Source organism: Rutidosis leptorrhynchoides, chromosome 11, assembly GCF_046630445.1.
Source record: "Rutidosis leptorrhynchoides isolate AG116_Rl617_1_P2 chromosome 11, CSIRO_AGI_Rlap_v1, whole genome shotgun sequence".
Lineage (NCBI taxonomy): Eukaryota > Viridiplantae > Streptophyta > Magnoliopsida > Asterales > Asteraceae > Rutidosis > Rutidosis leptorrhynchoides.
Window position 1 is genome coordinate 165,267,561 of NC_092343.1, and position 72,089 is coordinate 165,339,649.

General features: G+C 33.3%; 3 protein-coding genes across 3 annotated transcripts; all 3 read left to right on the forward strand.

Annotated features, from left to right (window-relative positions):
* Positions 1-24,177: 24,177 nt before the first annotated feature.
* On the forward strand, positions 24,178-25,721 carry LOC139875215 (F-box/FBD/LRR-repeat protein At1g13570-like). Its single transcript, XM_071862557.1, has 3 exons — positions 24,178-25,020; positions 25,144-25,317; positions 25,422-25,721. Exons 1-3 carry the CDS (start codon positions 24,178-24,180, stop codon positions 25,719-25,721), a joined length of 1,317 nt encoding a protein of 438 aa, XP_071718658.1.
* A 3,198-nt stretch (positions 25,722-28,919) lies between these two features.
* LOC139875216 (F-box/FBD/LRR-repeat protein At1g13570-like) lies at positions 28,920-30,494 on the forward strand. The gene is made up of 3 exons (XM_071862559.1): positions 28,920-29,756; positions 29,928-30,092; positions 30,201-30,494. The coding sequence occupies exons 1-3, from the start codon at positions 28,920-28,922 to the stop codon at positions 30,492-30,494; spliced, it is 1,296 nt and encodes a 431-aa protein (XP_071718660.1).
* A 2,883-nt stretch (positions 30,495-33,377) lies between these two features.
* Positions 33,378-35,971, forward strand: LOC139875217 (F-box/FBD/LRR-repeat protein At1g13570-like). Its single transcript, XM_071862560.1, has 5 exons — positions 33,378-33,405; positions 34,473-34,642; positions 34,741-35,298; positions 35,447-35,611; positions 35,678-35,971. The coding sequence occupies exons 1-5, from the start codon at positions 33,378-33,380 to the stop codon at positions 35,969-35,971; spliced, it is 1,215 nt and encodes a 404-aa protein (XP_071718661.1).
* The last annotated feature ends 36,118 nt before the right edge of the window (positions 35,972-72,089 follow it).

The following is a 72,089-nucleotide window of genomic DNA, read 5'->3' on the forward strand; positions in this document are numbered from 1 at the left end:
AACCAAATCATAGCTCATTGCCAACATGTAGGTAGAAACTATATTCCTACTCAAACGCCCGTATTTCCTCCCTGGTCTATAGAGATCCAACCACCGTATCCTACTTATAACCCAGCTGAAGCATTTTATAACACATATGGTTATGCATGGAACCCCTACTGGTATCAGTAACAACCCTAGTTTATTTAGTTTTATTTATTTTATTTTTGTAATGGTACTACATTTAACACTTATGTTGATATTGTAATAGTTTTTATAATTTCCTAAATTTTATTATTAGATTTTAATAATTTTTGAATGTGGGGTAATATACCAAACTTCAAAAATATGTATATATGTTTGCAGTTTATCTTATGTACACAACAGGGTAAAACAATGCATTTTCAAAGACTGGCATTAAGTTCAGCAAAAGCAACTAATTTTGATGACAAGATGCAAAATATATGTGAAATAACAACAAGACGGAATGAACAAATGATGTGCATCATTTATCATTCAGCAAACAAACAACAATATGTTTGGAAACTTTGGTAAAATTTAATCATTTTTCTGCGCTAATCACCCTCAATAATTTAAATTGTTACTTATTTCTTGCAAATGAGGGCATTGCAAGATCTTAAGTGTGGGAAGGGGTTAAATTCTTTCGGATTTTAAAAATTTTTATTTATACACTTGGTTACCATTAAAAATACTAGTAACGCAGTAGTTGTATTAGAATCTAGTGCTCTCTGATAACAAAGAACATCCCTAGTCTTATATACTGACTACCCAATTCTAGTAAAATTTTTCAAAATTTTCAATTAAATGAACTCAAAATCATGTTTATACATATTTATGAACGATAAAACTAGGTGTTAACACCGAAATTATTGTTACCTCGGAAAGGACATAAATTGAGAAACAAACCAAAATGTTAGAATTCATTTAAAATGGAATAGAGGAGAACAAAAAGGAAAATAAAAGCCAAGTGTGGGAAAATTTACCAAGTTATTTTAAAACATATATCACATATTTTTGTACAAATAATTGAAAATACTTTTATTTTGGACGAAAATAATCAGTTTTACCCGGTTTATGGTAATACTTTTGAAAGAAAGATGGATCTACATGATGAATCAATTCCATCATTAAAAGGAAGTAAAGTCTTCCGAAAAAGAAACGCGCTTCTTGATTTAGGTCATGAAGTTGTCATCCAGACCAGCTGTAGGTTGACGAAAAATCTAGAAAAGTCATCACTAAAATCAGCAGGAAATCCACGGACCTCAGTATAAAACAGGGTCGCCAAGTGGTCAGACTTATCCTAACCATGAGAGGATCTGTCTCGTAAAATGGGGAGGACGTCGTGCAAATTAGCTGGATAAGACTAATGAATCAGACTCCCTAGAAAGGATAATCTCCTTAAAGATCAAAAATCAGCTTTTAAGACTGATATTACTCAATCCTAGAGATTGACCTTAAAGATTATGAATTCAAACTCATGGAATTCAATGATATCTAAACTCGAGCTTGAACGAGAAAATATTTTGATCAAATTAAAACCGATTTGTTTTCTGAAAACCTATTTTCAATGCGTTCATTACCATTGAACGTAAAATCCTAGGAATTCACCTGGAATTCATTAGGTCACCTGAACCAATTCGTGTGTCAACCGTAAGAACGGTGGTTGCATAGCATGGTCAAAGACAGGACCTTGTGCCAGACCGAAAAATTATAAGGGTGAGCTTTACTATTGCTCCTACCAAGGATAGTAATTGCGTCCGACACGTTATAGACCATAATTAAAAGCATGTCAGGGGACATTGCCTTAACAGTTGCTTGTTCAATGCTTTCCTTTACAACCGGACGGTAGTTTACCGAAAGGTAATATTCGGAGCAAGTATACTGGACGTGTTGCTTTCCTAATACAAGGTTAGCAAGTGGGTGACACAAAACCACAAGTTTTGAGCTAAAGTTTTCAAATATGAAACCCACCAAACCCACAAAAAGAATTTGCAAACACCGGTGAAGGGTTATTCCGGAAAACTTATCTAGGGTAAAAACTAGATTGAATTTTCAAATGATCAAATGTTTTCATAAAGATCCAATTTCCTTAATGGATCTAAATTTTTATAGTCATGTGGGACTGTAAACCACATTCTTACTATCATTGTTTATACCACTGTATCAAAATCACTGATGTATAAAGTGTGTGAATAAAAAAAAGTGATTCGAGTAAAGAAGTGATTCTAGTATTTCAAGACTATATTGCTTGAGGACAAGCAACGCTCAAGTGTGGGAATATTTGATAATGCTAAAAATGAATATATATTTCATAGCATTATCCCTCAAGAAAGAGAAGCTTTTAGTTGCAATTGTTCTATTTACAAGTGATATTCGTTTAAATAATAAAAGGTGAAGACAAAAGACAGATTCGACGAATTGAAGACGCAAACGACCAAAAAGCTCAAAAGTACAAAATACAATCAAAGAGGTTCCAATTATTGATAAGAAACGTCTCAAAATTACAAGAGTACAAGATTCAAAACGCAAAGTACAAGATATTAAATTGTACGCAAGGACGTTCAAAAATCCGGAACCAGGACCAGAGTCAACTCTCAACGCTCGACGCAACGGACTAAAAATTACAAGTTAACTATGTATATAAATATAATATAATATATAATTAATTATATAAATTATATATATATATATATATATATATATATTATATTTATATAATAAACCGTCGGCAGACTAGGATCCAAATTGGAGTGAGCTGTAAAAACAAACTCCGCGACTCGCGGAGTTTGAATTTTAATTTTAATTTTAATTTTAATTTTAAATCCTAATAATAAGGGTATGTTAGCGAATGTTGTAAGGGTGTAAGTCGAAATTCTGTCCGGGTAACGCTACGCTATTTTTAATCGTTGTAAGTTATGTTCAACCTTTTTAATTTAATGTCTCGTAGCTAAGTTATTATTATGCTTATTTAATACCAAAGTAATCATGATGTTGGGCTAATTACTAAAATTGGGTAATTGGGCTTTGTACCATAATTGGGGTTTAGACAAAAGAACGACACTTGTGGAAATTAGACTATGGGCTATTAATGGGCTTTATATTTGTTTAACTAAATGATAGTTTGTTAATTTCAATGTAAAGATTTACAATTGGACGTACCCATAAATAACCATATACACTCGATCGGACACGATGGGCGGGGTATTTATATGTACGAATAATCGTTCATTTAACCGGACACGGGAATGAATTAATAGTCTATGGAATTATTAAAACAGGGGTGAAATTATGTACAAGGACACTTGGCATAATTGTTAACAAAGTATTAAAACCTTGGGTTACACGCAGTCGATAACCTGGTGTAATTATTAAACAAAGTATTAAAATCTTGTTACAGTTTAAGTCCCCAATTAGTTGGAATATTTAACATCGAGTATAAGGATAATTTGACGAGGACACTCGCACTTTATATTTATGACTGATGGACTGTTATGGACAAAAACCAGACGGACATATTAAATAATCCAGGACAAATGACAATTAACCCATGGGCATAAAACTAAAATCAACACGTCAAAAATCATGATTACGAAAGTTTAAATAAGCATAATTATTTTATTTCATATTTAATTTCCTTTATTTTATATTTAATTGCACTTCTAATTATCGCACTTTTATTTATTGTTTTTGTATTTAATTGCACTTTTAATTAACGCACTTTTTAATTATTGTATTTTATTTCATCGCACTTTTATTTATCGCAATTTCATTATCGTTATTTACTTTACGCTTTAAATTAAGTTATATTTATTTTTAATATTTTACATTAGGTTTAACTGCGACTAAAGTTTTAAAAATCGACAAACCGGTCATTAAACGGTAAAACCCCCCTTTATAATAATAATATTACTTATATATATTTGTATTTTTATAAAATAAAACTAATATAGCGTTAAGCATTGTTTAAAGATTTTTCCCTGTGGAACGAACCGGACTTACTAAAAACTACACTACTGTACGATTAGGTACACTGCCTATAAGTGCTGTAGCAAGGTTTAAGTATATCCATTCTATAAATAAATAAATATCTTGTGTAAAATTGTATCGTATTTAATAGTATTTAGTTGTAAAAATAAAGCTATTTTATATACACCTCGCATAACATCAAGTATTTTTGGCGCCGCTGCCGGGGAATACTTAAAATCTAGCTTAAAAGCCGGAAGCGCAACGCTATAAAAAAAGATTTTTATTTTTAATTTACTTTTATAAAAATACACTTTTGTAAAAATAGGTTTTAAATATTCGAAAATATAAAAAGAAAAACAAAAATATAAATATTTTTAAGAGTTTGTTAAATATTTAAGTTTTATAAAGTTTCTTTATTTTTATTTTATAAAAATATAAGTCTTATTTAAATATTTTGTTTTTATTTAGAATATAAAAAAAAACTGAACGAAAAAAAATATATATATATAAATCTATTTTTAAGATTTTTTATAAAATTATAAAGTATCTTTATTTTTATTTTAGTTTTTAAAATATAAGTTTTATTAAATTTATATAAATATATTAATTAAAGAAAAAATAGAAAAAAAACAAATAAATAAAAAAAACTGACCTGTCGAATTTGACCTGCACCTCTTTTGGACCTGCAACCTCCGCGACTTGTGGAGGTATTGAACTGGTTCAACCGCGACTCGCGGAGCCGTCTGACACGGGTCACACAGAAACCCTAATCTGCATTAATTACGGAGTATTATTTATTATTATTAATTAAATTGTATTTAGGGTTAAATATTTAATTAATTTAGTATTTAATTTAAGTTTTAATTAATTTGTAATATTAAGTTTAATTAGTTTTATTAATATATAAAAATTAATACTTTTATAAAGTATAAAATAAATAATATAAAAATAATATTTTTATAAAAAATTGTACTTTTTACAACTTTTAGTATATTTTTATATTTTGTCCCTTTTTATTTGTTTTAGCGTAATTTTTTTGTATTTTTCGTTCGTATTTAGTTTTAAGACTTAGTTTTTGCCATAGTTATTTTTTATTTCTAGATTTTTAGGCTTTGCCGTAAAATCCCTTAAGTGCTTTTTCTTTAGACTAAAATTTAGGTGCTTTAGAATTTTGCGACGCCTTTTTAAGTTTTAGTACATTTTTAAGATATTGCTATTTGGGATATAGTTTTACTTGTAAGCTTTAATATTTTTAGACGCAACTTTTAGTTTTTAGTTCCTTTTTAAGTTTTAACGCGCTACTTTCTTATTTTTATTTTTCGACGCCTTTTACCTATGTATCAATTATCACTCCAATTAGTAATCTCAATTTGAAATTTTAATTTTAAGTTAGTGATAGTAATAAGGTTGGGTTAGTCGAGTATTTTTAAAGTTTTATAGTCACTCTTTTTCTTTCTTATTTTTCGACGCCTTTTATTTTTCAACCCTTTTCTTTTTTGACCTTTTTCGACGCGCTCTTTTTCTTTCTTATTTCTCGCAATTCTAGTTTTAGGACATAGATTTTTATTCTACTTCTTATCTAAATTTCTTAAAATTACGAAAATTTATTTTAAGTGGTTAAATTGATAGACATCAAAATTTTCTGGTTCGTAGTAATTGTTGGATTTGTACGTGGACCGGGTTATTGGAGCCATCCTTGCCGATGTTTTCCTAATCTCGCTTTTATGCCTGCAACGATGTCTCTTAAGCCAATTAGTCAATTAGTGGTAGTAAAAACGGATTCCATGTATTAATACTAGTTACTAGAATTGAGTTACATCGGGTTTAAGAATTCAGTCACATTTTGAGCATGTCGGTATGTGGAAATCTCCTTCCCATAATATTTCATGGATTTCAATATCACCATCGGGTCTTTACTTCATCCCAAAACTCTTATCTAAATTGCTGCTGTCATAACCCAGACTTTCTATTGCTGCTGCCAACTGCAGTCAACGTGTACACCCTTATTAATCTGTAACGTCCATAATAGTTATTCTCATGCAGGCACTGTTGTAAAGCTCCCCAATTAATCCTTTTTAAGAACAGGCCGATCCTAGTCTTGCGTTAATCGTCCACTCGTGTTTTGCCAATATCTATAATTGCCGTAGCAGCACCAGCATCATGAGCTGCTCTGTGCAATTCATGTACATTTCTCAATTAAACAAAAAAAAAACTATAAAAATACCAAAACATAGTAACGTTCGTGATCAAACCAAAATCGTAATGGGTGATGAGATTTCGGGTTTGAGTGCGTAATTTGGGAAAAGGAGTAAGTTGATTGTTTTAACTCCAATAATTGTGCGAACCCCGATTTGGAATCTGGATTCTAAGGGCGTAAAACAATCAAGTAGATTAACCTCATTCGATCGAAATCGAATAAGTTAATATCTTAGTGTGGGTTAACTCGGATGGTGATCGGAGCACCGATCGGAATTAAGCTAACGACTGGAGTGACGTTATCGCAATTGATTTTGGCAGAGTAACGTTTATGCATCCAGTGTCTTTTTTAAATGAATGATTTCACTTGTGTATTTATATATGTTGTAGAGGGAATGATGACGTGGCACATGTCCCTTTCATGGTTGTAACAAACTTTGTCAATCCCGAGGGGTGACGTGGCACCTGTCCCTTTCGTGGGGAATAACATATTCTAACGACCTTTCCTAAATTTGCGGGCTGATGTGGCACGCGACTTGCCCGCGTGCTTGTTCCGTGATCAAGTGGTCATTCCGGGACGAGGTGCCTACTCCGTGGTGACGCTCTCTTTTTTCGGGACAACGTTCTTGTCCCGGGAGTGTCCTTATGTCGGTTTAGTGGACCGAGACGATGGTGTTGGTGAGTTGGTTCCGGTTATAGCATTACGATGTTCTCGGTCCAGCCGGGTAGGTTTCGCCTAGACACGTTCTAAGTGTTTCTTGACTGTCACGATTATGATGACTGGTCTTGCGATGCCTAGTTACAATTTTCTTGACCGGTTGTAAGGTGCCGGTTACGTGTTTGTCATCCAGGTTCTTAGCTTTGCCATTTGTCTGTCATGGAGGAGTATCCGGGAAGACGTCAGACGGATGACGAGAAAAGGAGTTGGAAACCCGGGACTCGTAGTGCCGGGTGTGATTTTTGCCGAGATGCTTGCCTATTTTGAGACGGATCATTATGCGTATCATCAGTTCGCGTCAAATGAATTTGCATGAACATTTGTACCTGACAAGTCGGAAAGCAGACATCGTCATTCTAAAACTCTTGTCTGAATTGTCGTCATATGATATAGATCTTCCGAATTAATACTAATTGGAGAAGATCACAAGCTAAAGTGAGGAACGCCCAAGATTAAGAATAAAGTGTTGGATCAAAATAGCAATAGAAGTAATTGTTGGGTAATCTTGAACCCGAGTCTGGTTAGGCCCAAAAGCTTGTGCTGCCCAATTGAAAGTCCAAGAAGGATAAAAAATTATTGCAAGTACTCCAAAATTTGTAGCAGTTGATTTAGAGTCGTGCACGTGGGTCGTGGGTTTTAAGAAGTTGTTTTAAGTATGCATGTGCACGTTTACATTCAGAAAAGAACGTAGTAGTCTTGACCGAATATTTAGAGGGAGTAATTGTTTGCATCATGTGCAGAGCATGTGCCCATTAAGTAAAATCCATAACATCACAACCCAGACCTTCGATTGGTGCCGCCCACTGCAGTCAACATGTATACTTAATACTTGTAATGTCTATCATAATAACAATACTGAGAGGTGTGAAGTGGATAGAATCAGTTGCTTGCAAACGAATTTAATTAACTCAATTTTAGAGACGCTCCCCCTTCAAGATGCTGTGAGGACACACGTTTTATCAAAAAAATGGGCGTACAAATGGAAGAAAAGGATGTCCTGTCAAAGTTTTGTGCATTCATAAGCTAATCCGGTTGGCTTTTTATAAAGAAGCTAATGCAGTATGAGGTGGACTAGGGTTAGCTTCGATAAATTTTCTCCATCCTGCATAACTCCTATCCCTACTGCCTTTGTGCACGGCTTAAACAACTAAATTGCTACACCCATAAAAAAATATAAAAAAGAAGTACAAATCAGGATTCCTCAAATAGAAAAATGCAGATAGTATCAACTGAATGTAATGTATTGAATTTACCTGATGAGTGATTGGCTTGAAACCAGTACTGTAAGCTCCATCCGGGCTTTTGCACCAATTATGATATTAGACAGGAAAGATGAATGATGTTACTAACAGGGATACATATAATGAGTAAACACAAACAGATTACCAGCAGGTAACAACCACTAAACAGAATATGTCCCTTTATAAACCAGAATATCAGGTGGTTAAAATGGGAAGGTTAGGTAGTTGGTGGGTTGCTGATCAAGTATGTACAAGGTTGCACTACCCTGGAACACTTTTTTGTCCAAACTTTTGTACAAATAAGTGAATAACTAGCTCATCAAATATGATTACGGAATATATAATTAGACATGCAGATTATCAGCAGGTGACAACTACTAAACAGGATATGCCCCTTACTCCCTTTATGAAACCAGACTATTAGTGTAGTGACCCGAACTTTTCCATGTTTATATATATTAATTGAGATTGATATTTACATGATTAAATGTTTCCAACATGTTAAGCAATCAAACTTGTTAAGACTTGATTAATTGAAATATGTTTCATATAGACAATTGACCACCCAAGTTGACCAGCGATTCACGAACGTTAAAACTTGTAAAAACGACATGACGATATATATATATATGGATATACCTATGGTTAACATGAGATTATGATAAGTAAGTATCTCCATAAGTATATTAACAATGAGTTATATACATATAAACAAGACTACTAACTTAAGGATTTCGAAACGAGACATATATGTAACGATTATCGTTGTAACGACATTTAAATGTATATATATCATATTAAGATATATTAATATATCATAATATCATGATAATATAATAATTTAACATCTCATTAGATATAATAAACAATGGGTTAACAACATTAATTGAGATCGTTAACTTAAAGGTTTCAAAACAACACTTACATGTAACGACTAACGATGACTTAACGACTCAGTTAAAATGTATATACATGTAGTGTATTTAGTTGTATTAAAATACTTTTGGAAGACTTCAAGACATATATCAAAACACTCATACTTAACGAAAATGGTTACAGTTACTTTCCCATTCTTTTCTTTCATCAAGAATTCTAGTCGTATTCTTACCCGTATTATACACAGCTTCAAAACGTACTTACTATGGGTATATACCAATAGGAACTAGCATGGGATTCCACTCTTGATTATGTCATGTATGACTAATCAATTTTAACTTCTACCATGAGCTAGTCAACTAACTAGAACTCCTTTTAACCCCACTCACCACTCACCAATTACCACTCATCATTCACTCCATTTCACTTCCAATTCTCTTTCTAATTCTCTCTCAACACACACACACACTATTATGAACGTATTTTTCCAGTAGTTAATCATCATCTTCATCAAAAATCACTTCAAGAATCAAGCTATAATCATCATAGGAAGAACACTTCAAGAACACTTCAGAAATCCCTTCAAGTTTACTAATTTACTTCCAAGCTTTCTAATCCATTCCAAGTAATCATCTAAGATCAAGAAACCTTTGTTATATATAGTAGGTTATCTTTCTTATTCAAGGTAATATTCATATTCAAACTTTGATTCAATTTCTATAACTATAAACTATCTTAATTCGAGTAAAAATCGTACTTGAACTTGTTTTTGTGTCATGATCCTACTTCAAGAACTTTCAAGCCATCCAAGATCCTTTGAAGCTAGATCATTTCTTGTCACTTCCAGTAGGTTTACCTACTAAGCTTGAGGTAGTAATGATGTTCATAACATCATTCGATTCAAATATATAAAACTATCTTATTCGAAGGTTTAAACTCGTAATCACTAGAACATAGTTTAGTTAATTCTAAACTTGTTCGCAAACAAAAGTTAATCCTTCTAACTTGACTTTTAAAATTAACTAAACACATGTTCTATATCTATATGAAATGCTAACTTAATGATTTAAAACCTGGAAACACGAAAAACACCGTAAAACCGGATTTACGCCGTCGTAGTAACACCGCGGGCTGTTTTGGGTTAGTTAATTAAAAACTATGATAAACTTTGATTTAAAAGTTGTTATTCTGAGAAAATGATTTTTATTATGAACATGAAACTATATCCAAAAATTATGGTTAAACTCAAAGTGGAAGTATGTTTTCTAAAATGGTCATCTAGACGTCGTTCTTTCGACTGAAATGACTACCTTTATAAAAACAACTTGTAACTTATTTTTCTGACTATAAACCTATACTTTTTCTATTTAGATTCATAAAATAGAGTTCAATATGAAACCATAGCAATTTGATTCACTCAAAACGGATTTAAAATGAAGAAGTTATGGGTAAAACAAGATTGGATAATTTTTCTCATTTTAGCTACGTGAAAATTGGTAACAAATCTATTCCAACCATAACTTAATCAACTTGTATTGTATATTATGTAATCTTGAGATACCATAGACACGTATACAATGTTTCGACCTATCATGTCGACACATCTATATATATTTCGGAACAACCATAGACAATCTATATGTGAATGTTGGAGTTAGCTATACAGGGTTGAGGTTGATTCCAAAATATGTATAGTTTGAGTTGTGATCAATACTGAGATACGTATACACTGGGTCGTGGATTGATTCAAGATAATATTTATCGATTTATTTCTGTATATCTAACTGTGGACAACTAGTTGTAGGTTACTAACGAGGACAGCTGACTTAATAAACTTAAAACATCAAAATATATTAAAAGTGTTGTAAATATATTTTGAATATACTTTGATATATATGTATATATTGTTATAGGTTCGTGAATCAACCAGTGGCCAAGTCTTACTTCCCGACGAAGTAAAATTCTGTGAAAGTGAGTTATAGTCCCACTTTTAAAATCTAATATTTTTGGGATGAGAATACATGCAGGTTTTATAAATGATTTACAAAATAGACACAAGTACGTGAAACTACATTCTATGGTTGAATTATTGAAATCGAATATGCCCTTTTTTATTAAGTTTGGTAATCTAAGAATTAGGGAACAGACACCCTAATTGACGCGAATCCTAAAGATAGATCTATTGGGCCTAACAAACCCTATCCAAAGTACCGGATGCTTTAGTACTTCGAAATTTATATCATATCCGAAGGGTGTCCTGGAATGATGGGGATATTCTTATATATGCATCTTGTTAATGTCGGTTACCAGGTGTTCACCATATGAATAATTTTTATCTCTATGTATGGGATGTGTATTGAAATATGAAATCTTGTGGTCTATTGTTATGATTTGATATATATAGGTTAAACCTATAACTCACCAACATTTTTGTTGACGTTTTAAGCATGTTTATTCTCAGGTGATTATTAAGAGCTTCCGCTGTTGCATACTAAAATAAGGACAAGATTTGGAGTCCATGTTTGTATGATATTGTGTAAAAACTGCATTCAAGAAACTGATTTCGATGTAACATATTTGTATTGTAAACCATTATGTAATGGTCGTGTGTAAACAGGATATTTTAGATTATCATTATTTGATAATCTACGTAAAGGTTTTTAAACCTTTATTTATGAAATAAAGGTTATGGTTTGTTTTAAAAATGAATGCAGTCTTTGAAAAACGTCTCATATAGAGGTCAAAACCTCGCAACGAAATCAATTAATATGGAACGTTTTTAATCAATAAGAACGGGACATTTTCAGTTGGTATCAGAGCGTTGGTCTTAGAGAACCAGAATTTTGCATTAGTGTATCTTATCGAGTTTGTTAGGATGCATTAGTGAGTCTGGACTTCGACCGTGTTTACTTGAAAAATGATTGCTTAACAAATTTTGTTGGAAACTATATATTTTTAACATGTGAATATTATGTGATATATTAATCTCTTAACGCATTTGATATTATGTGATAGATGTCTACCTCTAGAACAAGTCCCATTGACTCATCTAATAATAATGAAGAGTCAAATGTAAATTGGAATGATTTGTGGACTGATTCACAAGTTCCCGAAAAGGAACCGGAAGAAGAGTCGGAACCGGAAGAAGAATCGGAACCGGATGAAGAAATAGAACCGGTGGGGGAAATAATAAAACGGTTAAGTAAAAGAAAATCCTCAACCAACCGACCAAGGTTAATTATGGTCAATGGTGTTTCCGCCAAGGAAGCAAAATATTGGGAGGATTACCAATTCTCCGATGAATCGGATTCCGACGAGAATTCCGATGATGTTATAGAAATTACCCCAACTGAATTTAAAAAGGCAAAAGAAAATAATAAGGGAAAGGGCATAAAAATAGAGAAATCTAATTCCAACCCCGATGAACTTTATATGTATCGTCAACACCCGTATTTCTTAAGTTGTGACAATAACCCGGGAACCTCTAAATCACCAGGTTTTTCTAAACCAATGTGGAAAACGACGGCTCGTATTAGGGGAACATCATATATCCCTAGAAACTTAGCAAAAAGAACCAAGTTCGAAAAAGAAGAAACGAGTGAGTCAGAATAAGATAGTTGTATTTGTGGGGTGTAATATATGTAATATAGTGTGCTTATGCTTTATGATATATGTAAAAATTGCTTGTATTAATATGTATTTTTTTTATGAATCTAACTCTTGTCTATTTTACAGTATAAAAACACAAAATGGATAGACAACCCAATATTTTAAGAGACCTACCCGAAGACGTGATTGATGAAATCTTGTCTAGAGTCGGTCAGAATTCTTCGGCACAACTATTTAAGGCGAGATCAGTTTGTAAGACATTCGAAGAACGTTCCAAGAATGCCTTGGTTTATAAAAGGCTTTCGTTCGAAAGATGGGGGATATCACATTGGGAAATCCATAAGTTACGATGTGTTTACTTTGACGCATATATTGCGGGGAACCCAAATGCTATTTTACGCAATGGGTTAAGAAATTATTTTGACTCAATATATCCGAATATTGGACTTCGTGATTTAGAAAAAGCGGCTAACATGCAACATAAAGAAGCATGTTATGCTTACGGATTAGTAATGTTCGCTTCTCACCAAAGTGAGAACAAGAACATCGGGCTACAACTATTAAACAAAACGTTCCCACAAGTGACGGAGTCGGTAATTGGGGTAAGAAATGAGGTTTTTAGATTGTTACGGGACTGTTGGACATTACGTAACCCTCGTCCCTTTGACGACGTTACAACACGCTGTCTTATCAACGGCCATAACGGTTATGTTCCACAAGACCAAGGATGGGAAGTAATCCTAGTAAAACCAGAATGCATGACTTGTTTCTGGACGTATGAATTACGTGTCTTTATTGCCTTTGCTGAACGACTTGTGTACTAGCTAGAATTATCTTCACAACCATCTTGTATCAAATTTATTGTGTGCTATATTTCATGCTATATGTAAAATAAACGGTATTGTAAGTTTGTAAAATATTGTGTAAAAGTTTGAAAGCGAAATATTATTATAATCAGTTTTTCATATAGAATTGTAGTAGTTGAATTGTATATTAGCTACTAAGTATGAACTTAACGGGTAGGTACTACCCGAATTTAAACTTATAAAACGCTAATATGAAGAAAAAGCTTTTATAAATGAGTTCATATTATGCTACGAAATACTATTAACTACTCTTAATATTCTGTATGATTAACTTGTTCCATTTGACTATTTTGAAGGAAATGGCACCGACTACTCGACACACCGTGAATATGAATGAAGAAGAATTCCGTACTTTTCTAGCTTCAAACATAGCCGCAGTACAGGCTGCGCTACATACCAACAATAACCTTGGATCTAGCAGTACAGGAAATCGTGTAGGATGCACCTACAAAGAATTCACTGCCTGCAAACCTTTGGAATTTGATGGAACCGAAGGACCGATCGGATTGAAACGGTGGACCGAGAAGGTCGAATCGGTGTTTGCCATAAGTAAGTGTACTGAAGAGGACAAAGTGAAGTACACTACGCATACCTTCACAGGTTCTGCGTTAACATGGTGAAATACCTATCTAGAGCAAGTGGGACAAGACGATGCATACGCACTACCGTGGTCAGCATTCAAGCACTTGATGAACGAGAAGTACCGTCCCAGAACTGAGGTCAATAAGCTCAAGACAGAACTTAGAGGGTTACGAACCCAAGGATTTGATATTACCACGTACGAAAGATGATTCACAGAATTGTGCCTATTGTGTCCGGGAGCATTCGAAGATGAGGAAGAGAAGATCGACGCGTTTGTGAAAGGATTACCGGAAAGAATCCAAGAAGATATAAGTTCACACGAGCCCGCCTCCATACAACAGGCATGTAGAATGGCTCACAAACTAGTGAACCAGATTGAAGAAAGAATTAAAGAACAGACTGCTGAAGAGGCCAATGTGAAGCAAGTCAAAAGAAAGTGAGAGGAAAACGGTGATAAGAATCACCAATACAACAACAACAGCAATTACAACAATAATCGCAACAATTATCCCAACAATCGCAACTACAACAAACGGCCCAACAACAACAACAACAACAACAACAACAACAACAACAACAACAACAAAAACAACAACAACAACAACAGCAACTACAACAATCATCCCAACAACAATAATAACCACAACAAAAACAACAATCAGAAGCAGCTATGCCAAAGGTGTGAAAAGTATCACTCGGGGTTCTGCACCAAATTTTGCAACAAGTGTAAAAGAAATGGTCATAGCGCGGCGAAGTGTGAGGTCTACGGACCAGGGGTTAATAGAACGAAAGGAACAAATGATGTCGGAACGAGAAATGGCGGAGGAAGTAGTGTCGGAGCAAGTTATGCCAATGTAGTTTGTTATAAATGTGGAAAACAGGGCCACATTATTAGAAATTGCCCGAACCAGGAGAACACGAATGGACAAGGCCGCGGAAGAGTTTTCAATATTAATGCGGCAGAGGCACAGGAAGACCCGGAGCTTGTTAAGGGTACGTTTCTTATTGACAATAAATCTGCTTACGTTTTATTTGATTCGGGTGCGGATAGAAGCTATATGAGTAGAGATTTTTGTGCTAAATTAAGTTGTCCATTGACGCCTTTGGATAGTAAATTTCTACTCGAATTAGCAAATGGTAAATTAATTTCAGCAGATAATATATGTCGGAATCGCGAAATTAAACTGGTTAGCGAAACATTTAAGATTGATTTGATACCAGTAGAGTTAGGGAGTTTTGATGTGATAATCGGTATGGACTGGTTGAAAGAAGTGAAAGTAGAGATTGTTTGTTACAAAAATGTAATTCGCATTATACGAGAAAAAGGAAAACCCTTAATGGTATACGGAGAAAAGGGAAACACGAAGCTACATCTTATTAGTAATTTGAAGGCACAAAAACTAATAAGAAAAGGTTGCTATGCTGTTCTAGCACACGTCGAGAAAGTACAAACTGAAGAAAAGAGCATCAATGATGTTCCCATTGCAAAAGAATTTCCCGATGTATTTCCGAAAGAATTACCGGGATTACCCCCACATCGATCTGTTGAATTTCAAATAGATCTTGTACCAGGAGCTGCACCAATAGCTCGTGCTCCTTACAGACTCGCACCCAGCGAGATGAAAGAACTGCAAAGCCAATTACAAGAACTTTTAGAGCGTGGTTTCATTCAACCAAGCACATCACCGTGGGGAGCTCCTGTTTTGTTTGTCAAGAAGAAAGATGGTACATTCAGGTTGTGTATCGACTAACGAGAGTTGAACAAACTTACCATCAAGAACCGCTACCCACTACCGAGAATCGACGACTTATTTGATCAACTACAAGGCTCGTCTGTTTATTCAAAGATTGACTTACTTTCCGGGTATCATCAAATGCGGGTGAAAGAAGATGATATTCCAAAGACTGCTTTCAGAACACGTTACGGTTATTACGAGTTTATGGTCATGCCATTTGGTTTAACTAATGCACCAGCTGTGTTTATGGACCTTATGAACCGAGTGTGTGGACCATACCTTGACAAGTTTGTCATTGTTTTCATTGATGACATACTTATTTACTCAAAGAATGACCAAGAACATGGTGAACATTTGAGAAAGGTGTTAGAAGTATTGAGGAAGGAAGAATTGTATGCTAAGTTTTCAAAGTGTGCATTTTGGTTAGAAGAAGTTCAATTCCTCGGTCACATAGTGAACAAAGAAGGTATTAAGGTGGATCCGGCAAAGATAGAAACTGTTGAAAAGTGGGAAACCCCGAAGACTCCGAAACACATACGCCAGTTTTTAGGACTAGCTGGTTACTACAGAAGGTTCATCCAAGACTTTTCCAGAATAGCAAAACCCTTGACTGCATTAACGCATAAAGGGAAGAAATTTGAATGGAATGATGAACAAGAGAAAGCGTTTCAGTTATTGAAGAAAAAGCTAACTACGGCACCTATATTGTCATTGCCTGAAGGGAATGATGATTTTGTGATTTATTGTGACGCATCAAAGCAAGGTCTCGGTTGTGTATTAATGCAACGAACGAAGGTGATTGCTTATGCGTCTAGACAATTGAAGATTCACGAGCAAAATTATACGACGCATGATTTGGAATTAGGCGCGGTTGTTTTTTCATTAAAGACTTGGAGGCACTACTTATATGGGGTCAAAAGTATTATATATACCGACCACAAAAGTCTTCAACACATATTTAATCAGAAACAACTGAATATGAGGCAGCGTAGGTGGATTGAATTGTTGAATGATTACGACTTTGAGATTCGTTACCACTCGGGGAAGGCAAATGTGGTAGCCGATGCCTTGAGCAGGAAGGACAGAGAACCCATTCGAGTAAAATCTATGAATATAATGATTCATAATAACCTTACTACTCAAATAAAGGAGGCGCAACAAGGAGTTTTAAAAGAGGGAAATTTAAAGGATGAAATACCCAAAGGATCGGAGAAGTATCTTAATATTCGGGAAGACGGAACCCGGTATAGGGCTGAAAGGATTTGGGTACCAAAATTTGGAGATATGAGAGAAATGGTACTTAGAGAAGCTCATAAAACCAGATACTCAATACATCCTGGAACGGGGAAGATGTACAAGGATCTCAAGAAACATTTTTGGTGGCCGGGTATGAAAGCCGATGTTGCTAAATGCGTAGGAGAATGTTTGACATGTTCTAAGGTCAAAGCTGAGCATCAGAAACCATTAGGTCTACTTCAACAACCCGAAATCCCAGAATGGAAATGGGAAAACATTACCATGGATTTCATCACTAAATTGCCAAGGACTGCAAGTGGTTTTGATACTATTTGGGTAATAGTTGATCGTCTCACCAAATCAGCACACTTCCTGCCAATAAGAGAAGATGACAAGATGGAGAAGTTAGCACGACTGTATTTGAAGGAAGTCGTCTCCAGACATGGAATACCAATCTCTATTATCTCTGATAGGGATGGCAGATTTATTTTAAGATTCTGGCAAACATTACAGCAAGCATTAGGAACTCGTCTAGACATGAGTACTGCCTATCATCCACAAACTGATGGGCAGAGCGAAAGGACGATATAAACGCTTGAAGACATGCTACGAGTATGTGTTATTGATTTCGGAAACAGTTGGGATCAACATCTACCGTTAGCAGAATTTTCCTACAACAACAGCTACCATTCAAGCATTGAGATGGCGCCGTTTGAAGCACTTTATGGTAGAAAGTGCAGGTCTCCGATTTATTGGAGTGAAGTGGGGGATAGACAGATTACGGGTCCGGAGATAATACAAGAAACTACCGAGAAGATCATCCAAATTCAACAACGGTTGAAAACCGCCCAAAGTCGACAAAAGAGCTACGCTGACATTAAAAGAAAAGATATAGAATTTGAAATTGGAGAGATGGTCATGCTTAAAGTTGCACCTTGGAAAGGCGTTGTTCGATTTGGTAAACGAGGGAAATTAAATCCAAGGTATATTGGACCATTCAAGATTATTGATCGTGTCGGACCAGTAGCTTACCGACTTGAGTTACCTCAACTACTCGCAGCTGTACATAACACTTTCCACGTCTCGAATTTGAAGAAATGTTTTGCTAAAGAAGATCTCACTATTCCGTTAGATGAAATCCAAATCAACGAAAAACTCCAATTCATCGAAGAACCCGTCGAAATAATGGATCGTGAGGTTAAAAGACTTAAGCAAAACAAGATACCAATTGTTAAGGTTCGATGGAATGCTCGTAGAGGACCCGAGTTCACCTGGGAGCGTGAAGATCAGATGAAGAAGAAATACCCGCATCTATTTCCAGAAGATTCGTCAAAACCTGCAACAGCTTAAAATTTCGGGACGAAATTTATTTAACGGGTAGGTACTGTAGTGACCCGAACTTTTCCATGTTTATATATATTAATTGAGATTGATATTTACATGATTAAATGTTTCCAATATGTTAAGCAATCAAACTTGTTAAGACTTGGTTAATTGAAATATGTTTCATATAGACAATTGACCACCCAAGTTGACCGGCGATTCACGAACGTTAAAACTTGTAAAAACGACATGACGATATATATATGGATATACCTATGGTTAACATGAGATTATGATAAGTAAGTATCTCCATAAGTATATTAACAATGAGTTATATACATATAAACAAGACTACTAACTTAAGGATTTCGAAACGAGACATATATGTAACGATTATCGTTGTAACGACATTTAAATGTATATATATCATATTAAGATATATTAATATATCATAATATCATGATAATATAATAATTTAACATCTCATTAGATATAATAAACAATGGGTTAACAACATTAATTGAGATCGTTAACTTAAAGGTTTCAAAACAACACTTACATGTAACGACTAACGATGACTTAACGACTCAGTTAAAATGTATATACATGTAGTGTATTTAGATGTATTAAAATACTTTTGGAAGACTTCAAGACATATATCAAAACACTCATACTTAACGAAAATGGTTACAGTTACTTTCCCATTCTTTTCTTTCATCAAGAATTCTAGTCGTATTCTTACCCGTATTATACACAGCTTCAAAACGTACTTACTATGGGTATATACCAATAGGAACTAGCATGGGATTCCACTCTTGATTATGTCATGTATGACTAATCAATTTTAACTTCTACCATGAGCTAGTCAACTAACTAGAACTCCTTTTAACCCCACTCACCACTCACCAATTACCACTCATCATTCACTCCATTTCACTTCCAATTCTCTTTCTAATTCTCTCTCAACACACACACACTATTATGAACGTATTTTTCCAGTAGTTAATCATTATCTTCATCAAAAATCACTTCAAGAATCAAGCTATAATCATCATAGAAAGAACACTTCAAGAACACTTCAAAAATCCCTTCAAGTTTACTAATTTACTTCCAAGCTTTCTAATCCATTCCAAGTAATCATCTAAGATCAAGAAACCTTTGTTATATACAGTAGGTTATCTTTCTTATTTAAGGTAATATTCATATTCAAACTTTGATTCAATTTCTATAACTATAAACTATCTTAATTAGAGTAAAAATCTTACTTGAACTTGTTTTTGTGTCATGATCCTACTTCAAGAACTTTCAAGCCATCCAAGATCCTTTGAAGCTAGATCATTTCTTGTCACTTCCAGTAGGTTTACCTACTAAGCTTGAGGTAGTAATGATGTTCATAACATCATTCGATTCATATATATAAAACTATCTTATTCGAAGGTTTAAACTCGTAATCACTAGAACATAGTTTAGTTAATTCTAAACTTGTTTGCAAACAAAAGTTAATCCTTCTAACTTGACTTTTAAAATTAACTAAACACATGTTCTATATCTATATGATATGCTAACTTAATGATTTAAAACCTGGAAACACGAAAAACACCGTAAAACCGGATTTACGCCGTCGTAGTAACACCGCGGGCTGTTTTGGGTTAGTTAATTAAAAATATGATAAACTTTGATTTAAAATTTTTTATTCTGAGAAAATGATTTTTATTATGAACATGAAACTATATCCAAAAATTATGGTTAAACTCAAAGTAGAAGTATGTTTTCTAAAATGGTCATCTAGACGTCGTTCTTTCGACTGAAATGACTACCTTTACAAAAACGACTTGTAACTTATTTTTCCGACTATAAACCTATACTTTTTCTATTTAGATTCATAAAATAGAGTTCAATATGAAACCATAGCAATTTGATTCACTCAAAACGGATTTAAAATGAAGAAGTTATGGGTAAAACAAGATTGGATAATTTTTCTCATTTTAGCTACGTGAAAATTGGTAACAAATCTATTCCAACCATAACTTAATCAACTTGTATTGTATATTATGTAATCTTGAGATACCATAGACACGTATACAATATTTTGACCTATCATGTCGACACATCTATATATATTTCGGAACAACCATAGACACTCTATATGTGAATGTTGGAGTTAGCTATACAGGGTTGAGGTTGATTCCAAAATATGTATAGTTTGAGTTGTGATCAATACTGAGATATGTATACACTAGGTCGTGGATTGATTCAAGATAATATTTATCGATTTATTTCTGTATATCTAACTGTGGACAACTAGTTGTAGGTTACTAACGAGGACAGCTGACTTAATAAACTTAAAACATAAAAATATATTAAAAGTGTTGTAAATATATTTTGAACATACTTTGATATATATGTATATATTGTTATAGGTTCGTGAATTAACCAGTGGCCAAGTCTTACTTTCCGACGAAGTAAAAATCTGTGAAAGTGAGTTATAGTCCCACTTTTAAAATCTAATATTTTTGGGATGAGAATACATGCAGGTTTTATAAATGATTTACAAAATAGACACAAGTACGTGAAACTACATTCTATGGTTGAATTATCGAAATCGAATATGCCCTTTTTTATTAAGTCTGGTAATCTAAGAATTAGGGAACAGACACCCTAATTGACGCGAATCCTAAAGATAGATCTATTGGGCCTAACAAACCCCATCCAAAGTACCGGATGCTTTAGTACTTCGAAATTTATATCATATCCGAAGGGTGTCCCGGAATGATGGGGATATTCTTATATATGCATCTTGTTAATGTCGGTTACCAGGTGTTCACCATATGAATAATTTTTATCTCTATGTATGAGATGTGTATTGAAATATGAAATCTTGTGGTCTATTGTTATGATTTGATATATATAGGTTAAACCTATAACTCACCAACATTTTTGTTGACGTTTTAAGCATGTTTATTCTCAGGTGATTATTAAGAGCTTCCGCTGTTGCATACTAAAATAAGGACAAGATTTGGAGTCCATGTTTGTATGATATTGTGTAAAAACTGCATTCAAGAAACTGATTTCGATGTAACATATTTGTATTGTAAACCATTATGTAATGGTCGTGTGTAAACAGGATATTTTAGATTATCATTATTTGATAATCTACGTAAAGCTTTTTAAACCTTTATTTATGAAATAAAGGTTATGGTTTGTTTTAAAAATTAATGCAGTCTTTGAAAAACGTCTCATATAGAGGTCAAAACCTCGCAACGAAATCAATTAATATGGAACGTTTTTAATCAATAAGAACGGGACATTTCAATTAGGTGGTAAAATGGGCAGGGTAGGTAAATGGTGGGTAACTTAGGTATGCGTACGTGTGAGGTTGCGTTGACCTGAAAGACCTTATGTCCAAATTTTCATGTAAATAACCAGGATATCATATCCAAAATATATGGCTTTGATAATAAACTAGTAATATTTTTTGATTAAAGTGATTTAGGTGGTTTTTATGGACCGAATATACACGTTGGGTGTCTTTCAACTCATTTGATCCATTCTCTATTAAGATAGTACTTGCTATGTTACCTTCTGCCCCCGTTGAGAGATATAATGTAACCTAAATTGATTCAGTTACAAATAAATTGATCTAAACTGTCACATCTACAGAACGCAGAACGGAAAACATAACAATCATGAATACCTTCTATAATCGGGAATACCACATTCTGTGCTTATCCCAGCTCCAGTCAAAACCACAACCTTATTACTGCACAATGTAACGAACAAACCATTTCATACAATGTAGATCAGCATAAACGTTCAATAACACCACCCAATATGACTGCATCAGGACATACCTTCTATCAAAAAATTGATACAAAAGATTGACATCTTTAGCGGTTGGTGGATCTGCATCGGGGATCACTTTTCTGTCTTTTAATGAATCTAATAATAAATCTTGTGGTGAAAAATTTGACAGTAGATACATTTCATTTAATATAGTGCAGTTGGACTAAACTATTATGTGGACTTATTCGAATGTTCAATTACAAAGACTACTTCAAAAGTCTTCTTCCATATTACAGTTGAACAATTTCTTGAATAGTTTAAATAATGTTAATGGTGATGTTAATGGTGTGTTTGAACTGATGTTGCTAGAGCCTTAAACCTATAAAATTACAATAAACATTTAAACTAGAAAGCAATATTTAATTAAAAACACATTAGTGATTGAACATAACCGCTCTAAAAATCTTTAGTAGTGTTCCAGAATTTGAATCCTCAAAATCACATAATGACTCACATCACATGGATCTAAGATGACATAGTAATACGTGTCTTGATATCCCCACAAGAACTCTCAGGTTCAAAACTCAAAACTCTAGCTGCGCATCTTGGTTGACCATGTAACATTGCTTACAAACGTTATGCATAGAGTAGTGATGAATTCGTCGCCCATAGGTTTGAAAACAAACCTTTCAATTACAAAGTTTCGTAAAAAGGATAGTAGTAACCACGTATTGATTAAAAATTTGACTTAATTACAACAAAGACCCTAACATAAAAACTGCACAAGGTAAAAAAAATCCATCACATTTGAGCATCTTGGTATGCGATCTTGATTTTTTTCAACTGAAGGAAAAAAAATATTAAATAAAATTTAAGTAGAGTATTTTAGTAATTTTTAAAATTTTAATTGAACAAAGGGACCTATTCTGCAAAGAAAGTTGGTTTTGGAAAATACACATAAAACAAAAGTTGAGGGATGATTAACTTATTAAACTACCTTGACATAAACCCTTAAAACCTTGAACTCTAAAAAACTTACAACGAAAAGGCACTACAATTTGGACGATAAACTCCAATCGGTACTCCTATGGATTCATCTGTAATTCTTAATATCGGTAATATAATTTCTACCTCATAATTTGTTTGATTCTTTCATATAGACGTACTTATGTTTGAAAAAACTTGATTCCTGTTGTAATTTCTTATTCGACTTTTTACATTCTTTAATTTAATTCTATAATAATACATACATTATTTATCCAGTTGAACTCGTAGATTCCGGTTTACAATTCGATTGATTATCAGTGTTATAACTTAGTTAGCGGTTTATTCGAAACATATTCAAGTGATCGGAATTTAACCTAGATATATGTTAGAAGCCCTAAAAATAAAGCAGCAAGTATGAATGGATTACTTTAGGTTTTCGCATAATTATACAATGTTTACAAGTTTTTTTTTTGTCTATACTGATTAAAAGATGCAAGATAATGAAAGCGAAACCCTGATTTGTTGAAAATTTATAAAAGATTAAGAGAGGTAGAACCAGCCTTTTTAAAGGAAGAACTGATAATACCTTGAAAATTAAATGTTGGCCCTACTTATAACTCTATAGGTATAAGTAAAATGTTCATTTTATTGATCAGCTTAAATTTCACATGTTCACTCTGACTACTCAACTTTTTTTAATTTTAAGATCTCGTATCTCTCATTCATACCCTTAATAACCTTTTGAACCTTCTTGTCTTACTACTCAGCTTTTTTTAATTTTGATGCCCACGTTGTTTATTTCTGCAGTCGCCTTGGTTTTTATCTTTGAGATGTGTGTTGCTATCTCTATTTTCCCTTTCAATATTTCATGCTTTTATTGTGACCATCAGATGGTTAAGTACACTTGAATTGGTAGCTACTAAGTTCTACCACTTAGTATGTCATTCGGCATCATTCCAATGTCTGTTGCATCACTATACAACCCTATATATAAGTTTTCCTAGTTTCATGTATTTTGTTTTCTATTAAATAACCTAGTCTTGGTTTTCTTAAATTAAATGACAGGTAATAATTTTAATACTAAGAGAAGGTTTGTAACTTGTACTGAACTGGATAGAATCAGTTGCTTGCCAGAGAACTTGATAGACTCGATTTTAGAGAAGCTCCCCGTTCAAGATGTTGTAAGGACACACGTTTTATCAAAAAGTTGGAGGTACAAATGGACCACACTGAGTTCGCTGGTTCTTGATAAACATTTCTCTGAAAAGTTTGCCAAAAATGAAGCTTTTGGTCATAATGGGTTTATTACGATCTCAAACCAAATCTTTAACTTTCTCAAGGGTCCTCTCTTAAAGTTACATCTCCACATACCAAACATTTCTCTTGATAGTTTCCAAGAAGTCGATCAGTGGATTTTATCCTTGTCAAGAGATGGTGTTATTAGGGAACTCATCCTTACTAATTTAAACCAACGTTATCAACTTCCATGTTATTTATTTCGTTGTTTAGAATTGAGAAAGCTAGAACTTGAAAACTGTATTATTAAGTCACCACTCGATTTTCAAGGATTTCTCTATCTCAAAGATCTTGTGCTTAGGAATATTCAATTTGGGGCTAACTTGCATGGAACTATCCTCAACTTACCACAACTTAAGGTGTTGAAACTGTCTGCATGCACCAATGTTTACAATTTCAAGATCAAGTCTACAAGTTTATATAAGTTAACGGTCCTATATTGTCCTGATGCAACTTTGCTTCAGTTATTACATAGTAAATGTCTTAGTGCGGTTGGTATAGGTTTCATACTACCCATTCAAGGAGTTGAAAGAATTAATTTGGCCACCTTGTTAAGTAATATGCCATGTCTTGTGTTGTTTCTTATCGACGGGTATTTTCTCGAGGTATGATTTGAATTTTAAATTCTAATATTTGATCTTTGTTCTTTATCTTATCTGCGTTTGAGCAACAGAACATTTCTTTCATATCATCTCTGGTAACTTAAAATCTCCCTTTCACCCTCACAGTTTTCTATTGCTGAAAATATTCCTAAGTGGCTTCCACACCCGGCTAATAGTTTAAAGACTCTCAGCTTACGTAACTTCAAATTTGGTGATTTGTATCAACTTCAAGGTGTTTTATGTATGCTTCGGAACTCACCTAACTTGGGACAACTCAATGTGAATAATCAGGTAAAGAGTGTTAAATGTTTTCTCTTGTGTTTTCTGTGTTGTGTGTGCTTATATAGTAACTTAAGGTAGTTTTTTTTAATGCACCGCTAGTCTCACTTTTAATGTATTTCTAGGGTCTTTGGAACGTGCATTTGGATTTGGATGTGAAACCAGCATTAACTTATTTGGAAGCGTCTAATTATTTGGACCAGACAATGAACCGATTGAAAACTATAGAAATAATCCATGTAGAAAGTTCAAGTCCCTTGTTACTCTTTATAAAGCTTTTACTTGAACATTCTCCCACTCTTGAAAAGATATCAATTCAACCCCGTGTAACTGCTGATGCTCAGGAAAAGTACAACTTTGCTAAGGATGTTATGCGGCTTCCACGAGCTTCCTCGAAAGCAGAGCTTCACTACTTGGATCCGTAACTACAATCTATCTATTAATGACTTTAAATTACATTGCAATTTATATGCATACTAGTTACCGTTAGCTATCTTCCATGCTATGTATGCTGTGGGACCTATGCACAACTCTACTGATCTGTAAATAATGTTTGATGAAACCAGTAACATGATTGGTTTATGCTCTAAGCGTTCGAACATCTTGGTACTCAGTTTGATTTGATACAAAATGAGATCAAAAGCTCCTTGCATGATAGCTCATCAATAGCTCTTTCTCTTTTTATATTTTGAAAGCTGTATGTAACTAATCAACCTACTTGCAAATACTTATGGAGACAGGTCCTCAAAAATAAATGGATGGCGAATTTAAGATCACGAGAATGATATGAAACAAACATTGCATGATATGATACTTTAGTGAATAGTATCTATGAAACTACTATTTCATACATTGATTTGTTTGAATAGAATATACACATTACATTTCCAGATAGTGCTGAGACAAACACAAATCTATCTCTGCATATTTACCGTTAATGGAAAATAACTTCACCACGTTCATATATCAGTTTCAACAAACAAGAACCAAAACGATCGGTTTCGGATCACAAAATGACTAAAGGTCAAACACAAGAGCATGTGAATTAAGTACCATAACGTCATGCAGTAACCCATTAAAAGAAGTTGATGAAGTCAGGCAGTACAGATTGATAAATTTTAGGTTCCAACTGCACAATAACCAATTAGCACGTATAGTCTTGTTTTTTGACGTCTTAAAATACAGGAATACTGAGCGATCCAGTGTTGAGCAGCCGTGGTAATATCTGCAATAATAGCGAACAGACCTCTCTTAGTCTAGATAGTGTTTGAGCTCTGTAGGTGATTCGGGTACAACATACCTCTCTTAGTATCAGTTTATCCAGCTTTTTTACTAAATTTAAGTAAACTAAGTAAATAATTATTTAAACAATGGGCATGAAGGGAATTAAAAACTATAACTACTGTTGGTTTCCCTAAATGATTTCATAAGCATTTTTAATGGCTTGGATTAAAAGATAATATTCCCATCTAAACGCTAGTATTTTGACAAGTGGGTTTTTTTTTTAAAAGATAGCATCATAAAAGATTTCTTATCAAGTATAAGAGGTATACGTGTTATCCACATTAAGATATAAAAAAAAACGTAAAATGGAAAATAAATTAAATAGTGAGATCAGTGGCGGATTCAGGAAAAATTTTCACCGGAGGCGAAATTTTTTTTAAAACGTAGGGAAATTTTTTTGGCAAAAATATAGAGGTTTTGGGGCAAAATATAGAGTTTTTTGAGCAAAATTTGGAGGTTTTTGGGCAAAATACGAAGGTTTTGGGGTAAAATATGAAGGTTTTGGAGCAAAATATGAAGGGTTTGAGGCAAAAAATAATTTCACCGGGGGCAAAATCGAAAAACTGAAAAAATTTGCACTAAAATTTCGAAATCTATCGGGGGCGCGCCGCCCCCCTCCTTAACACTTTAGATCCGCCTCTGAGTGAGATGGAGGTGGAGTAGGTAAATTTTAGTGAAATACCACGGAAGCTTCATAAATATTTAGAGGACTATTCGGTAATTTTTACTCGAGATAAGAATCATGTTTTTGGTGCAGTACCTCCCATGTCACTATTTCAATATCGCGTTTTTAACCCATTAAATCGCAATTAATCAATTTTCAAATGTTAACTGCCAAACACTGAAAATAAATTATTTGCGTTTTGTAATTGTGATAATCAAAAAATTACTAACAAAATGTAAAACCAAACACCCTCTAAGATATACTAGGGACACATGTAAGTGTGAAAATTCTCCTACGTTTACACAAATGGTCATATCCAGCAATACTAGTTCATTCAGGCATGCAATAGATTTATCAAGCTTCCTGAACTTTATTACATTTTAACTTTTTGAGCATCTTTCATCGATTTCAATAGAAGGAATACCTAAAACTCAAATTTAAATAAAGAATATTTTATTAATCTAATTGAAATTGAACAAGGGACCGCCGTTCAAAAAAAAATCAAATTGAAATTGAACAAGGGACCTATTCTGCAATAAAAACTTTTGGTTTTGAAGCATACAAAAGAAAGAAAAAAAAAGTTGAGAAGTTGAGGGGTGTTTACTTTAACTTATCAGAAACTACAGCGACCTAAACCCTAAAAACTCTGAAGAACTTAAACTCGAAGGCACTGCAATTTGGGCGCTAATCTATAATTGGTACTCCGATGGATTCATCTGTAACTCCGATGGATTCATAATTTGGTATGATTCTTTCATATAGACGTACTTATGTTTGAAATGAATTGATTCATGTTGTAATTCACACATTCTTTATTCCAGCTGAATTCGTAAATCCTGGTTTAACAATTCGATTAATTATTTTTGCTATACCTTAGCTAGAGATTTATTCATAAAATATTCAAGTAACCGAAATTGTTACAAGCCTTAAAGTAAAGCAGCAGGTTTGTAAATAATGATATTTGCATCAATTAAACTGGTCCAGGAATAAAAGATGTGACATAGTGAAAGCGAAAATGTAATGCGTTGAAAAATGATAAAAGATAGAGATAGAACCAGTTTTTTTTTTCTTATTTTTTTATTGAAGAACTGATAAGACAGTAAAAATTAATCGTTGGCGCTAGTTATAAGTTATAACTCTGTAGGTATAAGTAGATGTTGTTGTTTTTAATTCCCCATTTTCACTCTCTACTTAGTTTTAAGTTTGTTTGGCCCGCAGCTTGCTTTTCGATAGTAATGTTGCTTTACGATGGACATTATTACAACCATTTAAGATGTACACTTTGTTTATTTCTTGCTCAAATACTCAACTTTATAAGTCTTGATGCCCTCTGTTTATTTCTGCAGTTGCCACGTTTTCTATCTTTGAGATGTGTGTTGATATCTCTACATTTTCCTTCCATATTTTTGATTGCTTATATTTTGACTAACATTCCATTGTATGTTGCAAGGAGAATGTTCAATTTTGATGATTGATGCAAAATGGGCCATACTAATAAGAAAGTTAAGAAAAATACTTTTAACCATCAATAATAATTATAGCAGAAAAAATATTGTTTTTGTCAGGTGTCGTGTTATTGAAAAATTCATTTACAATAACACATAAATTAAGAGTATTAGCTATATGTCAACTTGTTTTCCTTTTGAATAAATCATTCCGCGTTTTCTTGAATGTAATGACAGGTAACAATATTGAGGACACACGTTATAACAATACTGAAGTGGATAAAATCAGTTGCTTGCCAGAGAATTTGATTGACCTGATTTTCGAGAAGCTCCCGGTTCAAGATGCTGTGAGGACACACGTTTTATCAAAAAGTTGGAGGTGCAAATGGACCAAAATGAGCTCGGTGGTTCTTGATAAACATTTCTCAGAAAAGTTTGCCAAAAATGAAGCTTTTGGTCATTATGGGTTTTTTACCATCTCAAACCAAATCTTTAACTTTATCAAGGGTCCTATCTTAAAGTTACATCTCCACATACCAAACATGGCTCTTGATAGCTTCCAAGAAGTCGATCAGTGGATTTTATCCTTGTCAAAAGCCCGTGTTATTGGGGAACTCGTCATTACTGTTTTAAACCAACGTTATCAACTTCCATGTTATTTTTGTTGTTGTCTAGAATTGAGAATGCTAGAACTTGAAAACTGTATCATTAAGCCACCACTCGATTTTCAAGGATTTCTCTATCTCGAAAATCTATGTCTTAGGAATATTGAATTTGGGACTAACTTGCATGGAGCTATCATGAACTTACCACAACTTAAGATGTTGAAACTGGTTGCATGCACCAATGTTTACAATTTCAAGATCAAGTCTACAAAGTTGTTTTGGTTAGTGGTCTTAAATTGCCCTGATGCAACTTTGCATCAGTTAGTGCATAGTAAATGTCTTGGTGCGCTTTGTATAGCTATAGGTAAACCCATTCAAGGAGCTGAAAGAGTTAATTTGGCTAGCTTGTTAAGTAATATGCCATGTCTTGGGGATTTAATTATCGACGGGTATTTTCTACAGGTATGATTTGAATTTTTAATTCTAATATTTAATTTTTGTTCTTCATCATATTGCCTTTGAGCAAGTGAACTTTACCATTCCACTCCGGCGTATAGTTAGTTCTCATATGTTTTTTCATATTGTCTTCCATATCTTCTTTGGTAACTTAAAATCTCACTTTCACCCTCACAGTTTTGTATTGCAGAAAACATTCCCAAGTGGCTTCCACACCCGGCTAATTGTTTAGAGTATCTCAGCTTACACAACTTTAAATTTGGTGATTTAAATCAACTTCAAGGTGTTTTATGTATGCTTCGTAACTCGCCTAACTTAGAACGACTTGATTTCGATAATCAGGTAAAGAGTGCCAAACGTTTTCTCTTGTATTTTTGTGTTGTGTGTGCTTATATAGTAATTTAAGATAGGTGTTTTAATATACAATCTCACTTTTATTGTATTTTCTAGGGTCTTCAAAACGAGCAACTGGATGTGAATCCAGCATCAATTTATTTGGAAGCTTCTGACTGTTTGGACCAGAATTTGAACCGATTGAAAACTATAAATATTATGCATGTAGAAAGATCAAGGCCTGTGTTGGTCTTTATAAAGCTTTTACTTCATCATTCGCCCATTCTTGAAAAAGTATCAATTCGACCCAGTGTAACCGTTGATGCTCTTGAAAAGTACAACTTCGCTAAGGATGTTATGCAGTTCCCACGAGCTTCCGCAAAAGCAGAGCTTTTCTACTTGGATCCTTAACCACAATCCGTTAAGTTTATATTACATTGCATTTTATATGCATACTAGTTATCGTTGACCATCGCTTATGTTATGTTCTCTGTATATACTATATAATGTTAAACCTGATTGGTTTATGCTTTAAGCGTTTGAACAGCTTGCTAGTCAGTTTGATTTGATACAAAATGAGCTCAAACACTCCTTGCATGATATAGTTCTTTAATAGCTTTTTCTCTTTTTATATTTTGAGAGCTGTGTATGTAACTACTGGTTGATTCGAACTAATCAAACTACTTGCAAGAATGTTTGAAACACATACTTCATATGTTCTTATTATGGAGACAAGTCCTCAAAATAAATGGCTGGTGAATTTAAGATCAAGAGAATGATATCAAACAAACACTGCATGATACTTTAGTAACAAACACCCATGAAGGAAATATTTCATACACTGATTTGGTTGAATACAATATACATATTACATTTCCATATAATGCTTATACAAACACAAATTTATTTTTGAATGCCAAATGACTTGACGACACACATATACCAGTATCAACAAAAAAGAGCAAAAACATGAACATGTGAACAAAAAGCTTGTACCATAACATCATGCCAACAGTAGGATCTCAATATTTGCGGTAACCCATTAAAAGAAGTTGGCGAAGTCAACATCACGCGAATCGATTAATTTTAGGCTCTAACCCCACAACAAACAGTTAGTCTTGTTTGAAGTCTTGAAAAACAGGAACACCAAGTGATCCAGGATTCAGGTAATTGTTGAACTCGCATTCAAATGGTTTTCGGGTACAACAGACCTCTCCTAGTCTTGCGTTAATTTTCAAATCTGCCATATCATCATCAGCTCCAGTTTTGCCTATATTTATAATTGCTGTAGCAGCACCAGCCTCATCATAAAATGCTCTGTAAAATTCATGTCGATTTCTCAATTAATCAAAAACAAACCACAAAAAAATATCAAATGAACATTTGTACTTGACAAGCCGGAAAGCGGACATTGTCATAACCGGTGAACACGAACAAGGAAAGCGTCACACCCAACAGCAACTTCCATAGCTACAATCGCTCTTTCTTTAGGCACATTATTACCAAAAAACACAACCTTTAAACAGAGAGACGTTAAACCAATTAGTCAATTAGATCCGGTAATAACGGACTCCATGTATTGATAATTAAACCATTTGTAACTTTAGTTTACAAAATTGTAATAATTAAAAAGAAGATCGTACCTTTAGTTTACAATAATTATGTGTACCTAGCTTCATTGATGAATCCTAGCCAATTCAATCACATAGTTCATCTATACCTCACTATCACCGACCCAAAATACACGTTCTCCCTCCCTTTGTTCTACACATGTTAAAAGTCGAGAAAATAAACAGTATCCCATAAAATTATTAATTTCCAAATTACAAGTCATCCCGTTAAGAACACAATACGATATTTTTGTAACCATTCTATCGCTCCATGCAATTCCATCACTTTCACTCATCATTAGTTTACTGTTGCCCTCCTTTCTTTCTGTATCATCGCCATCATATTCTTCTTTGTATATAATGTTTATACCACATTCTTCTATAGCATTGAACAACACTCTAGAATCATCTACTAAAATGATACGTACAAAAACTTCATCTCCATGTTCTAATAGATTGCCACACCTTCAAAGGCTTACCCACCCTTTCTTTTTTGTCATACCATTTTCATCCGTTTTTTCACATGTGTAATTCAATAACAAATCCTTAGTCTTGTTATATACTTGAATCTTCAAATCTTATATGCCCGAATATACTAGACACAAGTTGAAGCTAGTTGTTGGTGTTGAATCATTCTCGGGAACTCTAAATGATATTTGTGGTCCCTTTTTATGATACATTGCATGTAGCTGCTGCAACAAGGGGTTAGGTTCCCTGTAACCCATGTGCCGAATATACCATATTCATACAATACCTGCATATACACCATCCTCTATCATTCATTTTCATTTTGATTCTCAGTAACATTTATTAATGATATATAAGCCAACGAAACTAAACTAGTTAAAAAGCATAGCACAAAACAGAACAAAGTCGAACATACCACCATTGGTTTAGAATAATCAAGACTACCCAGCTCTATTAATGATCCCAACCCCATTTTTTCTATTATTTTCTTCTCCACATTTTCTATTGAATTCCACTTGAAAAAAACCCTCCACCTCCCATAAATTTGGGCATTCGTTTATTTCCAAAAGCATAGCTGGAGATCCTCGAATTGACTGGATCTTTGAAAAGTGGTTAGCGCTGAGATATATAAATGTAGGTAGAATTTGAATACATTTTGGTAAGCTTGTTATATTGTTTCCTTCTAGAATCAATCTCTCTATTGAAACTAGATTACTCTACTGACAAGTCATTAGGGAAAGAATCGTTAAACAAATGGGAGTGTGAATTCAAGCATCATAAACTTCCAACAACTTCAAGGTTTCGGCAAGCACATATTTCAACATATACAAGGGACGCAAGTGTGGAAATTCTCGTACGTTTACACAATTGGTCATATCCAGCAAGACTAGTTCATTCAGGCGTGCAGTAGATTTTTCTAGCTTTCTTATGAACTCTATCTCATTTTGACCATCTTGCATGTGGAAATCTTCATCGATTTCAATCAAAGAAAATAACTAAAATTTTAATTTAAATAAAGAATATTTTATTAATTTTAACTGAACAAGGGACCCATTCTGCAAATAAAACTTTTGGTTCTGAAGCATACACATATAACAAAAGTTGAGGGATGTTTACTTTAACTTATTAAAAACTTCATCGACCTAAACCCAAAAAACCTTAAACTCTGAAAAACTAGGCACTCCAATTTGGTCGCTAAACTTGAATCGGTACTCCGATGGATTCATCTTTATTTCCGAATATCGGTAAGTTAATTTTTAATTTGGTTCGATTCTTTCATATAAACGAAATGTTTGACAAAAATTGTTTCCTGTTGTTATTTCTATTCGACTTTTTACCTTCTTTAATTTAAATCTGTAATCTGTAATTCAAACATTCTGTATTCCAGTTGAATTCGTAGATCCTGGTTCAGTAATTTGATTATTTATTGTTGCTACACCTTAGTTAGAGATTTATTCGAAAAATATTCAAGTAACTGAAATTATTACTATCAATTTATTAGAAGCCCTAAACATAAAGCAGCAGGTTTGAATCGATTGCTTAAGGTTTGCGCATAATTATACATTGTTTACAAGTCATTTTGTCTATAATAATAGTTGCATCAATTGAATTGGTCTAGGATTAAAAGATGTGACACAGTGAAAGCGAAACTGTAATTAGTTGAAAATTGATAAAAGGTAGAGGTAGAACCAGTTTTTCTAATTGAAGAACTGATAAAATAATAAAAATTAATTGTTGGCACTAGTTATAAGTCTGCAGATATAAGTAAAAGGATCCTGTTATTGGTCAACATTAATTCCCTATTCTGTTATTGGACATTATTACATCCATTTAAGATTCCATTACCCTCATTCTTACCCTTAACAACCTTTTGAACCTTCTTGCTCGAATACTCATCTTTATAAGTTTTGATGACTACTTTTTTTTATTTATGCAGTCGCCTCGTTTTCTATCTTTGAGATGTGTGTTGATATCTCTACCTTTCGCTTCAATATTTCATTGCTTATATTTTGACTATCATTCCACTGTATGTTGCAAGGAGAATGTTCAATTCTGATGACTGATAGAAAATGTTACTCCAAACTATATAGTCAGGGCCATATTATTAAGAAAGTTAAGAAAAATGCTTTCAACCATCAATAATTGCATAAAAAATATTTATTTTTGTCAGGTGTCCTGTTATTGACAAGTTCATTTACAATATATAGTAACAAAATTCAAGAGTATTAGCTATGTCAACTTGTTTTATGTATAATGATGAACTTGTTTTCCTTTTGAATAAACCAGTCTTTGTTTTCTTGAATAATGACAGATAACAATACTGAGAGGAGGTTTGTAACTTCTACTGAACTGGATAGATTCAGTTGCTTGCCTGAGTATTTGATTTACTCGATTTTAGAGAAGCTCCCCGTTCAAGATGCTGTGAGGACACACGCTTTATCAAAAAAGTGGGCGTACAAATGGACCACATTGAGTTCACTGGTTCTAGATAGACATTTCTCAGAAATTTTGCCAAAAATGGAACTTTTGGTCATAATGGGTTTATTAGGATCACAAACCAAATATTTAACTTTCTAAAGGGTCCTCTGTTAAAGTTACATCTTCACATACCAAAAATGGATCTTGATAGCTTCCAAGAAGTCGATCAATGGATTTTATCCTTGTCAAGAGACGGTGTTAGAAAACTCGTCCTTATTAATAAAAACCGACGTTATCAACTCCCATGTTATTTTTTCCGTTGTCAAGAATTGAGAATGCTAGAACTTGAAAACTGTATCATTAAACCACCACTTAATTTTCAAGGATTTCTCTATCTTGAAAATCTATTGCTCAGGAATATTGAATTTGGGGCTAACTTGCATGGAACGATCATCAACTTACCACAGCTTAAGATGTTGAAACTGGTTGCATGCACCAATGTTGACAATTTCAAGATTAAGTCTACAAAGTTGTTTCGGTTAGTGGTCTTAATTTGCCCTGATGCAATTTTGCTTCAGTTATTGCATAGTGAATGTCTTAGTGCGGTTGGTATAGCTTTCGGTAAACCCATTCAAGGAGTTGAAAGAGTTAATTTGGGTAGCTTGTTAAGTATTATGCCATGTCTAGTGGATTTATTTATTGAGGGGTATTTTCTCCAGGTATGATTTGAATTTTTGTTGTTTGAGCAAGAGAATTTTACCATTCGACTCGGCGTATAGTTAGTTCTCATATATTCTTTCATATCGTCTTCCATACCGTCTTCCATATCTTGTTTGGTAACTCAAAATCTTACTTTCACCCTCACAGTTTTCTATTGCAGAAAATATTCCCAAGTGGCTTCTACACCCTGCTACTAGCTTAAAGTCTCTTAACTTACTAAACTTCGAATTTGGTGATTTGTTTCAACTTCAATGTGTTTTATGCATTCTTCGGAACTCAACTAACTTAGAACGGATCGCTGTGACTAATCAGGTAAAGAGTCCTAAACTTTTTCTCGTGTACTTTAAATGCATGGTCTCACTTTTAATGTATTTCCAGGGTCCTCGAAACATGCATTTGGATGTGAAACCAACATCAACTTATTTGGAATCTTCTAACTGTTTGGACCAGACATTAAATCTATTGAGAACTATAAATATTATCCATGTAGAAAGATCAAGACCCTTGTTGCTGTTTATAAAGCTTTTACTTGATCATTCTCCCACTCTTGAGAACATATCAATCCGACCCAGCGCAACTACTGATGCTAATGAAAAATACAACTTTGCTAAGGATGTTATGCGGTTCCCAAGAGCTTCCACAAAAGCAGAGCTTCTTTTCTTGGATCCGTAACCATAATTCATTAATAATTATAGTTACATTGCACTTCATTTATTTATATTTAAATTATATGCATTATATAATTATATGTCATTTTTATTTTCCATGTTTTATATGTCATTTTCATTTTCCATGTATAAAATCTGAAAGTTGGTTGATGCAGAATTCTAGTTCTCTATATAAAATATTTTGATAAAGTCAGTTATTGGTAAGAAATGAGTTTTTGGTTTACCGTGATCAAAATTTGAATCATGCAGCTTCACATTGGTCAAGGATCCTATGACAAGTTCAAACTAGTTCAAATCTGTCTATAAACAGTGAAATTTTAGTGAGCTTCACCAGAGCCTTGAAGATTCAATTAAGTACCTTCAATTAGCTCAGGCAGCTTTGTATCACATGTCCTCGTCAACAAGGCTACTCTTACCATATGAGTTCCTTTACCCGAATTGTAAGCGCCCTATCCGATGGGTGTTTTGTGACAATTTCAGGCAGCCACATGCAACATCTTTATTTTGCACCAATATACATCAAATGACAACACCCACCAAGACTAGTTGCAGAACACAACTATACAAAGCAATCCAATAACTCAAAAGAGACACCATATTTGTCCTTAAAGTGTATGTCGTTTGAATGTTGTCATTAAATGGTTCATACTTAACTCGCTCATATAGTTCTGCAGCTCAAAATTAACTGCTGGCGAATTAAACTTCAAGAAAATGAAATCAGATGAACATTGCATGATACTTCTTGATACTTTATCAACATACATCCATGAAGCAACTATTTCATACATTGATTTGTTTGAATGAAATATACATAATACATATTAAATTTCTAGATATTGCTTATACAAACACAAATTTAATTGCATATTTACGATGAATGGAAAATAACTTTCATACACACATACATCAGATGAGCAAACAAGAACAAAAACGACGGGATTCAGATCACATAAGGACTATAGTCAAATACAAGAACATGTAGAACAGATACCTTGTACCATAATATCGTGCCAAGAGAAATTGATGAAGTCAGCATCACAGATTGTTAAACTTTAGGTTCCAACCGCACAATAATCAAATGCTAAACTCACACTAAAATGATTTTCAGGTACGATATACCTCTCCTAGTCTCGGGTTTATTTTCAAATATTCAATATCATCAGCTCGAGTTTTGCCTATATTGATAATTGCTGTATCAGCACCAGCCTCATGAGGCACTCTGTACAAATCATGTATATTTCTCAATTAAACAAACAAACAAACAAAAATACCAAAGTTAAGTAACATTTAGGTCGCATAAAGTTGCATGAACATTTGTATCTGACATGATACCTAACAGAACCTCGGAAGGATATCGTTGCTGCTTTCCCACCAAACTTACAACAAATTGTTAGCTGGATAAACAGTATCAGTTCACTTTAAATATGATAAACATAAAAAAGTATAATACAAATATGTTATATAGGCTCAACATTCTGAGATAATATGAAATAACATAAAAAACTTGCAAAAAGTAATGCATTACATTACATGCTTATCATTAACTGTATGAAAATTTCCCTTGAATTATTGAAAGAAGACTGCATACTCAAATATAAAACCGGAAAAAAACATTGACAATCGATTTAATCAATCTAAATGATGAAGCTATGGTAACTCAATGATTTCCAAATTTTATAGCTTTGTATGGACATACATTTTCAAGACAAATACATCTATTCTGTCACTTATACAGTGAATTACTTTATATCCAAAAATTGCCTTTTATTAATGGATTCTCATATTGAATCAAATTTATTTATCCTGTTAACAGGTTAAAGCTGAATAACTCTTTTGCACTTAACGCGCTCTCAACGACGCTACAGCTAATTTAGCCAAACTTCATTAAGAATTTGTCTCAATTACATGAAAGGTAAACAGTTAAAGGGGTGAACAAATGAGGTTTTCATGTTTAGGTTATACAATCGGATATACGTGTCCATCTTAACCGGTATTCCGTGACCTTTTTCGGCCCCTTTACCAGTCACCAAAATTATCTAACTAGTGAGATTTGAACATGAGACCGATATGAAAAAGCCGACTACCAGCTAGTGGTGGTTTGTCATCCTTCATTAATTTATAAAAATTGGATATTATCAATTCATATAGCAGACCTCTTACTCTTGATTGCAATTGCTTTTAATCTAGTACAGTAAGCAGTTAGGTATTAACTAATTCAATTTATTTACTTTAATTTCAATAAGCACCGGCATTCAATCAAACTGCAATTAATAACAACAATTATAAACCAAGGAAAAAAAACAGTTGAAGATCACAGCAATAATTAAATGGTTAAAGAAATGGAATAATCCAAAATTGGATGCGAGACGTTTTAGTTGAAGAATTAAGTTGGAATGAGCCTAATAATAAATAGTAACAATGGAGGAACTAATATAACAGTTTCATAAGTAAAGTTTAAAAGTCATTCTATTAAAACTCATGTTCCTTAAATTTATAAATTTCAAAAACTTAAAAAAAAAAAAAAAAAAAAAAAAAAATATATATATACCAAAAAAATCATTCGTTTTCTGTTCGATTAACCTTTACATAGTACACACACTCGTTAGCTGTGAGAATGGCAAAAAGAAATAAAAGCATTTTTTAATATTTATTCGTTCAACGTTTTCCGTCATGGATAACAAATAAATCACACATCAGGCCACAAAACGTCTTGCGTAAACCATGTACGCAACTTTTCATGTTTAAGCCTTTAAGTAAGCACGTGAGCAGCACACATGTCACGTCAGTGTAAAACACAATGTCGGTTACGTATTTCTCTCATGAATCAATCAATGACAGTATGTCACGTGTCTCTGAACATTACGAAGCACTCACACCTATAAATAGCCACATGGAACATCAGATAACTGAACTTGTGACAGAAAACACATTTCATCTCTCACACAGTACTTTCTCTTTCTAGAAAATTAGTAGTTAGCCGCAGAGCGATAGACGGACCAATTCATAGTTTGGATCCACGAGATTGATAAAGCCACCTCACAGCATTCTAGCCGTGAACTGGGTCTACAGGGATCCGTCCCGAGGGTAATATCAATCAACATTCCACCTCATCACGTTAACACGTTAAGTAGTTCTAGTTTGTACTGATACTTGTTAGTCGCTAGCCAGAAATAAATATCAACAACCTTCAATTATATTTTGTTACATTACCTACAAACCCAAAACAACCTTCATGACCAATACACTCCAGATCACGTATAAACAAGCTCCATAAGAATTTTTTTTTATTACAGTATTATTTTTTATTTTTAACATTACGTATCCGTAAATTCAAACATATACTAACACATTTGCAGCTTCATAAGAAACAAAACGTGCTGGTCCATCACAGGTACGTCCTTGAAATACTACTACATTCAATCCTTGTTTCAATCCTTTCTTTTTCCTCTCAATAAACATAATTATAATTATGATATATATGTATTTGTTGTATATATATCCAAAACCTAAACCCTGAATTCGAAATGTTTAGTATCTAACATCCTTTTTGTTATTCAGAATGTTCTGCATATAATTAAAATTAAAACTGCTAACAATTAAACCCTAATTTATGTATGTGAAGAAATTAAATCAGGCATCTTGTAAAAATTGAAAGGAAATGATTGAAACTGGAGGGGGAATTGTTGATTCAATGATTCGAGATTAATGAATTGGATAACTCAGAGTAATAAAGATAAGATGATACTGTTAAAGAATACCAAAAGATTTCATGCACTTGGAACATTCCTGTTTTTGGTAAGTTAACCTTAGGATCAGAGAAAGGCTTCTCATCATCTCCCTTTTACAGATAGTCACAAGATGCCACAAAATCTGCCAAGTCAAGACAGCCAACGGTTACCAGCAACTGCACATTTCCTCTTTGATAAAAGTGGTTCCAAAAAGTCAATTGGAGCCTAACTCTTAATAGAAATGACTGTTGCATACTTTAGTGTATATAAACCCACTTGTAATGAATCAAAAAACACAATACAATTGTATCAATTCTTAAATCAATACAAGATCAGTTTTTTTTTTTTTTTTCAATTTATTACTTTGAAAACATGGTATCAGAGCTAATGGTGTAGATCAAGGGATCAATACATCGGTTTTCAACTTAAATCATTTACCAGGGAAAAAAAAATTTCAAGCTGCCATGTCTAGAATTGACGGTAGCTCAATAAAAATAGCTACCATGTCAAATAATGACGGTAGCTTAATTAATCAAACAAGCTGCAACGATTTGAGCATACCAAAGATTAAACACAGTTACCTGGGTGCTCTCTATTAGCCATTAAAACAACAATCACTTACATCCATTCCCAAAACAGACAAAACCACTGCAAACCACCATCCACCACCATAAGAGCTGAGTTGTGTTTATTGTGGTGTGCCACAACACAAGATAATTCAATGCTTCAAGCTGATTGGTTATCCTGAATGGTGGAGCAACCGGAAATGAAGCAGAGGGGTAAGCAAGGTTACAACAACAGTTGCAGCGGCCGGCGGCAACCTTCCGAGTACCTGCAACGGCACCACAAGAGGTAGAACTCTACCTCCAATTTCTTGTTTACTGCAAAAACCGACCAAATGGGTGAGGGTTAAACCCTCAAACCCTAATTCATCATATAAACTAAAACCATCAATCGAATGGGTGAGGAAAACTCCCTCAAACCCGAAATTTGATCCTAGTTTTATGCATATTCCAACCAAAAGGGTGACTGAAAAAAACTCAAACCCTATGATGAAACATGACTAGGAACTTAGAAATTAACAGATTTAACTCACACAATGGCGGAATAAGTGAATCAAACCCTCTAGTGAATATGAGAAGCTTTTTGGGATAAATTAAGTCAAACCACAATAAATCATGTGTGATTAGATCAACACCTAGAGCTATTATTCACCACCTGGGTGATTTGGGCTGAGAGAGAATCGGATGAGCTCACCAGATCTGAGTGATGTGTGTGTAATGAGAGGCTTAACCTAAAATGAAGAACATAACACTTATATACCCCTGCTGTTGACTCACCTGTGCGAGTCATCCATCACTCGTACGAGTTAGCTTCCTCACACGTACGGGTGATCACTCACTCGTGTCATCTCATTTAGGTTATAATTGTGACTTAGCTCAGCATCAACCGTGCATATGAGCCTGTCAGCCGTACGAGTGAGACTTCACTCGTACGTCTGACTAAGTCTAACATAGTCAAACATCCAAATCGGGTACCTACAGTACCTGTAACCACATACAAACACAGATAGGATAATAACGAGCGATCATGGTAGCCTGTAAACTGTTGTACCTGCAATGGACATGGGTTATATGTCTAGGGACTTACATAAAATGTATCAACAACTCCCCCTAGGACCTAGAACATCTATTAGAATATGTAAACGTCCATAAACCATGCAAGTTCATACATACTGTAGTGACCCGAACTTTTCCATGTTTATATATATATTAAATGAAATTGTTATTTACATGATTAAGTGTTTCCAACATGTTAAGAAATCAAACTTGTTAAGACTTGATAATTGAAATAGTTTTCATATAGACAATTGACCACCCAAGTTGACCGGTGATTCACGAACGTTAAAACTTGTAAAAACTATACGATGACATATATATGGTTATATATATAGTTAACATGATTTTATTATAAGTATGTATCTCATTAGGTATTTTAACAATGAGTTATATACATAAAAATGAGACTATTAATTTAAGAAACTCGAAAACGATATATATAACGGTTATCGTTATAACAACGTCTTACTAGGTACATATGAATCATATTAAGATATTGATACACTTGGTTAATTATGTTAAATGATAAGTAAATATATTATTAAGTGTATTAACAATGAAATACATATGTAAAAATAAGACTACTAACTTAATGATTTCAAAACGAGACATATATGTAACGATTATCGTTGTAACGACATTTAACTGTATATATATCATACTAAGATATATTATATATCATAATATCATGATAATATAATAATTTAACATCTCATTTGTTATAATAAACAATGGATTAACAACATTCAACAAGATCGTTAACCTAAAGGTTTCAAAACAACATTTACATGTAACGACTAACGATGACTTAACGACTCAGTTAAAATGTATATACACGTAGTGTTTTAATATGTATTCATAAACTTTTGAAAGACTTCAAGACACTTATCAAAATACTTCTACTTAACAAAAATGCTTACAATTACATCCTCGTTCAGTTTCATCAACAATTCTACTCGTATGCACCCGTATTCGTACTCGTACAATACACAGCTTTTAGATGTATGTACTATTGGTATATACACTCCAATGATCAGCTCTTAGCAGACCATGTGAGTCACCTAACACAAATAGAGAAATCTAATTCCAACCTCGATGAACTTTATATGTATCGTCAACCCCCGAAGTCCTTAAGTTGTAACAATGACCCGAGAACCTCTAAACCACCAGGTTTTTCTAAATCGTTGTGGAAAACGACGGCTAGTATTAGGGGAACATCATATTTCCCTAGAAACTTGGCAAAATGAACCAAAACCGAAGAAGAAGAAACGAGCGAGTCGGAATAAGATAGTTGTATTCGTGTGGTGTAATATATGTAATATAGTGTGCTTATGCTTTATGATATATGTAAAAATTGCTTGTATTAATAAGTATCTTTTATGAATCTAACTCTTGTCTATTTTACAGTTTAAAAACACAAAATGGATAGACAACCCAATATTTTAAGAGACCTACCCGGAGACATGATTGATGAAATCTTGTCTAGAGTCGGTCAGAATTCCTCGGCACAACTATTTAAGGCGAGATCAGTTTGTAAGACATTCGAAGAACGTTCCAAGAATGCCTTGGTTTATAAAAGGCTTTCGTTCAAAAGATTAGGAATATCACATTGGGAAATCCATAAGTTACGATGTGTTTACTTTGACGCATATATTGCGGGGAACCCAAATGCTATTTTACGCAACGGGTTAAGAAATTATTTTGACTCAATATATCCGAATATAGGACTTCGTGATTTAGAAAAAGCGGCTAACATGCAACATAAAGAAGCATGTTATGCTTACGGGTTAGTAATGTTCGCTTCTCACCAAAGTGAGAACAAGAACATCGGGCTACTACTATTAAACAAAACGTTCCCACAAGTGACGGAGTCGGTAATTGGGGTAAGAAATGAGGTTTTTAGATTGCTACGGGACTGTTGGACATTACGTAACCTTCATCCTTTTGACAATGTTACAACACGTTGTCATACTATCGGTCACAACGGTTACGTTTCACAAGACCAAGGATGGGAAGTAGTATTAGTAAAACCAGAATGCATGACTTGTTTCTGGACGTATGAATTACGTGTCTTTGTTGCCTTTGCTGAACGCCTTATTTATTAAATAGAATTATCTTCGCAACTACTTTGTATCAAAGTTTTATGTGCTATATTTCATGCTATATGTAAAATAGCAGTATTGTAAGTTTGCAAGTTATTGTATAAAGGTTTGAATATGATATTTTTTTTTTTTTTTGTGATTAGTTTTTCATATAGAATTGTAGTAGTTGAAATGGTATGTTAGCTACTAAGTATGAACTTAACGGGTAGGTACTACCCGAATTAAAGAGTATAAAACGCTAATATGAAGAAAGAGCTTTTATAAATAAGTTCATATTACGCTACGAAATACTATTGACTACTCTTGATATTCTATATGATTAACTCGTTTCATTTGACTATTTTGAAGGAAATGGCACCGACTACTCGACACACCTTGAATATGAGTGAAGAGGAATTTCGTGCCTTTCTTGCTTCAAACATAGCCGCAGTACAGGCCGCGCTACATACCAACAATAACCTTGGATCTAGCAGTACAGGAAATCGTGTAGGATGCACCTACAAAGAATTCACTGCCTGCAAACCTTTGGAATTTGATGGAACAGAAGGACCGATCGGATTGAAACGGTGGACCGAGAAGGTCGAATCAGTGTTTGCCATAAGTAAGTGTACTGAAGAGGACAAAGTGAAGTACGCTACGCATACCTTCACAGGTTCTGCGTTAACATGGTGGAATACCTATCTAGAGCAAGTGGGACAAGATGATGCTTACGCACTACCGTGGTCAGCATTCAAGCACTTGATGAACGAGAAGTACCGTCCCAGAACCGAGGTCAATAAGCTCAAGACAGAACTTAGAGGGTTACGAACCCAAGGATTTGATATTACCACGTACGAAAGAAGATTCACAGAATTGTGCCTATTGTGTCCGGGAGCGTTCGAAGATGAGGAAGAGAAGATCGACGCGTTTGTGAAAGGATTACCGGAAAGAATCCAAGAAGATATAAGTTCACACGAGCCCGCCTCCATACAACAGGCATGTAGAATGGCTCACAAACTAGTGAACCAGATTGAAGAAAGAATTAAAGAACAGACTGCTGAAGAGGTCAATGTGAAGCAAGTCAAAAGAAAGTGGGAGGAAAACGGTGATAAGAATCACCAATACAACAACAACAGCAATTACAACAATAATCGCAACAACTATCCCAACAATCGCAACATCAATCGCAACTACAACAAACGGCCCAACAACAACAACAACAACAACAACAACAACAACAACAACAACAGCAACTACAACAATCATCCCAACAACAATAATAACCGCAACAACAACAACAACAACAATCAGAAGCAGCTATGCCAAAGGTGTGAAAAGTATCACTCGGGATTCTGCACCAAATTTTGCAACAAGTGTAAAAGAAATGGTCATAGCGCGGCGAAGTGTGAGGTCTACAGACCAGGGGTTAACAGAACGAAAGGAACAAATGGTGTCAGAACGAGTAATGGCAGAGCAAGTAGTGTCAGAGCAAGTTATGTCAATGTAGTTTGTTAAAAATGTGGAAAACCAGGCCACATTATTAGAAATTTCCCGAACCAGGAGAACACGAATGGACAAGGCCGCGTAAGAGTTTTCAATATTAATGCGGCAGAGGCACAGGAAGACCCGGAGCTTGTTACGGGTACGTTTCTTATTGACAATAAATCTGCTTACGTTTTATTTGATTTGGGTGCAGATAGAAGCTATATGAGTAGAGATTTTTGTGCTAAATTAAGTTGTCCATTGACGACGTTGGATAGTAAATTTTTACTCGAATTAGCAAACGGTAAATTAATTTCAGCAGATAATATATGCCGGAATCTAGAAATTAAACTGGGTAGCGAAATATTTAAGATTGATTTGATACCAGTAGAGTTAGGGAGTTTTGATGTAATAGTTGGCATGGACTGGCTGAAGAAGGTGAAAGCAGAGATCGTATGTTATAAAAATGCAATTCGCATTGTACGAGAAGAAGGAGAACCCTTAATGGTGTACGAAGAAAAGGGCAACATGAAGCTACATCTTATTAGCAATTTGAAGGCACAAAAACTAATAAGAAAAGGTTGCTATGCTGTTCTAGCACACATCGAGAAAGTACAAACTGAAGAAAAGAGCATCAATGATGTTCCCGTCGCAAAAGAATTTCCCGATGTATTTCAGAAAGAATTACCGGGACTACCTCCACATCGATCTGTTGAATTTCAAATAGATCTTGTACCAGGAGCTGCACCAATAGCTCGTGCTCCTTATAGACTCGCACCCAGCGAGATGAAAGAACTGCAAAGCCAACTGCAAGAACTATTAGAACGTGGTTTCATTCGACCAAGCACATCACCATGGGGAGCTCCTGTTTTGTTTGTCAAGAAGAAGGATGGTACATTTAGGTTGTGTATTGACTACAGAGAGTTGAACAAACTTACCATCAAAAACCGTTATCCACTGCCGAGAATTGACGACTTATTTGATCAACTACAAGGCTCGTCAGTTTATTCGAAGATCGATTTACGTTCTGGATATCATCAAATGCGAGTAAAGGAGGATGATATTCCAAAAACTGCTTTTAGGACGCGTTATGGTCATTACGAGTTTATAGTTATGCCGTTTGGATTGACTAACGCACCAGCTGTGTTCATGGACCTTATGAACCGAGTGTGTGGGCCATATCTTGACAAGTTTGTCATTGTTTTTATCGATGACATACTTATTTACTCAAAGAATGATCAAGAGCACGAAGAACATTTGAGAAAAGTGCTAGAAGTATTGAGGAAAGAAAAACTGTACGCTAAGTTTTCAAAGTGTGCATTTTGGTTGGAAGAAGTTCAATTTCTCGGTCACATAGTGAACAAAGAAGGTATCCAGGTGGACCCGGCAAAGATCGAAACCGTTGAAAAGTGGGAAACCCCAAAAACTCCGAAGCATATACGTCAATTTTTAGGATTGGCTGGTTACTACAGAAGATTCATCCAAGATTTCTCCAAAATAGCAAAACCCTTGACTGCATTAACGCATAAAGGGAAGAAATTTGAATGGAAGGATGAACAAGAGAAGGCGTTTCAATTATTGAAGAAAAAGCTAACTACGGCACCTATATTGTCATTGCCTGAAGGGAATGATGATTTTGTGATTTATTGTGACGCATCAAAGCAAGGTCTCGGTTGTGTATTAATGCAACGGACGAAGGTGATTGCTTATGCGTCTAGACAATTGAAGATTCACGAGCAAAATTATACGACGCATGATTTGGAATTAGGCGCGGTTGTTTTTGTATTAAAGACTTGGAGGCACTACTTATATGGGGTCAAAAGTATTATATATACCGACCACAAAAGTCTTCAACACATATTTAATCAGAAACAACTGAATATGAGGCAGCGTAGGTGGATTGAATTGTTGAATGATTACGAATTTGAGATTCGTTACCACCCGGGGAAGGCAAATGTGGTAGCCGACGCCTTGAGCAGGAAGGACAGAGAACCCATTCGAGTAAAATCTATGAATATAATGATTCACAATAACCTTACTACTCAAATAAAGGAGGCACAACAAGGAGTTCTAAAAGAGGGAAATTTAAAGGATGAAATACTCAAAGGATCTGAGAAGCATCTTAATATTCGGGAAGACGGAACCCGGTATAGGGCTGAAAGGATTTGGGTACCAAAATTTGGAGATATGAGAGAAATGGTACTTAGAGAAGCTCATAAAACCAGATACTCAATACATCCTGGAACGGGGAAAATGTACAAGGATCTCAAGAAACATTTTTGGTGGCCGGGTATGAAAGCCGATGTTGCTAAATATGTAGGAAAATGTTTGAAGTGTTCTAAGGTTAAAGCTGAACATCAGAAACCATCAGGTCTACTACAACAACCTGAAATCCCGGAATGGAAATGGGAAAAAATTACCATGGATTTCATTACTAAATTACCAAGGACTGCAAGTGGTTATGATACTATTTGGGTAATAGTTGATCGTCTCACCAAGTCAGCACACTTCCTGCCAATAAGAGAAGATGACAAGATGGAGAAGTTAGCACGACTGTATTTGAAGGAAGTCGTCTCCAGACATGGAATACCAATTTCTATTATCTCTGATAGGGATGGCAGATTTATTTCAAGATTCTGGCAGACATTACAGCAAGCATTGGGAACTCGTCTAGACATGAGTACTGCCTATCATCCACAAACTGATGGGCAGAGCGAAAGGACGATACAAACGCTTGAAGTCATGCTACGAGCTTGTGTTATTGATTTCGGAAACAGTTGGGATCGACATCTACCGTTAGCAGAATTTTCCTACAACAACAGCTACCATTCAAGCATTGAGATGGCGCCGTTGGAGTGAAGTGGGGGATAGACAGATTACGGGTCCGGAGATAATACAAGAAACTACCAAGAAAATTATCCAAATTCAACAAAGATTGAAAACCGCCCAGAGTCGACAAAAGAGCTACGCGGACAGTAAAAGAAAAGATATAGAGTTTGAAATTGGAGAAATGGTCATGCTTAAGGTTTCACCTTGGAAAGGCGTTGTTCGATTTGGTAAACGGGGGAAACTAAATCCAAGGTACATTGGACCATTCAAGATTATAGATCGTGTCGGACCAGTAGCTTACCAACTGGAGCTACCTCAACAACTCGCGGCTGTACATAACACTTTCCACGTCTCAAATTTGAAGAAATGTTTTGCTAAAGAAGATCTCACTATTCCGTTGGACAAAATCCAAATCAATGAAAAACTTCAATTCATTGATGAACCCGTCGAAATAATGGATCGTGAGGTTAAGAGACTTAAACAAAACAACATACCGATTGTTAAGGTTCGATGGAATGCTCGTAGAGGACCCGAGTTCACCTGGGAGCGTGAAGATCAGATGAAGAAGAAATACCCGCATTTATTTCCAGAAGATACGTCAACACCCCCAACTACTTAAAATTTCGGGACGAAATTTATTTAACGGGTAGGTACTGTAGTGACCCGAACTTTTTCATGTTTATATATATATTAAATGAAATTATTATTTACATGATTAAGTGTTTTCAATATGTTAAGCAATCAAACTTGTTAAGACTTGATAATTGAAATAGGTTTCATATAGACAATTGACCACCCAAGTTGACCGGTGATTCACGAACGTTAAAACTTGTAAAAACTATACGATGACATATATATGGTTATATATATAGTTAACATGATTTTATTATAAGTATGTATCTCATTAGGTATTTTAACAATGAGTTATATACATAAAAATGAGACTATTAATTTAAGAAACTCGAAAACGATATATATAACTATTATCGTTATAACAACGTCTTACTAGGTACATATGAATCATATTAAGATATTGATACACTTGGTTAATTATGTTAAATTATAAGTAAATATATTATTAAGTGTATTAACAATGAAATACATATGTAAAAATAAGACTACTAACTTAATGATTTCGAAACGAGACATATATGTAATGGTTATCATTGTAACGACATTTAACTGTATATATATCATACTAAGATATATTATATATCATAATATCATGATAATATAACAATTTAACATCTCATTTTTTATAATAAACAATGGGTTAACAACATTCAACAAGATCGTTAACCTAAAGGTTTCAAAACAACATTTACATGTAACGACTAACGATGACTTAACGACTCAGTTAAAATGTATATACATGTAGTGTTTTAATATGTATCCATACACTTTTGAAAGACTTCAAGTCACTTATAAAAATACTTCTACTTAACAAAAATGCTTACAATTACATCCTCGTTCAGTTTCATCAACAATTCTATTCGTAGTCACCCGTATTCGTACTCGTACAATACACAGCTTTTAAATGTATGTACTATTAGTATATACACTCCAATGATCAGCTCTTAGTAGCCCATGTGAGTCACCTAACACATGTGGGAACCATCATTTCACAACTAGCATGAAATATCTCATAAAATTACAAAAATATGAGTAATCATTCATGACTTATTTACATGAAAACAAAATTACATATCCTTTATATCTAATCCATACACCAACGACCAAAAACACCTACAAACACTTTAATTCTTCAATTTTCTTCATCTAATTGATCTCTCTCAAGTTCTATCTTCATGTTCTAAGTGTTCTTCATAAATTCCAAAAGTTCTAGTTTCATAAAATCAAGAATACTTCCAAGATTGCAAGTTTACTTCCAAGTTTTCTAAATCCATTCCAAGTAATCATCCAAGATCAAGAAACCTTTGTTACTTACAGTAGGTTATCTTTCTAATACAAGTTAATAATCATATTCAAACTTTAATTCAATTTCTATAACTATAACAATCTTATTTCGAGTGGAAATCTTACTTGAAATTGTTTTCGTGTCATGATTCTGCTTCAAGAACTTTCAAGCCATCCAAGGATCCTTTGAAGCTAGATCTATTTTTCTCATTTCCAGTAGGTTTATCCAAGGAACTTGAGGTAGTAATGATGTTCATAACATCATTCGATTCATACATATAAAGCTATCTTATTCAAAGGTTTAAACTTGTAATCACTAGAACATAGTTTAGTTAATTCTAAACTTGTTCGCAAATAAAAGTTAATCCTTCTAACTTGACTTTTAAAATCAACTAAACACATGTTCTATATCTATATGATATGCTAACTTAATGATTTAAAACCTGGAAACACGAAAAACACCGTAAAACCGGATTTACGCCGTCGTAGTAACACCGCGAGCTGTTTTGGGTTAGTTAATTAAAAACTATGATAAACGTTGATTTAAAAGTTGTTATTCTGGGAAAATGATTTTTATTATGAACATGAAACTATATCCAAAAAATATGGTTAAACTCAAAGTGGAAGTATGTTTTCTAAAATGGTCATCTAGACGTCGTTCTTTCGACTGAAATGACTACCTTTACAAAAACGACTTGTAACTTATTTTTCCGACTATAAACCTATACTTTTTCTGTTTATATTCATAAAATAGAGTTCAATATGAAACCATAGCAATTTGATTCACTCAAAACGGATTTAAAATGAAGAACTTATGGGTAAAACAAGATTGGATAATTTTTCTCATTTTAGCTACGTGAAAATTGGTAACAAATCTATTCCAACCATAACTTAATCAACTTGTATTGTATATTATGTAATCTTGAGATACCATAGATACATATACAATGTTTCGACCTATCATGTCGACACATCTATATATATTTCGGAACAACCATAGACACTCTATATGTGAATGTTGGAGTTAGCTATACAGGGTTGAGGTTGATTCCAAAATATATATAGTTTGAGTTGTGATCAATACTGAGATACGTATACACTGGGTCGTAGATTGATTCAAGATAGTATTTATCAATTTATTTCTGTACATCTAACTGTGGACAACTAGTTGTAGGTTACTAACGAGGACAGCTGACTTAATAAACTTAAAACATCAAAATATATTAAAAGTGTTGTAAATATATTTTGAACATACTTTGATATATATGTATATATTGTTATAGATTCGTGAATCAACCCGTGACCAAGTCTTACTTCCCGACGAAGTAAAAACCTGTGAAAGTGAGTTATAGTCCCACTTTTAAAATCTAATATTTTTGGGATGAGAATACATGCAGGTTTTATAAATGATTTACAAAATAGACACAAGTACGTGAAACTACATTCTATGGTTGAATTATCGAAATCAAATATGCCCCTTTTTATTAAGTCTGGTAATCTAAGAATTAGGGAACAGACACCCTAATTGACGTGAATCCTAAAGATAGATCTATTGGGCCTAACAAACCCCATCCAAAGTACCGGATGCTTTAGTACTTCGAAATTTATATCATATCCGAAGGGTGTCCCGGAATGATGGGGATATTCTTATATATGCATCTTGTTAATGTCGGTTACCAGGTGTTCACCATATGAATGATTTTTATCTCTATGTATGGGATGTGTATTGAAATATGAAATCTTGTGGTCTATTGTTACGATTTGATATATATAGGTTAAACCTATAACTCACCAACATTTTTGTTGACGTTTAAAGCATGTTTATTCTCAGGTGAATACTAAGAGCTTCCGTTGTTGCATACTAAAATAAGGACAAGATTTGGAGTCCATGTGTGACAACCCGGAAATTTCCAACCAAATTTAAACTTTAATCTTTATATGTTTCCGACACGATAAGCAATATTTGTTAAGTTAAATTTCAAGAATTTTAAACTATGTTCATACATTCATTCAACCTCGACCAAGTTCCGACGATTCACGAACCATTAAACGAATATGATTATATATGTATATGTGTATATATAAATTATAACTTGAAACGTAAACAAAATATTAGATTAAATACTTTATATGATTGTATCTGTTTCAAAATGTTTATCAATGGAATTAGAAGATAAGATCAAATGATTGAATTATCAGATATTTTGAATTATGATTACAAGTCTCTGTTGAAAGGCCCACGTTGATTTGAAGAAATCTATCCATTTTAACAATATTCGGAAAATGGTAAAGTGATTTATAAATAAGAACAAATTGTCAATTATTGAGAACTAGACAAAGGATAGTGGAAGATTGAATCTCACAAAGACTCGATTGATCTATTTAGTTTCAAACGTACAAAAATGTTTTCAGTTTAAAAAGAACTTTATTATTAAAACGTATATAACTTTTATAAATATCTAGAACCACTTTTGACAACCCATTTCTTAACTAGTATGATAAAGATAACGATATTTATATTTTATTTTATTAAATATATATAACGATTTAAATTAATATTATATATATTTATACGCGTATTATACGTACATAGTTTTATACTTTTACTATACTTAAACTTTACCTTTACTTTATTTTTACTTTACTTTAACTTTAATAATTCACTTAAATAATTCATACTTTAATAATTCACTTTAATAATTCATACTTTAATAATTCACTTTAATAATTCATACTTTAATAATTCACTTTAATAATTCATACTTTAATAATTCACTTTAATAATTCATACTTTAATAATTCACTTTAATAATTCAAAAATCTATTATAAATAGAATTCAATAGGTTTCATTATTTCATAGAAACTTGAAAATATTTTTCTCTAAACTCTCTCAATCGATTTACATATATATATTTACTCCGTATTATTTCAAGATATTATTAGTATACATAAAATATTACGACGGAGTGCTGTCTGAGTGATTTCGAAATTGTTTTTCGAGTAGGATAGGATTAAGGAAATTATGGGTTATAGCTATGGAGGTGATTGAGTATGGTTCATGGGTATGCTCGTGAGGTCAATATAGTGTTTATCATTTCCGTTGCGTCTACGTACCTTTCCTGCAATATTAAATCTCAATATTGATACGTGAGTACTCATAATTTAACTTTTACATATTAATAGTGTATCCCTGACTAGTGCTCGAGTATTTAGGATTATGCATGCTTGTACTTTTGATATTGCCCTTAGACATGTTAGGTTGAATCTCGAATTAGTTACACTTGCGGTTGAGATAAGGTATAAGATATGCATGTCCTTGGAAAGCTAGCGAAAAATTAAGAACTTTTCCTTTAGATATCGAATGGTTTCGATGAACGGATTAGAAGTTATAATCAATTGAATTTTCAATATTTTTATTAAAAATGATTATTATTATCGTCGTTTTTATCGTCATTCTAGTTTTATCTTATTATTATCATTATTATTATCTTTATCAATAAAAGGGATTTATCTTTAAAAATTGTTATTTTTTTTTATTATTACTATCATTATTATCGTTAAAGTTATAATTAGTATTATTATTATTATCCAATTATTATTATTATTATTATTATTAGTATTATTATTATTATTATTATCATTATTAATATATATATCATTATTTAAAAATGGTTATTGTTATTGTTATTATTATTATTATTACTATATTATCATTAAGATAATTATTAGTATTATCGTTAATAATGTTATAGTAACTATCATTATTAATATTAGTGTAATTAAAACAAATATTTGTAACACCTAATTATTTTGATTACTATTATTATCATTATTATGAACACGATATAAAAGACGATTAAAAGCTATTAAACGAAACGATTAGGAAATAATGAGTAAGAGTATCATGATGAAATTAAAATATTATAAGATATTGATTTAGATAAAATTATAGTTCTTATTATTTTTATCATTACTATTATTATTAAAAGTATCGTTAGTATTAAAACTATCATTTTAACAAAAATTATCATTTTAATAGAAATGTTATTGTTACTATAAAATATCATTATTATTTTTATTTTAAATAGAATTATTATTTTAAAGATAATATTAAAAATTATCGTAAATATTAAAGTTATCATAATTAGAATTATCGTTTTATCATAATGTCATCTTAGTAATTATAAATATTGATATTTTTATAATAATAATTATTATTACAAAATAATACAACTTTTACTTACTATCATTATAGATATTATTTTATCAAATAAATATGTGATACAAACATATTTTACTATGTGTAATAACTTACTTTAATAATACCTATCATATTATCTTTATGATATTAAATGAACTCTATAAATTTTATTACTTAATATATATAAAAATATATTTTATTATATAAATTTAATATAAAATTTTATTTATTAATAAATAAATTATATTATTTACTCTAATAAATCTTTTAAAAATATTTAAAAATATAAAACGACGATATATAAACTATATATTAATCATGTATAGATTTTTAGAAATTATTTTGAGTCAAATTTACTTTTGTTGACTTTTGCATATTAGTCTCGAGCATTAGAATTGTGGTACACTATGACTTGACCTAATTTATTAGACAAATATTGACCAACACATAAATATATATAATTAATTTAGGTTCGTGAATCCGAGGCCAACCTTGCACTTGTTCAATGACGTTATATGTATTTTTACTACGAAATACAGTATGGTGAGTTTCATTTGCCTTTTTACCCTTTATATTTTTGGGACTGAGAATACATGCGCTTTTATAAATGTTTGACGAAATAGACACAAGTAATTGAAACTACATTCTATGGTTGAATTATCGAAATCGAATATGCCCCTTTTTATTAAAGTCTGGTAATCTAAGAATTAGGGAACATACACCCTAATTGACGCGAATCCTAAAGATAGATCTATTGGGCCTAACAAACCCCATCCAAAGTACCGGATGCTTTAGTACTTCGAAATTTATATCATGTCCGAAGGAGGATCCCGGAATGATAGGGGATATTCTTATATGTATCTAGTTAATGTCGGTTACCAGGTGTTCACCATATGAATGATTATTTTTGTCTCTATGCATGGGACGTATATTTATGAGAACTGAAAATGAAATTCTTGTGGTCTATTAAAATGATGGAAATAAATGATTATGATAAACTAATGAACTCACCAACCTTTTGGTTGACACTTTAAAGCATGTTTATTCTCAGGTGTTAAAGAAATCTTCCGCTGTGCATTTGCTCATTTTAAAGATATTACTTGGAGTCATTCATGGCATATTTCAAAAGACGTTGCATTTAAGTCGTTGAGTTCAATAGAGATTATTATTAAGTAAATGACAGATTAGGTCATTTATAGTTGAATCTTATGAAATGGTATGCATGTCTGTCAATTTTCGATGTAAAGAGAGTTTATCTTTTAAAAACAAATGCAATGTCTGAAAAATGTATCATATAGAGGTCAAATACCTCGCGATGTAATCAACTATTGAGAATCGTTTATAATATATATGAACGGGTCCTTTCAGTTGGTATCAGAGCGGTGGTCTTAGCGAACCAGGTCTGCATTAGTGTGTCTAACTGATAAGTCGATAGGATGCATTAGTGAGTCTGGACTTCGACCGTGTCTGCATGTCAAAAGTTTTGCTTATCATTTTGTGTCGAAAATTAACTACTTATCATCCTCAGGAAATTATCTGCTTATCATTTTTAGTCTAAGACACGTCTTGCTGCATTGATTGCATGAATAGTGTATAGACAAAAATTTATATCTTAGCATATCTGCTAAATCATATCTTATCGTATCTGTTACTTTAAACTTTGCCTGACATATCCCGCAAAGTCCTCCGTAATCTATGAAATCTTTTGATCTATATATATATATATATATATATATATATATATATATATATATATATATATATATATATATATATATATATATATATATATATTCTATGTAATTAGAATACCATCCGTTAGCCAAAATCATTTCATATCGGAAAAAAAAATCCTTTATCCAATCGTACGAAATGGAATTCGTCATTAGTTCAAGTCCTTAGAATTCCGATATGAAATCCCACTCAAGCTCCGAAAGCAGTGTGACTGTAATGGATCAACCAATCAGCCATCATCTATTTTGGATGAATTGGGGATGGGTTCGTAGCCTCCTCAATCATTGGAGACAAGAAGAAGGCGATCCTTTCCATCCACCACATTGCCCTCTTGGCGAAGAACCTGAAGCACTTACCGGCGAACCTGTCCAAAACACCATTTTCTCTCTCATTTCCAGAGTATCTCGCCATGATTATATACTACATCAAATTCTAGATTTTATTTATCCGCTCGTCCGAACCTACAATCACCCCGGTGTAATAGAAGAGGTCAACAAGCTTCGCGCTCGGGTAGTGGCTTTGGAGAATATGGTGCAGTGATTACAAACACCAGCAGCAGCATCAGCAGCATAACCAGTACCACCATCATCAACGCCAACAGTACCATTACCACCTCCAACCACAACCGCGTCGTAAACCTCAACTTCACAATCTGTCCCACGAGCATCAACGTCATACGCACCATAGATACCAAGGAGTACCAACAACAATAACTGACGAAGTATTAATTCATAACTTCATTGGAGAAACATTCCGCGGCGATTATGTAATCTCTAAAGTCTTAGAGATTATCTAATCTAGCCCTAACCATAAATCAGTTAAGCGAACCAAAATGATAGAAGGAAGAGTAGAAACCCTGACAAAAATGGTGTGTGATTAACAAGCTATACTTGATTTACCAACAACATCAACAGTACCGTCAGCGTTACCAGCATCGTCAGTACAGTCAAAATGAGAATCAACAACACCGATAACATCACAAACTCCGTCAGTTCAAGAATCACTGTGGACATCATTACGAATCAATAACGTATATATTATATCAATGAGTTATGAAGAATTAACTCATTCCCTCTGAAGAAATTATATGTATATTATGTATATTTTATATATATATATATATATATATATATATATATATATATATATATATATATATATATATATATATATATATATATATATATATATATATATATATATATTTTGAAATAAATTTTTCCGTGCTAAGCTATTGTGTATGAATCTTAACTACTCGGTTAATTCATATTACAAATATGCAATAATGTACGTCCTTCGGCCACAACTTAACCAGAGTTAACTACAATCTCTGTCGCAATTCAACAAATTCCAATTCATAATAAATCAAGTATATATTTGATTTTACACTTTCATCATCGATGTACCCGAAACTTTTCAGATAACATCATTCGTACTTTGCGAAATTCACAAGAATTCCACGAACCAAACATCATACATCAACAAATAACGAAGTATTGATTCATAATTTCAATGTCATTAAAGAAATACTGCGTAAAAGTTATGTACTTTTTAAAGCCTTTAGGGATTATTCAATTCTAGTTTCAACCGTAAATCAAATGAGTTTAATTTAACATTAACTCATTAAATATATGTTACATCTGAAGAAAATATATATATATATATATATTTTCATAAAGACTGTAATAAAATTCTTTTGTATAAAATATTAATTGTGAATTTTTTTTAACGGGTAGGTAATACCCGAGAGATATATAAATTCACAATTAATATGTTACATTCTTCGAATCTGATTCAGCAAATCATCCATTATACTCCATACTTTCACAACAATATACATTCTTTTATAGAAATCAAAATAACCATACTCATTCAAAATTTAATTACATATTCTGATTTTGAAATCTCAAAATTCAACTTGAGATATGACCAAAATCATCACTCTTAGATCCTTACATCTTTCACAAGCTATATTTTGACTTCAAAACTGTGTTAGAACATCAAATGTATGTTAACGATTACAATCTGTGTTCCAACCCTTAGAAAATTTCGGAAGACACTTTGAATGATGAGCAATCGAGATGATGATCCAACCACATGTTACCCACAGTTATGTACCCGAAAAACTCTTGAAACCAAAGTAAAAGTTTAAACAACGTATCCGCGTCAGATTCTTTGGCATTTATTAGCAAAAATAACTTTGCGACTCCTATTCAAAGTAGCCAGTTTTGTCACAGCTCCAGCAAGTCAACTTCGACTTTTCAGTCAAACTAGACATATTATAACCTTGAGATATACACCATCGTTACCAGGGAACCTTTTACATTCCACCACATTATTAGCAGATGTACCAACAACTTCATTACCCTTTGACTTTAGCCTCTCCAAAAAGTCATTATAATTATTCATTGAAATCCCATCATTTACTCATCCGCATCTTGTAATGAGAATTGCCATACGAATCATTGGGAATTAGCAATCAGTATTTTGAAATCTCGCAGCATGTCTACACCAACAGTTATATGTGTATATATAACGTCTATCTTCTGGACTTAATTTGAATGTGAAGTTTCTGAAAAACACTCCGAACTACGAATTGGTTCTCCGAAAATGGAAAAAAAAATGCCGATGAAGCAGCAAAAACTATAAACGACTTTAAACGGTAAAAGCTGGATGATAATGATGAAGTGTGCTGGCAAAGCGCAGAAAAAGAGAAGTTTTGGAACTGGAAAACGGATTGAGCAAAGTAGGAAGGAGGCTGTGGACAAATTACAAAGACTGAACCTTACATCAAAGGATCCAAATGATTCAGTACATGCTGAAGTCATTAACGAATACCTTGCTCCTGACTCTAAACCCCTGCGGACAATATTCTTCATCATCCTCTGATATTAGAAATTCTAAAATATCATCATATCTTTCATTATAAATATCCTCCATATTTCTGAAGATATTTTCTTAATTTTTCTTATTTGAAATCATTTACCTCTTCGCGCTATTTGTATTACATCATAAAAGAAACTATTTTAGTTTCTAAATTCTGAAACATTCAAGTTTAAAATAGGAATATTTTGAAGTAGTGTTGGGAACTGAAGCATGAATTAGTATAATATAATGACACTTGATCAATGTGATTATATTACAGTAAGTCATGCTAAGTTTCTAAATGGAACGTGATGATTCACAGATCATAACATCATCATGTGCCATGTTATACGACTCTTGTATTCTATTTAACCTCTAAAATATCAAGAAAATATTTCTTGATGATTCGGCCTTTTCCAAGGTATTCTAGTAATTTGACAAGTCACGATCGTGCCATCACAATTTCCTTCCTAGAACATTAATAATGTTCATTCCGAAATTCATATATGTGAATTCTGGACCATTACAAGCGGTGCTTAATCGCAAGAAGAAGAAACGAAAGGACAAAACTCTGAAATAGAAATTGGGGTATAAATTGCAGTAAATAAAAGAGAGCATTAACTGTGAATGATAATGATTATAGAAGACAGAAGTAGAGACTTTGAAATATAAGGGAACATATAAAGCCCAACGACAAACCAGAAATTATAAACCATATATATCGATGCATATAGCAATATAAAGACACGGGAGAACTAGAAACACTATAAACCCAAGAGTATAGTAGAAGTAAATAGATTCTTCCGGTGGTAGATGAAAAAGAAGAATGACCGATATGAAAGTTAGAAGTATATCGAGAATCAGAACTGGATGGAGCATATTGATGAATACTTTAAAATATGAGTTGAGGGGGAAAGAATAGAAGGTGATGAAACATGACTAGGAACTTAGAAATCAACAGATTTAATTCACACAATGGCAGAACAAGTGAATCAAACCCTCTAGTGAATAGGTTAAGTTTTTTTTTTTTTTGATTAATTTAGTTAAACCACAACTAAATCAAGTGTGATTAAATCAACACCTAGAGCTATTATTCACCACCTGGGTGATTTGGACTGAAAGAGAATCGGAGGAGCTCACTAGATCTGAGTGTGTGTAACAAATGAGAGGCTTAACCTAAAATGAAGAACATAAGACTTTATATACCCCTGCTGTTGACTCACCCATAAGATTCATTCATCACACTTACGAGTTGGCTTCATCAGCCGTACGGGTGATTACTCACTCGTGTCTTCTCATTTAGGTTGTAATTGTGACTTAGCTCAGCATCAACCGTGCGTATGAGCCTGTCTGCCATACTAGTGAGGCTTCACTCGTACGTCTGACTAAGTCTAACATAGTCAAACATCTAAATCTCGTTCCTGCAGGTCCTGTAACCACATACAAACACGGATAGGATAATAACGAGCAATCATGGTGGCTTGTAAACTGTTGTACCTGCAATGGATGTGGGTAGATGTCTAGGGACTTGCATAAAATGCATCAACAGAAGGTATGAGTTGTAAGAAAACGAAGGAGGTGAATTTATAAGAAAATCTCCGACAGAACAATTAAAATGGACGATCGCATTTAAAGCGGATCCTAATTCCCTTGATTACCGGAGAGTCAAATCTTATTAAGAAGATTTTCTTCAAATCCCTTGAAATCTGGGAATCAATCATATCTACGTCAAATGATAAGATGAATCTATACTTACTCATTTTACTCTTCTATGTTAGCTTCATTCGTACTCTTCATATAAATGGATTGTTTATCCAAATTATTCGCTGATGATAAAACTCTAATTTTCAGCCCGTATGCATCATGAAAACATACTTATTATCATTCACGACCTTTCCACTCAAATTTCGGGACGAAATTTCTTTAACGGGTAGGTACTGTGACAACCCGGAAATTTCCAACCAAATTTAAACTTTAATCTTTATATGTTTCCGACACGATAAGCAATATTTGTTAAGTTAAATTTCAAGAATTTTAAACTATGTTCATACATTCATTCAACCTCGACCAAGTTCCAACGATTCACGAACCATTAAACGAATATGATTATATATGTATATGTGTATATATATTATAACTTGAAACGTAAACAAAATATTAGATTAAATACTTTATATGATTGTATCTGTTTCAAAATGTTTATCAATGGAATTAGACGATAAGATCAAATGATTGAATTATCAGATATATTGAATTATGATTACAAGTCTCTGTTGAAAGGCCCACGTTGATTTGAAGAAATCTATCCATTTTAACAATATTCGGAAAATGGTAAAGTGATTTATAAATAAGAACAAATTGTCAATCATTGAGAACTAGACAAAGGATAGTGGAAGATTGAATCTCACAAAGACTCGATTGATCTATTTAGTTTCAAATGTACAAAAATGTTTTCAGTTTAAAAAGAACTTTATTATTAAAACGTATATAACTTTTATAAATATCTAGAACCACTTTTGACAACTCATTTCTTAACTAGTATGATAAAGATAACGATATTTATATTTTATTTTATTAAATATATATAACGATTTAAATTAATATTATATATATTTATACGCGTATTATACGTACATAGTTTTATACTTTTACTATACTTAAACTTTACCTTTACTTTATTTTTACTTTACTTTAACTTTAATAATTCACTTAAATAATTCATACTTTAATAATTCACTTTAATAATTCATACTTTAATAATTCACTTTAATAATTTATACTTTAATAATTCACTTTAATAATTCATACTTTAATAATTCACTTTAATAATTCATACTTTAATAATTCAAAAATCTATTATAAATAGAATTCAAAAGGTTTCATTATTTCATAGAAACTTGAAAATATTTTTCTCTAAACTCTCTCAATCGATTTACATATATATATTTACTCCGTATTATTTCAAGATATTATTAGTATACATAAAATATTACGACGGAGTGCTGTCTGAGTGATTTCAAAATTGTTTTTCAAGTAGGATAGGATTAAGGAAATTATGGGTTATAGCTATGGAGGTGATTGAGTATAGTTCATGGGTATGCTCGTGAGGTCAATATAGTGTTTATCATTTCCGTTGCGTCTACGTACCTTTCCTTCAATATTAAATCTCAATATTGATACGTGAGTTCTCATAATTTAACTTTTACATATTAATAGTGTATCCCTGACTAGTGCTCGAGTATTTAGGATTATGCATGCTTGTACTTTTGATATTGCCCTTAGACATGTTAGGTTGAATCTTGAATTAGTTACACTTGCGGTTGAGATAAGGTATAAGATATGCATGTCCTTGGAAAGCTAGCGAAAAATTAAGAACTTTTCCTTTAGATATCGAATGGTTTCGATGAAAGGATTAGAAGTTATAATCAATTGAATTTTCAATATTTTTATTAAAAATGATTATTATTATCGTCGTTTTTATCGTCATTCTAGTTTTATCGTATTATTATCATTATTATTATCTTTATCAATAAAATGGATTTATCTTTAAAAATTGTTATTTTTTTTTATTATTACTATCATTATTATCGTTAAAGTTATAATTAGTATTATTATTATTATCCAATTATTATTATTATTATTATTAGTATTATTATTATTATTATTATCATTATTAATATATATATCATTATTTAAAAATGGTTATTGTTATTGTTATTATTATTATTACTATATTATCATTAAGATAATTATTAGTATTATCGTTAATAATATTATAGTAACTATCATTATTAATATTAGTGTAATTAAAACAAATATTTGTAACACCTAATTATTTTGATTACTATTATTATCATTATTATGAACACGATATAAAAGACGATTAAAAGCTATTAAACGAAACGATTAGGAAATAATGAGTAAGAGTATCATGATGAAATTAAAATATTATAAGATATTGATTTAGATAAAATTATAGTTCTTAGTATTTTTATCATTACTATTATTATTAAAAGTATCGTTAGTATTAAAACTATCATTTTAACAAAAATTATCATTTTAATAGAAATGTCATTGTTACTATAAAATATCATTATTATTATTATTTTAAATAGAATTATTATTTAAAGATAATATTAAAAAATATCGTAAATATTAAAGTTATCATAATTAGAATTATCGTTTTATCATAATGTCATCTTAGTAATTATAAATATTGATATTTTTATAATAATAATTATTATTACAAAATAATACAACTTTTACTTACTATCATTATAGATATTATTTTATCAAATAAATATGTGATACAAACATATTTTACTACGTGTAATAACTTACTTTAATAATACCTATCATATTATCTTTATGATATTAAATGAACTCTATAAATTTTATTACTTAATATATATAAAAGTATATTTTATTATATAAATTTAATATAAAATTTTATTTATTAATAAATAAATTATATTATTTACTCTAATAAATCTTTTAAAAATATTTAAAAATATAAAACGACGATATATAAACTATATATTAATCATGTATAGATTTTTGGAAATTATTTTGAGTCAAATTTACTTTTGTTGACTTTTGCATATTAGTCTCGAGCATTAGGATTGTGGTACACTATGACTTGACCTAATTTGTTAGACAAATATTGACCAACACATAAATATATATAATTAATTTAGGTTCGTGAATCCGAGGCCAACCTTGCACTTGTTTAATGACGTTATATGTATTTTTACTACGAAATACAGTATGGTGAGTTTCATTTGCCTTTTTACCCTTTATATTTTTGGGACTGAGAATACATGCGCTTTTATAAATGTTTGACGAAATAGACACAAGTAATTGAAACTACATTCTATGGTTGAATTATCGAAATCGAATATGCCCCTTTTTATTAAAGTCTGGTAATCTAAGAATTAGGGAACAGACACCCTAATTGACGCGAATCCTAAAGATAGATCTATTGGGCCTAACAAACCCCATCCAAAGTACCGGATGCTTTATTACTTCGAAATTTATATCATGTCCGAAGGAGGATCCCGGAATGATAGGGGATATTCTTATATGTATCTAGTTAATGTCGGTTACCAGGTGTTCACCATATGAATGATTATTTTTGTCTCTATGCATGGGACGTATATTTATGAGAACTGGAAATGAAATTCTTGTGGTCTATTAAAATGATGGAAATAAATGATTATGATAAACTAATGAACTCACCAACCTTTTGGTTGACACTTTAAAGCATGTTTATTCTCAGGTGTTAAAGAAATCTTTCGCTGTGTATTTGCTCATTTTAAAGATATTACTTGGAGTCATTCATGGCATATTTCAAAAGACGTTGCATTCAAGTCGTTGAGTTCAATAGAGATTATTATTAAGTAAATGACAAATTATGTCATTTATAGTTGAATCTTATGAAATGGTATGCATGTCTGTCAATTTTCGATGTAAAGAGAGTTTATCTTTTAAAAACAAATGCAATGTCTGAAAAATGTATCATATAGAGGTCAAATACCTCGCGATGTAATCAACTATTGAGAATCGTTTATAATATATATGAACGGGTCCTTTCACCATGTTTGTATGATATTGTATAAAAACTGCATTCAAGAAACTGATTTCAATGTAACATATTTGTATTGTAAACCATTATGTAATGGTCGTGTGTAAACAGGATATTTTAGATTATCATTATTTGATAATCTACGTAAAGCTTTTTAAACCTTTATTTATGAAATAAAGGTTATGGTTTGTTTTAAAAATGAATGCAGTCTTTGAAAAATGTCTCATATAGAGGTCAAAACCTCGCAACGAAATCAATTTATATGGAACGTTTTTAATCAATAAGAACGGGTCATCTCAGTTGGTATCAGAGCGTTGGTCTTAGAGAACCAGAATTTTGCATTAGTGTGTCTTATCGAGTTTGTTAGGATGCATTAGTAAGTCTGGACTTCGACCTTGTTTACTTGAAAAATGATTGCTTAACAAATTTTGTTGGAAACTATATATTTTTAACATGTGAATATTATGTGATATATTAATCTCTTAACGCGTTTGATATTATGTGATAGATGTCTACCTCTAGAACAAGTCCCATTGACTCACCTAATAATAATGAAGAGTCAAATGTAAATTGGAATGATTCGTGGACTGATTCACAAGTTCCCGAAGAGGAACCGGAAGAAGAGTCGGAACCGGAAGAAGAATCAGAAACGGAAGAAGAATCGGAACCGGAAGAAGAAATAGAACCAGTGGGGGAAATAATAAAACAGTTAAGTAGAAGAAAATCCTCAACCAACTGACCAAAGTTAATTATGGTCAATGGTGTTTCCGCCAAGGAAGCAAAGTATTGGGAGGATTACCAATTCTCCGATGAATTGGATCCCGAAAAGGATTCCGATGATGTTATAGAAATTACCCCAACTGAATTTAAAAAGGCAAAAGAAAATAATAAGAGAAAGGGCATAAAAATAGAGAAATCTAATTCCAACCTCGATGAACTTTATATGTATCGTCAACCCCCGAAGTCCTTAAGTTGTAACAATGACCCGGGAACCTCTAAACCACCAGGTTTTTCTAAACCGTTGTGGAAAACGACGGCTAGTATTAGGGGAACATCATATTTCCCTAGAAACTTGGCAAAACGAACCAAAACCGAAGAAGAAGAAACGAGCGAGTCGGAATAAGATAGTTGTATTCGTGTGGTGTAATATATGTAATATAGTGTGCTTATGCTTTATGATATATGTAAAAATTGCTTGAATTAATAAGTATTTTTTATGAATCTACCTCTTGTCTATTTTACAGTTTAAAAACACAAAATGGATAGACAATCCAATATTTTAAGAGACCTACCCGGAGACATGATTGATGAAATCTTGTCTAGAGTCGGTCAGAATTTCTCGGCACAACTATTTAAGGCGAGATCAGTTTGTAAGACATTCGAAGAACGTTCCAAGAATGCCTTGGTTTATAAAAGGCTTTCGTTCGAAAGATGGGGGATATCACATTGGGAAATCCATAAGTTACGATGTGTTTACTTTGACGCATATATTGCGGGGAACCCAAATGCTATTTTACGCAACGGGTTAAGAAATTATTTTGACTCAATATATCCGAATATAGGACTTCGTGATTTAGAAAAAGCGACTAACATGCAACATAAAGAAGCATGTTATGCTTACGGGGTAGTAATGTCCGCTTCTCACCAAAGTGAGAACAAGAACATCGGGCTACAACTATTAAACAAAATGTTCCCACAAGTGACGGAGTCGGTAATTGGGGTAAGAAATGAGGTTTTTAGATTGTTACGGGACTGTTGGACATTACGTAACCTTCATTATTTTGACGACGTTACAACACGTTGTCATACTATCAGTCACAACGGTTACGTTCCATAAGACCAAGGATGGGAAGTAGTATTAGTAAAACCAGAATGCATGACTTGTTTCTGGACGTATGAATTACGTGTCTTTGTTGCCTTTGCTGAACGCCTTATTTATTAACTAGAATTATCTTCGCAACTACTTTGTATCAAAGTTTTATGTGCTATATTTCATGCTATATGTAAAATAGCAGTATTGTAAGTTTGCAAGTTATTGTATAAAGGTTTGAATATGATATTATTTTTTTTTTTTGTGATTAGTTTTTCATATAGAATTGTAGTAGTTGAAATGGTATGTTAGCTACTAAGTATGAACTTAACGGGTAGGTACTACCCGAATTAAAGAGTATAAAATGCTAATATGAAGAAAGAGATTTTATAAATAAGTTCATATTACGCTACGAAATACTATTGACTACTCTTGATATTCTATATGATTAACTCGTTTCATTTGACTATTTTGAAGGAAATGGCACCGACTACTTGACACACCTTGAATATGAGTGAAGAGGAATTTCGTGCCTTTCTTGCTTCAAACATAGCCGCAGTACAGGCCACGCTACATACCAACAATAACCTTGGATCTAGCAGTACAGGAAATCGTGTAGGATGCACCTACAAAGAATTCACTGCCTGCAAACCTTTGGAATTTGATGGAACAGAAGGACCGATCGGATTGAAACGGTGGACCGAGAAGGTCGAATCAGTGTTTGCCATAAGTAAGTGTACTGAAGAGGACAAAGTGAAGTATGCTACGCATACCTTCACATGTTATGCGTTAACATGGTGGATAACCTATCTAGAGCAAGTGGGACAAGATGATGCTTACACACTACCGTGGTCAGCATTCAAGCACTTGATGAACGAGAAGTACCATCCCAGAACCGAGGTCAATAAGCTCAAGACAGAACTTAGAGGGTTACGAACCCAAGGATTTGATATTACCACGTACGAAAGAAGATTCACAGAATTGTGCCTATTGTGTCCTGGAGCGTTCGAAGATGAGGAAGAGAAGATCGACGCGTTTGTGAAAGGATTACCGGAAAGAATCCAAGAAGATATAAGTTCACACGAGCCTGCCTCCATACAACAGGCATGTAGAATGGCTCACAAACTAGTGAACCAGATTGAAGAAAGAATTAAAGAACAGACTGCTGAAGAGGCCAATGTGAAGCAAGTCAAAAGAAAGTGGGAGGAAAACGGTGATAAGAATCACCAATACAACAAAAGCAATTACAACAATAATCGCAACAACTATCCCAACAATCGCAACATCAATCGCAACTACAACAAATGGCCCAACAACAACAACAACAACAACAACAACAACAACAACAACAACAACAACAACAACAACAACAACAACAACAACAACTACAACAATCATCCCAACAACAATAATAACCGCAACAACAACAACAATTAGAAGCAGCTATGCCAAAGGTGTGAAAAGTATCACTCGGGGTTCTGCACCAAATGTTGCAACAAGTGTAAAAGAAATGGTCATAGCGCGGCGAAGTGTGAGGTCTACGGACCAGGGGTTAACAGAACGAAAGGAACAAATGGTGTCGGAACGAGTAATAGCGGAGCAAGTAGTGTCGGAGCAAGTTATGTCAATGTAGTTTGTTATAAATGTGGAAAACCGGGCCACATTATTAGAAATTACCCGAACCAGGAGAACACGAATGGACAAGGCCGCGGAAGAGTTTTCAATATTAATGCGGCAGAGGCACAGGAAGACCCGGAGCTTGTTACGGGTACGTTTCTTATTGACAATAAATCTGCTTACGTTTTATTTGATTCGGGTGCGGATAGAAGCTATTTGAGTAGAGATTTTTGTGCTAAATTAAGTTGTCCATTGACGCCGTTAGATAGTAAATTTTTACTCGAATTAGCAAACGGTAAATTAATTTCAGCAGATAATATATGCCGGAATCGAGAAATTAAATTGGGTAGCGAAATATTTAAAATTGATTTGATACCAGTAGAGTTAGGGAGTTTTGATGTAATAGTTGGCATGGACTGGCTGAAGAAGGTGAAAGCAGAGATCGTATGTTATAAAAATGCAATTCGCATTGTACGAGAAAAAGGAGAACCCTTAATGGTGTACGGAGAAAAGGGCAACATGAAGCTACATCTTATTAGTAATTTAAAGGCACAAAAACTAATAAGAAAAGGTTACTATGCTGTTCTAGCACACGTCGAGAAAGTACAAACTGAAGAAAAGAGCATCAATGATGTTCCCGTCGCAAAAGAATTTCCCGATGTATTTCCGAAAGAATTACCGGGACTACCTTCACATCGATCTGTTGAATTTCAAATAGATCTTGTACCAGGAGCTGCACCAATAGCTCGTGCTCCTTATAGACTCGCACCCAGCGAGATGAAAGAACTGCAAACCCAACTGCAAGAACTATTAGAACATAGTTTCATTCGACCAAGCACATCACCATGGGGAGCTCCTGTTTTGTTTGTCAAGAAGAAGGATGGTACATTTAGGTTGTGTATTGACTACAGAGAGTTGAACAAACTTACCATCAAAAACCGTTATCCACTGCCGAGAATTGATGACTTATTTGATCAACTACAAGGCTCGTCGGTTTATTCGAAGATCGATTTACGTTCTGGATATCATCAAAATACGAGTAAAGGAGGATGATATTCCAAAAACTGCTTTTAGGACGCGTTATGGTCATTACGAGTTTATGGTTATGCCGTTTGGATTGACTAACGCACCAGCTGTGTTCATGGACCTTATGAACCGAGTGTGTGGGCCATATCTTGACAAGTTTGTCATTGTTTTCATCGATGACATACTTATTTACTCAAAGAATGATCAAGAGCACGAAGAACATTTGAGAAAAGTGCTAGAAGTATTGAGGAAAGAAAAACAGTACGCTAAGTTTTCAAAGTGTGCATTTTGGTTGGAAGAAGTTCAATTCCTCGGTCACATAGTGAACAAAGAAGGTATCCAGGTGGACCCGGCAAAGATCGAAACCGTTGAAAAGTGGGAAACCCCAAAAACTCCGAAGCATATACGTCAATTTTTAGGATTGGCTGGTTACTACAGAAGATTCATCCAAGATTTCTCCAAAATAGCAAAACCCTTGACTGCATTAACGCATAAAGGGAAGAAATTTGAATGGAAGGATGAACAAGAGAAGGCGTTTCAATTATTGAAGAAAAAGCTAACTACGGCACCTATATTGTCATTGCCTGAAGGGAATGATGATTTTGTGATTTATTGTGACGCATCAAAGCAAGGTCTCGGTTGTGTATTAATGCAACGGACGAAGGTGATTGCTTATGCGTCTAGACAATTGAAGATTCACGAGCAAAATTATACGACGCATGATTTGGAATTAGGCGCGGTTGTTTTTGCATTAAAGACTTGGAGGCACTACTTATATGGGGTCAAAATATTATATATACCGACCACAAAAGTCTTCAACACATATTTAATCAGAAACAACTGAATATGAGGCAGCGTAGGTGGATGGAATTGTTGAATGATTACGACTTTGAGATTCGTTACCACCCGAGGAAGGCAAATGTGGTTGCCGACGCCTTGAGCAGGAAGGACAGAGAACCCATTCGAGTAAAATCTATGAATATAATGATTCACAATAACCTTACTACTCAAATAAAGGAGGTGCAACAAGGAGTTCTAAAAGAGAGAAATTTAAAGGATGAAATACCCAAAGGATCGGAGAAGCATCTTAATATTCGGGAAGACGGAACCCGGTATAGGGCTGAAAGGATTTGGGTACCAAAATTTGGAGATATGAGAGAAATGGTACTTAGAGAAGCTCATAAAACCAGATACTCAATACATCCTGGAGCGGGGAAAATGTACAAGGATCTCAAGAAAAATTTTTGGTGGCCGGGTATGAAAGTCGATGTTGCTAAATATGTAGGAGAATGTTTGACGTGTTCTAAGGTGAAAGCTGAACATCAGAAACCATCAGGTCTACTACAACAACCTGAAATCCCGGAATAGAAATGGGAAAACATTACCATGGATTTCATTACTAAATTACCAAGGACTGCAAGTGGTTATGATACTATTTGGGTAACAGTTGATCGTCTCACCAAGTCAGCACACTTCCTGCCAATAAGAGAAGATGCCAAGATGGAGAAGTTAGCATGACTGTATTTGAAGGAAGTCGTCTCCAGACATGGAATACCAATCTCTATTATCTCTGATAGGGATGGCAGATTTATTTCAAGATTCTGGCAGACATTACAGCAAGCATTGGGAACTCGTCTAGACATGAGTACTGCCTATCATCCACAAACTGATGGGCAGAGCGAAAGGACGATACAAACGCTTGAAGACATGCTACGAGCTTATGTTATTGATTTCGGAAACAGTTGGGATCGACATCTACCGTTAGCAGAATTTTCCTACAACAACAGCTACCATTCAAGCATTGAGATGGCACCGTTTGAAGCACTTTATGGTAGAAAGTGCAGGTCTCCAATTTGTTGGAGTGAAGTGGGGGATAGACAGATTACGGGTTCGGAGATAATACAAGAAACTACCGAGAAAATCATCCAAATTCAACAAAGATTGAAAACCGCCCAGAGTCGACAAAAGAGCTACGCGGACAGTAAAAGAAAAGATATAGAGTTCGAAATTGGAGAAATGGTCATGCTTAAGGTTTCACCTTGGAAAGGCGTTGTTCGATTTGGTAAACGGGGGAAACTAAATCCAAGGTACATTGGACCATTCAAGATTATAGATCGTGTCGGACCAGTAGCTTACCAACTGGAGCTACCTCAACAACTCGCTGCTGTACATAACACTTTCCACGTCTCAAATTTGAAGAAATGTTTTGCTAAAGAAGATCTCACTATTCTGTTGGACGAAATCCAAATCAATGAAAAACTTCAATTCATTGAAGAACCCGTCGAAATAATGGATCGTGAGGTTAAGAGACTTAAACAAAACAAGATACCGATTGTTAAGGTTCGATGGAATGCTCGTAGAGGACCCGAGTTCACTTGGGAGCGTGAAGATCAGATGAAGAAGAAATACCCGCATCTATTTCCAGAAGATACGTCAACACCTCCAACTGCTTAAAAATTCGGGACGAAATTTATTTAACGGGTAGGTACTGTAGTGACCCGAACTTTTCCATGTTTATATATATATATATATATATATTAAATGAAATTGTTATTTACATGATTAAATTTTTCCAACATGTTAAGCAATCAAACTTGTTAAGACTTGATAATTGAAATAGGTTTCATATAGACAATTGACCACCCAAGTTGACCGGTGATTCACGAACGTTAAAACTTGTAAAAACTATACGATGACATATATATGGTTATATATATAGTTAACATGATTTTATTATAAGTATGTATCTCATTAGGTATTTTAACAATGAGTTATATACATAAAAATGAGACTATTAATTTAAGAAACTCGAAAACGATATATATAACGATTATCGTTATAACAACGTCTTACTAGGTACATATGAATCATATTAAGATATTGATACACTTGGTTAATTATGTTAAATGATAAGTAAATATATTATTAAGTGTATTAACAATGAAATACATATGTAAAAATAAGACTACTAACTTAATGATTTCGAAACGAGACATATATGTAACGATTATCGTTGTAACGACATTTAACTGTATATATATCATACTAAGATATATTATATATCATAATATCATGATAATATAACAATTTAACATCTCATTTGTTATAATAAACAATGGGTTAACAACATTCAACAAGATCGTTAACCTAAAGGTTTCAAAACAACATTTACATGTAACGACTAACGATGACTTAACGACTCAGTTAAAATGTATATACATGTAGTGTTTTAATATGTATTCATACACTTTTGAAAGACTTCAAGACACTTATCAAATACTTCTACTTAACAAAAATGCTTACAATTACGTCCTCGTTCAGTTTCATCAACAATTCTACTCGTATGCACCCGTATTCGTACTCGTACAATACACGGCTTTTAGATGTATGTACTATTGGTATATACACTCCAATGATCAGCTCTTAGCAGCCCATATGAGTTACCTAACACATGTGGGAACCATCATTTGGCAACTAGCATGAAATATCTCATAAAATTATAAAAATATGAGTAATCATTCATGACTTATTTAAATGAAAACAAAATTACATATCCTTTATATCTAATCCATACACCAACGACCAAAAACACCTACAAACACTTTCATTCTTCAATTTTCTTCATCTA

What these genes read in the sequence shown, in the direction of transcription:
- LOC139875215 (XM_071862557.1), top strand. Translation starts at nt 24,178, where the DNA reads ATGACAGGTAATAATTTTAATACTAAGAGAAGGTTTGTAACTTGTACT. An exon ending in TCGACGGGTATTTTCTCGAG is followed by an intron (nt 25,021 to 25,143) that starts GTATGATTTGAA and finishes TCACCCTCACAG; the next exon opens with TTTTCTATTGCTGAAAATAT. An exon ending in TGAATAATCAGGTAAAGAGT is followed by an intron (nt 25,318 to 25,421) that starts GTTAAATGTTTT and finishes ATGTATTTCTAG; the next exon opens with GGTCTTTGGAACGTGCATTT.
- LOC139875216 (XM_071862559.1), top strand. Translation starts at nt 28,920, where the DNA reads ATGACAGGTAACAATATTGAGGACACACGTTATAACAATACTGAAGTG. An exon ending in TCGACGGGTATTTTCTACAG is followed by an intron (nt 29,757 to 29,927) that starts GTATGATTTGAA and finishes TCACCCTCACAG; the next exon opens with TTTTGTATTGCAGAAAACAT. An exon ending in GACTTGATTTCGATAATCAG is followed by an intron (nt 30,093 to 30,200) that starts GTAAAGAGTGCC and finishes TGTATTTTCTAG; the next exon opens with GGTCTTCAAAACGAGCAACT.
- LOC139875217 (XM_071862560.1), top strand. Translation starts at nt 33,378, where the DNA reads ATGGATTCATCTTTATTTCCGAATATCG. An exon ending in ATCTTTATTTCCGAATATCG is followed by an intron (nt 33,406 to 34,472) that starts GTAAGTTAATTT and finishes GAATAATGACAG; the next exon opens with ATAACAATACTGAGAGGAGG. An exon ending in GGACCACATTGAGTTCACTG is followed by an intron (nt 34,643 to 34,740) that starts GTTCTAGATAGA and finishes AACTTTCTAAAG; the next exon opens with GGTCCTCTGTTAAAGTTACA.